This window comes from Taurulus bubalis (assembly GCF_910589615.1).
Source record: "Taurulus bubalis genome assembly, chromosome: 19".
NCBI classification, from domain to species: domain Eukaryota; kingdom Metazoa; phylum Chordata; class Actinopteri; order Perciformes; family Cottidae; genus Taurulus; species Taurulus bubalis.
In genome coordinates, this window is record NC_136607.1 from 6,129,048 (window position 1) to 6,201,136 (window position 72,089).

Sequence of the window (72,089 nt, forward strand, 5' to 3'; positions counted from 1 at the left end):
AATCCACACATTGTGATGCAAGCTCACCGAAAGAGGGGGACAGAAGGAGAGAGGCATTAAATTATCCACATACAAGTGTAGGCGGGCTTTGTGTCGCTAAGCTAAACATCTGCCACGTGGCAGTCTCGACCTCCTGGTTGGCTCCTTGGCCATCTGTGAATACAACTCAAGGTATTTAATTAGCCCGTAGTGATTATGAATGGGTTATTAGAATGCATATGAAGGAAGCCCAGCATGGCCTATATACCAGTATGTGAATAACACTTAAAATGATGTAGGCGTCACTAGTGGTAATTAGGGTAAGTTTGTGTGACATGACTTCTGAAAGATGTTAAATGTGAGCACACTAAATATGTGCTGGATGCCATAGCCTGCATATGTATACCATGCATGTTATACAATAATAGTATACCAAATAAAACATGTACAACATTTATAAATGACTGCATATTTATGACTGCTATTAATAGTGCATGGAAACACATAAGAAGTACCGACATTGACCCACTGCAGGCACAGTCTTGTGGCAGCAATAACATTTTATTATTTTGATGCGGAAAGATGGTTTTTCTTTTTTTTATAACCCCATGACAATAACTATACGAAGAGTATCAACAGTAAGTCCATTACAATCATAGTGAGAGACAGGTCCACACAAGTCTTCTCTAGTGTGCTATTTATTCTCAAATATGTTTGGCTATTGCATTCATCAAAGAAAACAATTGACTGTGAATGCTTCAATTTTTCTACCATCTGCCCGAACAGATTTGTGTAAGAGATTATTGGTGCAGTCGCATGCTTGAAAAGGACATGAATAGAATTGGGAAGGCTTAACATGTTTTCCAGTACTGATCTTAGTTTACGCGTCTAAAAATATAACTGGAAATGAAACTCAATGGTTTAGTCCAAATCAGGGACACCAAATAAAAAGTAAAAATCATTGCGGATCACGTCAGAGGAGAACTGGCAGCTGGCCCGGAGAGCATGCCCAAGATGGCTTAAGCCACATATAAGTAAGACCTCAGACTGGCTGCTGCTCCATCTCCTCAGGGCCCAGGTCCGTCATGCACTCGACCCGCTGTAGTTTGATCCCAAGAGAAGGAGTGTGTGAAAATGCTATCAGGTGTCTGCTACACAGGGCTTACTCTCATCTGAACAAGGTGAGCAGTGATGTGTGGTTCATGTTTTTTTTCTTCGTTTTTTTTCAGTTCCTTCAACGCTGTGCAAGGGTGTTCTCTTCTATGCTGTAAGGCAGCCATAAGAAGAAGAAGGGTGCTACTTTATGTGGCTGAAGAGGCTGTGAGGAGAGATGGCTCTGTGGTCACAGAGAGAGTTGGACCCTTGATAAACTGTCCTCCATTTTAGACAATGCCCGGCCCCCATTGCACAACACTTTCACCAGAGCCGTGTGTTCAGTGGCAGACAGACAGACTGCACAATGTCTCCCCCACCCAACCACATGGCTATTCAACTCCTCCCAGTAATGGTGTGGTGGAACTTATTCATTGAATGCTTACCTGCATACTGTCATCAGGCTGCTGGACTGTCACTTACTGTGAGTTACTGTCTCTCTCTCTCTCTATATATATATTAGTGCTGGGCAAAGTTGAAAAAATGTAATCAATTAATCGCATGATCTTTCTGTGATTAACAGTGTTTAATCGAATTATGCGCAAAATTCAATAATGAATGAAAAACTAGTGTATTGCAAGCTTTTATTTTAAAGTAATGTTATCAGAACAATATAACACTCTCGGAGCAACAGCAAGTTAACATACAGTATATAAATATTTCTGAACTGGTCCTAGAGAAACATTTTTCTTTTTTATCAGTGAACAACATAAGCAGTCTGTTCAGTAGTAAGGGTCCCTGTTAGAGTGAGGTAAAGTGGTTTAACATAAAAAAAAGTACACAGCTGGAATTTACTGTGCAGGGGACTTTTTAGTCAGATGTTTTAGTCTGTAAAGCCTACTCTTTTTTGTCAATGTTCAATTTGTTGCAGTTCTAATTCAGCAGCACTTGCTGGACTGTGTTTGAAGGCCCACAACTGTTCTGCATTTGGCCAGGACATTGTTAACGCACTGTTCTGCACAGATACTGTGACAGAGCGCGACGAGGGGATGCGTTTCAACGGCAGATGTCTCGCAGCAGCATCATATTTCATGCTGTACTAAGTGTGCTGACTTTATTGGAAACATTCCACTGCTGTAAAATGTTCCGCGCACGTCTTCTGTTTTCATGACAGTCGCATGTGATATATATATATATATATATATATATATATATATATATATATATATATATATATATATATATATATATATATATATATATATTGTTTGTTTTTTGTTTTACAGTATTCACTATTCTTCCACTGTTTTTACTTTTTAATCACTTTTTGTTGGGTTGGAAGTGACTAGCTTTGTTATAGCCTTATGCACAATCTGCACATTTGTTTATATATTTAGTTTGTATTGTATACTAGTGTATTACACTGTAATTATTAGGCTTGCACAGTTTTTCCTTTTTAATTAAATTTGCAATACCTGCACTGTTAATGACCGTACATGTCCATTACCACCATCTATCTATCTATCTATCTATCTATCTATCTATCTATCTATCTATCTATCTATCGCCTCTCACAAAAATACTGTACATAATGAAACAGTTGCACAGTTGTTATCGCACTTACGCTAATGCTTGCTCATACAGTAGTTGTATATAATAAAACTATACAAACAAACATTGCCTGTCCTGGGAGTTTGGAAGAATCATATGAAACAAAACTAAAACAATTAAGCAATCACAATATGGTCAGCAGTAATGAAGAGTACATGATTGTTACTGAACTGTTAAAACATGCAAAATAATAAGAATCCTCATAACAATAAACTAAGTTCATTTTTATAACACCTTTATACAATTGATGCAGTAAAAAGTGATTTACAATAAAGGAAAATAGACATAGAATGAACATAAAACAGCGATAGATAATATGGCCGTTACTGCACTACTGATTAGACAGCCTGACTATTACTATTTATTTGACCCTCAATGCTCCTCGTGCAGTAATGTTGGGTTGAACGGTTTCAGTTCGATCCATTCACCATCCGCACATTCGACCAACGTAAAACCACTTCAGTGGCGAAATTACGACTGGTAAAAAAATTGATTTTAATTTTAAATAAAAGCTACGCTCCAAAATAATGTACATGTATTTTTAAATATAATTATTTCTCATCGGGGATTATTTTAACAACGCAGACAAATTGTCGTAAGTGCGGACTGGGTACGCAAGTGCATTTACTTCCTTTCCAACATGGCGACAGACGGCACGTAGAATTTAGTTTTGGGGTACAACATCACGGATTATCGTACCATTTGGACCACATGCAAGCTATTTGGTTATCAGAAATCCGTCACTATACTGTTATAACTATCTTATTTCGCTAATCGTCTCGTTTTCACGAGCAATTGGGAGATGTATCGTCGCGGAGCGGCAAAGAAAGACCTCAACAACAAACCGGTGAAGAAGGATGTGAGTGACAGTGATAAATACGCCGACCTCTTGGTGTTTGGATATGCCTGCAAACTGTTTCCAGACGACGAAAGGGCCCTTTACCATGAACATGGAAAACATCTCATCCCATGGATGGGGGACAAGAGCATCATGATTGATAGGTCGGTTGAACAAACTTAGACCGAACCATTATGCTAACCATCTATCCTTACAGTTGGCCTCAGACTTCAAGGGACCACTTGGAGTTTGTCTGGCAGAAGCTTGGGAATACCTGCAGCTGGCGACGATGTTTTCTTTCTTTGTCTGTTAACTTGTTTTTTGGATGTCTTGAAACTGACAACAAATAGTATCTAATGTTTCTAAAATAACGTGTGAAGATGCAAACTCCTGATAGTCTTTGCTAACAGTAGCCATGATGCTGAACTATCTATAAGTTGCCAAAGTATCAGTCACACCAGCTAACACTGCTGCAGTCCAATACAACATTGATGCACATGACGTGTACAATGTTTAATTGACTGTTAAAACAGAAATGACATTGTAACCTTCATCAACTCTATTTATTGTTTTATCTTGCTGCAGTAGTTTGGGCTGTGTACCTCATACACTGGGAATGGCGTCTATTTTAGAGACAAAAGTGAATATATATAAATTCCATAGCCTACGTAAGACTACAAATGATGGCTTACGGTGGGCTTTGCATCTTGGCATGTTGGGGAGAATTTCCTCTGGGAACGCTACTTAATAGTGTAATAAAATAGCAGTCACAATGGAGTACAACACAGAAGATATTTCCTTCTCTCTGTCCTTTTAAAATTCAGTTTTGCAGACAGACCTTTGTGTCTTAGTGTGCACAAAGTGAAGGACGTGGGTTTGTACTATGCAGTGCCACAGTCCACAAGGCCAGAGCAAATTCTAACCAAGACTAAAGTTACAGCAGTTAAGGTGATTCAAAATATGCCATGCCAATAGACTGATTAAAAAACAGTTTATAGGTGCTTTTAACATTGCTACAAAACTGTGGCTGCATGCGATGCAGGAATGTTTTATTGCCACCTCCATGCAGAGCACGTAATGACCTTTTAAAATAGTGCATTTCCTTTTTTGAATCACCTTGATTTGCGGTGGCCCAACTTGTGTTTCATTTGTACAGCCTTTGTATGTGTGTCTTTATCACATAACCCAGTTCTCCCCCAGCAAGGTAGGCTAAGGGGTCCTGCCAAACCCCGAATGCCAACCACAGCACCCCATTTCTTTGTCTTCGTGAAGAAACTGCAACTGAGAAGAGGGACGAACCCTGGAAAATGTCGTCCATTTGGGTTCTTGCGGATAGGTATTTATGTGCTCGGGTTTGTGTGAATGTAACTCTCTTTGCAGATGTAGACGTAGTGATGAGTGTTACAGGGGGGATTTGAACCCTGTAAGGTAAGAGGCGAGTTGCTTTGTTTGTTTCTTTTTTGTTTGCTTTTCTTTTGATGTAGGGTTGTTGGTTTGTAAGACTTGTCCAAGAAGGAAATAGCAGCAGAGAGCTTGCTAGGTATCTTAAGAGCACTATCGACAATTAAGCCCAAGGACTTAATTAGTGCATTATTATATTGTCTGTATTTTGATACATTTTCACTTTAAGTATTTTACAAGTATACTCCTTCAAGACAGACTTACAGAGGTAGAGCATTGTTAATGTAAATTTGTTTTTGTTTTTTTTCCCCCTCCTTCGGTAAGTAGGTCCATATTGTGAATAACACTCTTTGTCAACTTCCTTCTCTCTAATCCTTGTTATCATCCGACAGATACGATGGGCGTGGTCACGTACATGACCTTTCAGAGTATGACAGCGGGTCATGGAATACATCCTACCAGCTGTCGGAGGAGGAGGCCAGGATCGAGGCGCTGTGCGATGAGGAGAGGTACCTGGCTCTGCACACCGACCTGCTGGAAGAGGAGGCCAGACAAGGTGAGCGGGGTGCTAGTTCTGACACGTACACTTATGGCACACATCAACGTGAATCTGCTCTTAATGGGTCCTGCTGGATGATATGGACGTGTATATATCTGCCTTTTATTTCTTGAATTAGTCATCGTTGTTTTATGAAGGCAGCTAATTAGATGATGATGAAGTAATCCTGTTAGAATTTGTGTGGGCCCATCAATCATCCGTCGTTATGATCATTCACCCCATCATCTGATGACGTGACGGGCTAATGAGCCACAGCAAACTCCTGACCAATCATAATTGCACGTATTTTAAACACGATGTGAGATAACTTCATTACCCACATACATGCTATATCTATAAGTTGCAGTATTAAAATGAGAAATTCAAAGGGCGGTAATTGTGACAGAAATGAAGTAGGTCATGTCTTCTTAAAATTAACCATTGATGTTTTCTATGTACAATATATTCCGTGTACATGTACTGGTATGAACATGTATTAATATACCATTAAACAGAATGTTGTGGTATATGATTGTAAACATTGGCAAGTGTTGCCATTTTTTTCTTGCATAATGTTACGATTCTTACAAATTGTCTCGATGCTTGCCGATATTAATTCCCATTGGCAGTTAAAATGTTCACTCTGGTCTCAGGCAGTCAGTTAGTGTTTGAATTAATTAATGTAATCTTTAATCTCAGTGTCCTCTATTAACACTTTAAAATAGATTAACACCAATTTGACAAGCCTGTCTGTACAGACAGAATCGTGGCAACTCTTACCATTTGGTATACGCTTCAATCTAGGCTTCCAAAAACCATAATTTCTAAGGCACTTCCAGCTTTTCATCTCCCTAAAAAAGGAGGCTTTGACGCTGAGTGCAACAGCTGCCATTTCTATGGAAATCAACCCTCAGATACTTGCATCTCGGTCGTTTTACATTATAATGAAACGGGCTGTTTTGATGACAAAGCACCCTTCTGAAATGCAGACTTAATGACTGTAATTGAATTGATAAGCCACAGTTTCATGTGAAATATGGTGTCTCATGCCCAAACTGACAGGACAGAATGAGTCGACTAATGATTTGTGTCACGTGCGCACACACACACACACACACACACACACACACACACACACACACACACACACACACACACACACACACACACACCGCAGAAGGTTCATCCCCCAGGCTAGTTTGCCCTTGAATTTGCCTGACCCCCATTCACTTTGGCTATTACCCATCTGTCCACTGAAAAGACAGCAGGAGGAAAGCATTAGAAATATTGATATTTTTAGTGGCAATTTTGCCCTTGCTTCTTTGATAAGATATAGTTCTCCATGAATTTCAATAGATAAGGGTTAGTGTCTAGGGCCAATCAACCATGTATGTTTGTCTAGTGAAATCAACAGCTGTTAGCAGCTGGCCAGAATAAACCGTGGTCAGAGTTGGACTAGCAACACAGTAGGTTGCCTTGTTAATATTTGGGCAGATGCAACATTCTTCAGGACCTTCTTTGGCTTTTAGCAATTGTTTTCTTCTTCTGAATGAAAAGAAACCAAACAAAGGGGAGTGTTTAACAACTCATCCACGGATTCAGGCAAAAACAAACTGTAGGTTTGAGAATGCCATTAGATTGTCATCAAGCATTTGGTACCAACCTAATAAGTATTATACATAATAACACAACACAGATTATAATACAGTATTCCTAATAGTTGGATATTATGGAGTGCATGTTTTTGAGTTATCCAGTGCTACATTAAAATAGAGAAACATTGTCAGTTTCTGCTATCTGTTTAAAAAAATGATCATCAACCTTGTTGTAAATGTTTCTTCGTTGTGTGTTTTCTTGTTTTCCTCAGAGGAGGAGTACAAACGCCTGAGTGAGGCTCTGGCTGATGAAGGAACCTACAATGCAGTGGCCTTCAAATACAGTGCTGACTATTATGATCCCTCTCAGCCCACCGTGGAGGAGGATGCCAACAGGGAATGTGGTGAGAACACATCACTCACAAACGAGTCAGATAGTTCAGTCGATCAGAAGTGTATGGAGTTGGTCGGTCAGTTGTACATACTCGCACACGCATACACACTTTGTGTAGGAACCATGCGACAAAACCAGAAAAGCAAAACACAGCTTTTAACTGGAACACTAACTCACCGAATAGTGCTTTGTAAACAAAAAAAAGTTATTGGCTGTTTAATGAAATCACATGATTATTCTATGAAACTGTACTGCTTGAAAACCTGGGATCTTTGGAAAAAAAGAACCCTGTGGTGGGATCTGTGCTAAAGTTTTTAGCCGCTTGACTTTTGATTTTTTGTTTTCTGCTGTGAAGAACACAGCAGGTCTGTCTCATCCATTTCTTATCCATGCGGCCCTCTGCAAGTATGCGACCTCGAGGGTGCTGCTGAAGTAAATATTTTGCCTGCAGCGGACACAGTGAAGGTGTCAAACATATTTATATTTAGTTCAATATTACAGAATGATACAGTAAAAACTAACTATAACTCTTTGTAACAACCCTCTATTGAGGCCCTGCAGTTGTTGCATGAAAATTGTTTTAAAATGTTTCACCATGAGTGGTAGGAGGGTTGACATTTAGACAGCTAATCACCTGTGAACTCCAGCTCTGGTTGTCATCCATTCATATCTTACACAGACACACACACACACAAACACACACACAAACACACACTTGCAACTCTTAATATTTGATGTAGCGATAGCTAGAAGCACTTTGTCTCCGCCAGTGGCCTGACAGTTTTGCAGACTAAATGCCTCTCTCTGGGGAGATTGTAGAGCCATTCCAGAGTATGACTACATCTGCAAAAACTCCCGATGCGAGCAGAATTTGTCCTTTGGGAATAAGTCAATAAGGGTCATGTCACACTGGCCATTAATGTTTTGAGCTGGTTTCAGTTGAATCCCCGCTACAGTTTGTTGTCACGTTTCTCTTTCCTTCTTTATAGTCCTCGACGTTGTCACAAATACAAAATCATGAAAATGTCCCCCACCACATTGCTAATTTGTAGCCTCAAAGGGAGTTTGATTTTGATGGGATAGTTACAATGTGTGATAACCACTGAAGTTTACATAATATGCGAGAATTATCAGCCAAATACAAGCTTGTCAACCGTAGTGGTGTAACGGACCACTGCCGAGCCGTGATTCGTCCGGCACGCATGGGAACTGAAGATCGCTATCCACCAATAATTCAGTAAAATATCTGTAATCTTGTAAAATGCAGTGTTGGTGAGAATCTTGAAGATGATGCTTTCACAACAACATGAATAGATATCAGAGCTGAAATATGACCTTACTAACACTAGCTCTAGGCAGCGTATAATACATAATTTAAACGAATAATAACTAGATTTGTTTTAATCAATACAAATAAATTATCATTTGAATTGTGTGTTTTTACGAAGAAAAAAATGTATCTCCGGCATGGATTATCAACGATCTGCAATTAGTACGGGCAGCAAACAAATATGATCAGGGATCTCTAAAAGTTATATTTGCTCTCTTTTTTTCTTTTGTGCTGCTCTGATCTCTAGAATCAGCTTTATTGGCTGTGTGCTTACACATACATGGAATTTGACTTTCACTTAGCGCTTCGTAGTTATGCACAATAAACAAGATACATATAGAAAAGACATTAAAGACAAACAGTAGTCAAGTGCAAATAGTGTGATCCGATCCTTGACTCTGATCCAAATCATGAGTTTTATGATCCGTTGCACCGCTAGTCCATGATAATATTAATCTCACATAACTAAAGTGGTGATTAAGAGCATGTCTTTTTTCCAAACACTGTGGGACACTGTTTGAAGGGCCAATATATTATCACTACATTTGAGGTGAGACGTGAAATAAGACGGTGTGATCGCCTGGAAACTGATTGTGTTTCAGGCCCTCCCATGGGTACAGTTTCCAAACTGTGTACCCATGTCACACCTCACACGACAAGCCAAGGGAAATCTGTAAGAATGATGGGATGGCTGGATTATTTTTCCCATAAATGCTATGTTTTGAATTGAGGAGCTCGTCTCCTTTTATTGCTGTGCAAACACCCTACAGTGCAACATTATAATATTAATCTAGTTTCCACCGAACCTGTATATTTGTATGGAGGGCAGGTGAAGGTTAAGAATAGTGGATGAAGAGTGTCACACATTCCTGTGATATATTTGAATAATGGATACAATGTGGGGGCGGCATGTGGTTCGCCCACTTTTAAAACGTTTTAGACATTCAAAATTAATCTCAACTTAATGCTCAACTGGATAGATATCTAGCAGGGTCTATTTACTTGTCATTACGAATGACTCACACAAGTTCATCTCATTCTTTGTGCCCTACTATCTCTTCACATGCATAGAAGAGGCAGAGCCTGAGGAGAGCGAGGAGCCGTTTGTCGCTCCCCCGGGACTCGCTATCCCTCCTGATGTGGAACTGGTGAGTGTTAAATATCCGTACTGATGTTATTGCCCTGTTGTGCGCTTGCACACAGTTTATTCATACACAACATATACACATGCATATGTACAGTGGGTATCCACTTGGGGTACGAGCTTAAAAAAATTGGTCTGTTAATTCTTGTGCGAGTAGGGATCAGGATGTCTCCAAAGGATGTATATATTTCTGTGATTCTCTCTGAATCTGTGTGGTTGACTGTACAGGGTTTACACCATGAATAGTTTGAGGTAGAGAGCCGCCCAGATCCTGACACATCTCATCACTAGATTACAGTTCAATCAATAGCCATTCAAGCATTTGCTATGTGAAATAACACCTCCTTTCTCCTTCCCCATCAAATGAGAGGTTTGTGTCATAATCATTCTTTTATGATGTTACCACATATTTGCTATACAACAGTACATATTTGCCATATGAAGATATATGTATATATATATATATATATGTATATGTATATATATGTATATGTGTGTGTATATATATATATATATATATATATATATATATATATATATATGTATATGTATATGTATGCGTCATATTGAAATAAGATCCAGTGATAACAACAGGCAAAAACAGACAGAAGATATATATATATATGTATGTATGTATGTATGTATGTATGTATATATATATATATATATATATATATATATATATGCGTCATATTGAAATAAGATCCAGTGATAACAACAGGCAAAAACAGACACATTTAAAATGCATTGCTGCTGTTTTGTTCTATGTGGTGTTTTAGTGTCAGGCAATGTTCCCTCTGGACGAAGCCAACCAGCCACCATAACCCTCAATGACTCTTCAGCTGCTTTCTTATGCATGAGAAGAAAAACAAGCTTTAATGGTTGCACGGTCTGTGTGCATATTCAGTATATAGCGTGCTGGGTATGAAACAGTCAAAACACCCGTGTGCATTCAGAGCACAACATAGCTGCTGTAATATATAATATAATATAAGTGTCTACTCCCTAGAGTGAGGGAATGTCGTTCTCTCATTTCACTGCATTGTGTCTGTCATAATTCTTTTAAGACTATGTGTGTTTGATTTTTTTTAATGTGATAGTTATAGCAGAGAAAGCAAGGGACTGACTGTCAAAGCTCTTTGGCCAGAATCTAACCACGTTTCACATTTCAGAACACTAACTAACAAGTATGCAGAAACCGTTGATTGTCGATACGATCTTCTCCTAAAATAAGATTATTGTAAAGGAAATTATCTTTACTAAAAAGCCAACAGTGGTCACAATAGGTATTAAAATATGCGACATGAGGGGGATGAAATGCAACAAATGCACCTGATCAGATTGGAGCGAGGCAGCGAAAGATTTCCATGTGAATATCACGTCAACATAAAACCAGTATTACGCACGTCCCTTGTTACCAAATGGCTACGTCCGTAAATGGCAGTGTGAAAGGCCCTTGTACTGTATGTCAGGAAGGCCGTGGCAGCTCAGGACACGGTTATGGTCTGTTAGTGTTGGACACTGCCATCGTTTTGGCCGGTGTCCTGAAAGGTAGTATTTTTTAAGACTTTCATCGATATGTTGGTTCTTTTGGATATTTCTGCACTCACTAGGTAATGCCTGTTTAATCATTAAAAGCACACAAGGGAGACAAAATTGAATAATGGATAACTTTTTTGTTTCACTGATTTTGCCCCTCATGTGTGCTTTAAGAATTAATGTAATTGAAATGAACACAGGAAGGCCTCGCATGGAAATGCCTCCAGGCCAAAATGGCTCATGTTCTTTGTATTAAGAAGCCATTCACAAAGTGTGCATTACATTCTAATGTTATGTGCAGCCGTTGGGTTCACTCCCTTTACTCAAAGGGTTGGTAAACTGAGAGGTCAACTGATTTTTACGTGCAAATAATAATGAAGAAAGCTGATTCCCCCCACTTTAATTACCATAGAGAAGTCATACCCTTTGATTGTGAACTTGTTTGAAGGGGCGGGGGCATACACATACAAAATAAACTAAAAACAATACTAAGTTTTATGTTTTGGTTAAAAGTATACCCATTTAATTAAATTGTAAACCTGCACTACATTCAGCAGCACACTCTACGTGCCATTAAATAGGAATTGCAGGTACAGCACTCACTATTGCTCACCCTGTTTGCGCTAAAGGGCTAAAGGACGTGAATTCATGCCAGTTACGATTACATTACTGGGGTGAATATGTGTTTTATATATATTTCTTTTTAATATTCAATTTAACTAGCAGATAGTACCCTCAGGCAAAGTAAACTCTTCACCCATTCTTTAATGAAAAACATTTCTGGTATAAATTAGTTTTCACTTTAAACCCTAAAGTTCCACACAGCCCATATTGTTTGCCCACATTTTCAAAGTACCTTTCCTTTTTTTAATTATTATAATTATTTAATGCCCTAGCTAGCTAACTCACCACATGGCAAATGTCACACTCTATGTATTTGACAAATTGATTGATTTATTTGGCAAATTAAAGGATTTTGTCTACTTTTGATTTGGCAAAAGGTATGTTTCTATCTGCATATGACATGTTAAATACAGCCTAGGCAAATTACCACTATAATTACATTTTATTCCCAGTATTTTACATTAATTTCCATGGAAAGTTTCCACCTTGAATACTCCATGAATGTTGCAACCCCATGTGTGGTACAGTTTGAGTTTTAAGAGTGCTAGTTGCACATGTTCAGTTTAAAACATATATACTAATTGTTTTTTACTTTCTTTGTAGCCGGCAACGATCAAGACCAACAACATCATCGAGAGGACAGCCAACTTTGTTTCCCAGCAAGGGGCTCAGTTTGAAATAGTCCTGAAAGCTAAGCAGTCCGGAAACTCCCAGTTTGACTTTCTTCGATTTGACCATTACCTGAACCCTTACTACAGACACATCCTGCGGGCCATGAAGGAAGGGCGATACAAGTTCGTCACCGCCAAGAAGCCAGAGCAGTCGCAGGGTGAGTCTGTCAAGAATCATCAAGTCCTGTAGTGCATTCAGGAATATCACATCTGTTGTACATGAGCAATCGAACAGAACACGATAATGCAGTGAGACGCTCAGCATTAATTATGATGTAACACATTTTTTCATACATGGATTTATTTGTTTTTTTGCTGTAGAATCCCAGTCTGATGATTCAGATGATGATGGAGATGGCAATTACCTCCATCCCAGCCTGTTTGCCCCTAAAAGGTGCTCACGCCTGGAGGAGCTGGTGAAGGTAATGCAACTAGAGTGTCTGTCCCCCAGTGGGGAGCTTCACCTGTTGGACAGTGTCTACTTCATATTGTCCTGTTAAAACCAGGCATCTCCAAAATATAGGAATAAGTCAAGTAAAACTGCCTGTCAGAGTTTTGTGATTGAGATATAAGGGTGTGGGGAAAAATGTATTCTTAGATTCATCGCTATTTTCTCCTGAACGATTATGATTCGATAAGCGTAAATGTTAAACTCAATTCATCTCAGTGTTTTTACGGCACAGCGATACTTTACAACCAAACCACAGCTAGAGTCACTGAGGAAAGCAGGTAGTAACGCAGCATAAGTGCACATCTGTTGCCACAGAATATAGTGTGATTGTAACCGTGCACTTTATCGCTGTGTGTATAGCTTTACCATTAAAAAGTGTTATTTTTATACGAGGGGATTTGTTTGAAGAGAAGTTTATATATAATTTATTTGTGAATAACAGCAGCTTTTTATGTAAAATGACTCATGCTGAATGTGGTGTTTTTACTATGAGGACCAATTTGATTTATTTCCCTGTTGGTTCCCTTTGCAATGCAGGGAAATGTAACCCTCCAGATCACACGTCTCTTCTATTTGTTACTAATATTGCATTAATAAAAGATTATGGAAGTAAATACAGCTGTTTTTTAGATGCGCTAAGATGAATCAATTATAGTTTTATAATCGCACCTCGGAATCGGATCGAGAGATCCCCCCTAGATATGTAGCTTGAGAAGGAGGTTGAAGAAGTGGTTTTCATTGGACGGTGTTCTTTTAGCTGCTCATCTCAAGGAGAAATCGTTTTTAATGTTGCAAAAGCATGCTGCGATTCTAACTGGTAGGCGACCGCTGCCTGCCATGAGAAACACATGTACATGCTGTTGGTACAGCCCATGTCTGCTCCTGCGTTCTCTTAATAACTATTTTCTGTCTTCATGTTGTTAGTTCTCTTGTCAGTGCTTTCATGTACATTGTCAGGACAGTCATTAGTCTTTGACGGAGCAGGAAGAAGCATGTTATGTTTTTAAAAACATAATGAGCTCCTTTTAACAGGAAGCTGTCTGACAGTTGCTTCCCATCAATAGGGCTTTCCACTTCTCTTCAGCCACTCCAATGTTCTACGAAGGCTTCATGTTGTATGGGGTGAACTATTACATTCTGTATCTAATGATGAAATATTACTCTGCATTTCATGGTTTCTGGCTTCACAGCTTTGAATATGTGGTGATGTATTATGATATCACTCTAAAAGGGTTCCGTCTCTCCTATTATACGCACATGGTGTGATCTCAATGGCTTTAGTTTTCATTTCCAGAAAAAAACAACTTAGTTGTGTGATACTGTTCTATACCAAACCAGCTTTCTTCTTCTGCAGCCTCTCAAAGTGATGGACCCAGACCATCCTCTGGCAGCACTCGTACGAAAAGCCCGACAGGAAAGGAACGGCACAGCAGCAGTGGAAACCAAAGCAGAAGAGGTGACGGACCCGGCTGTACCCAGCACACCAGCGCAGTACACTGCTGACCGTGAGTATGGACCAGAATTGCATCGCTAGGCAACAGCTTTGGTCGAAGTTAACTTCTTGCCGGCAACAAGGAATATAATACAAAAGGGGAGAGATTACGTCACATTTATTTTTAAAATGTATTTTTAAATGGGGGAAAAAAAGCGTGTGCATACCAGTACCTAAAAGATCGGCAGTGTCCAGTCTCAGTGACTTCTGCCCTCTGGCGGTATTTTGAGAAACGCGTCAAAAACAACATCCCAGCCCGCCCTCAGCAGTTTACAACAGATCCACTGAGGATGCGTTTCCACGGTCCTCCACTCAGCCTTCACACATCTTGAAAGCGTTCGGCCGCTGCTGGTTGTTCAATAAAGCTCCCCACTAATTAATGTGGACCATAGTCAGCTATTGATACGGAGGCATTCTAAGCACCTTTCAGCAGAGTATTGAGCTGACAGGTGAAAGCCAGAGGACCCGACCCGAAACATCTCTCAGGCTCACCCTTTCTAATCCACCTGGGCTCTGGGTCAGATCAGACCTGAATTGATGCATGCTCTTTGTGTGCACAACATTTCGATTACACTATTAGCCAGTGTCTAATCAGCTTTGTTCACATGAGAACACATACAGAATCCCCACCAAAACACAACAAATTACTAATTTTAGCTAATCCTCTTTGTGGTAGAAATTGTGTATCAAAGGTACAGTCAAGTCTTTCAAAAAAAGTAAGCATCGTCCTACACACTTTGACAAACGCCTAAGATGCTTTGTAAGTTAAATGGATAGACAGGAATATGAAGATAAGTCAAAACCCATTCACCTCAGAACTACAATAAGTGCGTCCAACAAAAAAAGTTAGACCTTTAACCTCTTCTACTACTTGTAAAGGTAACATAATTCAACAGTGCTCCCTTCAGCTCTCACCTCAAGATATCTGAATGAAAATGGGTTCCATGGGGACCTACCAGTCTCCTCTACAGACATGCCCACTTTATGACAACTGCATGCAAAAACCATGCTGTTGTTTTGCTAAATTTGTTATTTTGCCGATTTTGAAAAAAAGTTTTCAGTATAGGAAATACATAAATTGAGTATGGATGGAAATCTGCGACTTGTGGATTCAATGAGCCCAGTTGTATTCGTGCGTGATGATGTTAGTCCACATAGTAGGGACTAGCTGGGTACTTACTTTTTTAAACTTCTAGTTTAGGAGTCACTTCTTGCTCATACAAGTACTCACTAAATACAGGAATTGGGTTTTAAATCTATTCAAAATCACATAGCAGGTCAGCTTTTCCCTCCATGTTCAATTGGCCTTATTTAACATGTTCCTGTACGTAACGGTGTAAGTTAACGAGCTCTAGAACCACATCTACTTGTGCATTGCAACAGTGAACCGCTATGACACAGAACTTGATGAATTGTATAATTTTGAGCTACTGTAGAAAATAGCACTTTCATTAAATTCACAAGAATTTAAATTCTCAGGGACTTGCTGTATTCAAGGTTATACGCGTATCCGTCCATGATGAGTCACATCCTCCCCTCCACTTCGCATTATTCATCCCACTCATGCTTAAGTACATATTTCATTTATGTTTCCATCCTCCCCTGAAATGGTTGTTTAAAGGTACCTCTGGTCTTTGGCCCCTGCTGACCCGTGAGTGTTAACTTGTCCATTACTGCAATTTATTCATCCCGAGACAGTTGTGGAGGATGTCCTTTAACCTGAGCTTTGCTGCAGTTAAAGGGCTGTTAATATTAGTAAATTGGCTGTGGATGACCTCGCTGCTTAAGGCTATTGATATGCATTGTTGCTCAAAATGGGTTCAGCTAATTTGCCCATCCACATAGCTAACTAGCTATGCTTGCTCCAATCAGATGCTTTCTCTTGTCCTTTTGAGCATTTTTGTCTTGCCACTTATGAATGTTAATACAGGGTGTGGTTAATGAGTTGCTCCATTATCTCTTTTGTACTGGATTGTCTCTCTTAATTTACTGTATTTAATCACTCCCTCTGACCCTCATAAGAGCAGCTCCAAAGACACTAACTAACTTCAGCGTTAAAGTAAATCTATGAAATAAATCTAGCGATCTGATCATCCATCTATCTATCTGACAAACCGTTCTAACTAAATTTCCTTTTTGACCTTCCACTTCTACAACTTAAGTCTTTATCTCAACTGTCAAGTTTGTAAATGAAAGCTGCTGCTGTGGTTTTCCATTTTCCTTACTGGAGGAAATTGGATGTGCCATTAAAGTCAACTACCACAGTGACTAATGTGTTAATATCACACGGTCTCCATTTTGACACCGACCATTTTTTGTGTAGTCCTTGTCCCTGTATTTCACCCCTCTTCTTCCCCATTCGCTTTTCAATAAATAAACTTTGTAATACAAACCCACTGATAAGCGAGATGACTCTTTCACACTTGGTCACTTCTTGATTCATAGTCCCACCGCTGATATCAATTAATTACTGCGACAGACGTATTAAACGCAACACAACAACAAACACATAGCTCGACAGTCAACAGGACACGACACAGGCAGCATCAGAAAGCCCATCACAGCTGCATAATGAACACTTCTACTCCACTTAACTCTTGAGGTTGGACCACAACAAGCACACAGATGTGCCGCAGTCCTGTAACCAATTTGAAGCTGCTTACATTTTGCCTCCACTCTTAGAAATATGCAATCTTAAAGCAAGCTCCTGCAGCGGCACTTGCAGTAATTGGCTCAGTTTGATTCATTTCTGTCACTTAGTTTCATGCTAAATTTGCAGGTTGTGTGCCAGTGTACACAAAACACCCACAAATGGCTCCCTTTTATATTTACAGTAAAGCGAGACAAACCATGGGTGTGAAGTTAACGTAGTACCTCAAAAGGGAAACATTGCTGCTTCATGAAAGGGAAAATCATGATCTAAATCATTATCTTTGCCATGGAATATACGTCATTTTAACAAAATGGCAATTTTCATATTTCTACGCTCACTAAACGGTTTTGAAAGTTTCTATTTCCGGTGGCAGATAACTTTTCCCTGACCTGTTGATCTTCCTCACCAAGGTTGAAATGGACACAAATAAATAAAAAGATTGCCATGACCATACTCCGGAATGACTTAGTAAATCATCCCGTAACTGTTGTGAAAGCAGCATCATTTCACATCAAAAAATTGTTTCTCTGTAATGGACGCAATAATAATACCCTTCACTATAAAGTATTACAGCACCGTACAAACTACAGCCTTTAAAGGGATGGTTCAATTTCTTTCTTTTTTTAGTAAGAGGTACTCATCCATAGTTGGTGTATAACCTACAGATAGTGGTTGGCATGCACTCAGTCTGGAGGAACAGACTACATGGTTCTCACGGTCATGGAAAACCTGGAAAAGTCATGGAATTCTAAAATGGTTATTCCCATGACTGGGAAAGTCCTTGAAAAAAATTAAATCCCAAAAGTTTTGGAAAAGTCATGGACATGTGTTATATTCTCATGTTCATGACGGTTATTTGAGTTTGAAATAATTAATATGCTTTTAAAAGAAAGACGTTCAAAATATAAGCAGGCATACATACAGGCATCTATATAAATGTTTTTTCTTTTCATCAAACTATTGTCTCTTGACTACATTTTCTCACTTTTTTTATGTATACACTGAGATTTCACAAAATGTTTGGTCATGGAAATTTGGTTTAAAGTCATGGAAATGTATTGGTCAAAATGTGTATGAACCCTGAGACTAGCAAGCCTGTGTTCTGTGAGGTAACATGACAGTGTCTTGTCTTGTGGCTTTAAAAAAAGCATAAATGGCCCCTCATACAACCTCGCACACGCAGTCCCTTTCATGCTTTGTGCATCAGGCACAATTAAAGCATTTCTGGAAGGAAATCCCTGTAATACTGTCCCCCTCATGTCTTTACAGCAAATGCAGCAGCTATTTACTACGGCTACTACATGCTTCCTGATGGATCGTTCTGCTTGGCTCCGCCTCCCCCAGGGATCGACACCAGCTCCTACTATAACAGCATGCCCGCAGCTGTCATGGCTCCTCCTACATCTTCTGAGGCTTTGCCTAATCTGGCAACTACACCCGCCCCATCTGAACCTGTTGCCATGGCACCGCCAGCGCCAGCCCCGTCTCAGGTCGCCGGCTCTGCTGCTCCCGCTGTTGTACCAGAAACCAGGTGGGAACGAATTTAACTTTTTGTGTCATTTAATTTGTAGGGTTCTTGGTATTTTTGCTTGGTCAAAAAAATCAAGTACCATGCACCTTTTTTGTGTATTAAAACAGTTTTATTCAAGCGAGAATCTAGTTTCCAATGAGCTTAGTCAATATTTTTCTACCAAAAAGCCTAATTTGCATTATTTTCTCTAAACATCGGGTCTGACATATCACTTAATTGAAACGCTGTAATTTGAGAGAGCAATTAGACGGGTAAATACAGATTACATCTGTTTTAATAGCTGAAACGTCTCCCTCATCTTAACACCTTTTTAATTCCCCCCCCCCAAAACAGCTCGAAACCCGAAGCTCAAGTTTCCGCCCCGGCGTCAGCAGCCATCATCCCCCCACCACCGGACACCCAGCCAGTCATAGACAAGCTGGCCGAGTACGTTGCTAGGAACGGCGTTAAGTTTGAGGCCGGTGTCCGTGCCAAGAATGATCCGCGGTGAGTGTCCGTACCAGAAATAAATCTGTTGCTCCGGTCACATCTTGTTTTTTTTAGGAACTCTTATCAGTAACTTTCCTTTCAGATATTGCAGAGCCTCTTCATCATCCTCTGGCTTATCTTTTATGAATGCTCACCTCTCAGCTCATACAGTATGTGTTCTTCCCCTCTGTCTACTGCAGGTTTGACTTTCTGCAGTCTTGGAATCAGTACAACAGCTATTATGAGTTTAAGAAGAATTACTTCATGCAGAAGGAAGGAAGATGCTTTTCAGAGGTATTACAAGCTTTATATATATACACACACACACACACACACACACACACACACACACACACACACACACACACACACACACACACGTGTTTCTGTGCATAGGAATCAGATAGATCCCTTCCATGTGAACCACTTAACATCCTGTCCTCGTCTTGACAACTTTGAACACAACTTGTATTTTTGACACTTGAATGTGTTCGATACAGTTGACCACTTCTCCATTAACTTGTATGAGGGCTCACAGTTAATTCATTCTAATGGTCCTTGTCTTCTTTCCATCACCATTTCATCACAGCTGCTTCAGAATCATAAATGATAAAAACCCTAAATAGGTTAATTGAGATTGGACAGATGATTGTAATCAGTCTTCTATCAATCAAGCGAGTAAAAAAACAAGATGTAGAGATCTGTAGAGATGATGAAATTAAATGATATCTTTGTTGTGCAATCAGATGGCAAAATTGTTGGCGGACCAACAAGCATGTGTTAAATCTGTAGGGTTTCGTGGCTTTAGTGAAGGGTGGGGTAAAACATAAAATAAAGAATGTAACCCTAATAGTTTATGCAATATTTAGGATACCCTCATTTTGAGAGAGATACATTCATATCTTTATTCCTGACCGACATAACTTTACGTCATTGTTATCTTCTCTTAGTTTTTCATAGTTTTTTCTCTTAGTGATATTTTCCACTCATTGTTTCTTCATTAAGTTTTCTTTATTCTGTTGCTCAGTCGATGCTCGGTCTGAGCCGATACAAATCCAAGGATGACCTTCACACCAAGGAGACACACTGTTCTCCCATTTGTCTCCTGTCATCGACCTCCACACACCTGTATGTAATTATGTTTAACAGCATTTGCAGCCAGCGTTTAGACGTGAGAAAAGGTTGTCTAAGCATTCACCGCACTTACAGTCAACCTTGAAATTAGCAGTTTTATTTGCTCCTGATAAGCGAGGACCTGCCATGCTGGAGTTAGAGGTATTCTGATCTGAAATATTGGAGTGGAGGGTGAGAACGACAACGAGAACAAGGAAGAGATTAATTGGCTGAGGATTGTCAATCTGCTGGCCGGCCAAGCTCCCCAGTGGCATACGCCTTATATGCAATATAACCAGTAACTCTTTCCAACAAATCCAGAGGTCAGGCCAGAGATGAGTGGTGCATTCCCTTTGGCTTTAAGGTGTTGCAGAATGCTGTTCATTATTCTGGCAAGAGCTAAAATGTGATTCATGCAGAGTACGTTGTAGTTTTTTCTCTCCCCTTCCGGTTGAGTTCAACACCTGTTTTTTTGTGATTTATTTAAAATATATAGCCTTTAATTTATATTCTTGTAATTTCTCTAATAGAGCCCCACAGGATATTGCACATGCCTGCCAGCTTCTTGAACTATAGATCCCTTATAGTGTCCATATAGCATTTTTTTTTTCTGGCAGAAAAGCACTGACCTTTTCAACTTGAAACACTCTGGACGCTCTGAACTCAGGTTGCAATGTAAAGTCTCATCCTTGGGAACATTTGAAAAAAGCTATATAGATACCCAGCCTTCATTCTCTTAGTTGTAGAGATTTCCCTCTTTATGTTTTTTAACGGTCCGTGGTAGAAGAAGAGTAACACAAAGAGGGCTTTTTATACTAAAACAGACAGTAACTCTGGAAGATGCCCAACTGATTTGACTAACTCGGACGGCTTACGCATAATATTCCTTCAATTCACAAAAAAAGGGCCTGACTTGGTTGCTTTAAAATTAACTCTACCAAAGATGCCACTAATTTAACTTATGAATAGACAAACGCAAGGACAAGTGATGCATCATATATGTTCTCTATATTGATGATAACTGACGATAACTCCTTCACAAAATGAAAGCAAATATGATCTCAACTCCTCCGGCAGGCAGTTTTTCTGTCAAGGTCCCTTTTAGAATGTGATCTCATGACACCATTAAAGATGAATGGACCACAGGTAGTGTCGCCCATTCACCAGGTATCAGAGCTGTTTCAAGGCTTTCCACACTCACTTTGTTTTACAGTTTATTTATTATTCATAAATAAAGTGGTTCATAGTTGGGTTTTACAACTATTGATGTTGCATATGATTTGAGAAAACTTCTCCTGAATAGCCAGCTGGCAGTTCAGCCCTCATCTTCTCCGCTTGCTGTCAGGAGTAAATGCACGATTTTTATTAATTTGGAGTTCACTTTCTGAGGGCAAACCTTTTTCTAACAAGAATGCGTCTCAGTTCTCGCAGTGAGCTTTGGTGCTCGGTCGTCTGTATTCAGTCGGTGTTCACAAGTTTACAGGAGCCACATCAAGTCATCACCCCTCTTCGACAAGGGAATTATAAATGATTGTAGCGTATACTATATATATATATATATATATATATAACTAGGTGGGGAGATAGATGAATAGATTGTTCCTGCATAGCTACATATATCCCATGTATACTCTCATATATTCAATGTGCGTCTTTGTGAGCGAGAGAGAGAGAGAGAGAGAGCGTTTTGTAAGGAGTAATTTCTCTTCTGATGAATCAAATCCATTAGCTTTTCAGAGTGCAGAGGAGTGTGGCCCATTATGACAGAGCTCAGGCTGCTCCAACCAGCAGCTGCTCAGCTTTTCTATCGAGAAACCCGCCCTGTGTTTGTGATTTTTTTCCCCGTGGGTAATGGGAGGCAGATATCGCTGCTCTCAGTCAGCGCTATTATTTATATTGTCATAGTTAATGAAAAAGTGAAGAAGAGCTAAAGTCAGTCGAAGCAAAAAGCAGAGGCAGCAGCAGCAGCAGGAGGAGGAGGTCAATATAATCTTCACAATCTTCAGAACGGGGCACTTTTGAAATGGATAAATAGAAAACTTTTATCTAAAAAGAAGCATTTTGTAAATCGTTCAAATCATCAGATGTGTTTGCTTCCCGTTTGCAGAGATGTGCTCAGAAGTTTGTGTAGAAAGTATTTGCTGCTCTAATAGAAGTCCCGCTCCACTTCGGGGAGCCACTCGTCCTTTTGTTTGGGGAGCATTCAGCAGACCCTTCAAAATAAGATTTGTATGTCAGACAATTTTAAAGATGAATAATTAATTTGATGTGAACTCACATTTATGAGAATATCGCAACAGGGAGACGAGTTTCTAGAGGCATTTAAATGAAGTCTCAACAGGGCAATTGAATTCGGCCACAGCAGAGCCGTTTTCATCCCATCATGTCCGATTATCCCCGACTGAGTCAATTTAACACACAATGTTCTACTTTTGCTTTTTACCATAATGTGAAAGCTTTCCTCTTGCAATGAATTTACTTATTTTGTATAAACAAAATATAACCATGACAAATGATTATTATTTCATTCATTTTTTAATTAAGCTGCCAATTAATCATTTTGGATATAAGGTAGTTTTTGAACAACTCTGCACAAGAAAACAAGCAGAAATTCAGTTGGCGACGTAAAAGGAGGAGTGTGTGTGTGTGTGTGTGTGTGTGTGTGAGTGTGAGAGTGAGTGAGAATCAATTCAAAGACTCTAGAGACGAAGCTAACGGTGTGTATGTGAGCACAAGAACCTTCTGCACTCCAGCTGGTGAGGTTTTTCTAGAACGGTTTAGAGTGACTTTCTTCCTGCTTCTTCTCCTGTGAGCTTTGATTTCGCATTTAGATGTGAGTTTTTTTTTTTAGAACTTATATTCTCTGGGGCCTTGGTGAAGTGCTTTGACTTTTGAAAGCACTGTTAAATAACAGCTGCGCATAGGAAGCTGCCTTTGAAGCATCCTTCAAACATGGCAAGACATACCTCATGAGGCACTGGCTTCATCACCACTTTAACCTTTCACTCCATCAGCAGTTTATGTTCGGGATTACGGCGAAGGGCACTTGGTCCACAGGTGTCACGACGGAGGGTTTGTGGTTCTATGGCCTGTACACACAATGTGGCTCTGGGAAAATGTTTTGATAGACCGTCCGTACGGTGGAATTTTAGAGTCAATTTGAGGTGTTTGAAGCTATGTGAGCAACAAGTTGTGTTACAGAAAAAAGTGAGGAGTTATGAACTAAAAACAAACAAATAACACTGAAATAAACTGATCCTTATTGCCATGCTTACTCTCTAAAACCTCTGTACATTAACAGCTGTTACAAATAAGTGATGGAGATGATGCTTATATTTGAGCGTCTTTCAGAAGCAGGCTGGTTTAAATAGCACAGATTTGTATAACCCAATCAGAATCAGCTTTAATGGTCATGTAAGTTTGCACAGACACGGAATTTGACTTTGGTTTCACTTTGCTCTTTGTACTTATACACACACACACAATATACAATAAACAGGATAAATATAAAAAAGATAAAAAAAAGACATTAAAGACAGTCGTCAAAAAGTGCAGGTAGTGCAGATGGAAGAATTCTTTCCAATGACAGTCCAGGTAGTGGTGTGTCTTCCATGCTGACGTGTGAGTGAAGGAGAGATCTGCAGTCATGCAGTCACAGCCAACCTGAAATGCACATGAGGCAAAATGTGGACTTGCTTTAGAGACTCTGGCTGTACACAAGTTAATCAATTTCAGTGTGTGCTTCTTTTCTTACTTCCCATTACTGTGCACTGACGGTATGAAATCAAATGTCTCATCTTAGAAGATTGGCTCGGCTCTAAAGAGTAATTTGCGAGTGTTAATGGTGTTCTGACCTTTTCTCGTCCACTCAGTTCCTCTACTTGCTTCCACTCTAGCGATGTGCTTAAAGATATCCATTAGGCCTCACAAGGAGGTTTTTGTTCTCAGCAGTTGTTGTTGGCTCCTTCTCCACGGCAGCATTTTCTGTCGCACAGCAGGGAGCCAACTTCAGGGTTGCAAACCTTAATGGTGGATAGAACTTGGCAGAGGAGTGATTACATTATTGAGATGCAACAGTTTTAGTTTAATTGGAAATGTATGCAGAGGAGTGACTCATCCTAACATTTCAGATCCAGCCACCGGTGAAGTTGTACAACAAACAAGCATTCGCACCAAAATGTATTTTTGGGAAAAACAACATAACGAGGATGTTTCTTTTGAAAACGTCCCAAACACCAACTTGCACATATTACTGCGGCACTTCCAACCCACCATGGAAGTGCATCATATTAACATGAAGAACAGCAGGTTTCTATGGAGTCTCAATCTCATCTTCTCCTCCTATTGGTGAACACATAACGCGTAGAAATATACGGTATACGTGTTCTCACCGTTGCTGGTTCACAGTGTATAGAACTAGGAAGCTGATACATATACGTTGACAGTAATTACTTATTCTCTTTCTCTACTTTCCTTTTGTTCATCCAGAATGAGGCGGTAGACGATGGGGTCGATGATGCGCTTCAATCGGACACGTCGGTCCAGGATTCCATGCTGACAAAAGGTAGGAAAAATGCTCAGAACATTGCACTACTTTCACTTCCTCTTTAGTTCATTTGTTCTGTAAATAAGTTGCAAATCCTTTGAGTAAATATGTGTTTATGTGAGTACACATTTTTATTCTAGTTTGTGTGTGTATCTTTCATATGTTGTTGTTTACGCACAGCTGCCTGGGAGTCTGTTGGTATTTATGCGAGCAATTTTATTTGATATCAGGCTGGAAATGTCTATGCAAAGATGAAAGAGTCTGCTTGGCACAGCGCTGGCGGGATCAGAAACATGCACGTATATGCAAATGAAGGGCTGCGTTCTGGGCTACTGGGGGGCGACAGGTCACGGAGCAGGCCGAAGAAAACTAATAACTGCACAGAGTCGTACACAAGTAAACTACCCAGCCTTCTACAATACGGATCAAAGTCCTATATGAAGGTTATCTCTCCCGGGGATGAGGCACACTGTGTACTCTGTACTGTCTACATTTGATTACAAAATAGAAACCAATGTGACTCACCATCCCAGCGTCAACTCTCACTGTCTTTCTGTGTGTGTGTGTCCGTCTGTTTGTCTTTCGTCATTGTATTATGCCTCTTGTCCCATTTGTTTTGCTCTCTCTGTGTATATCTGTTTTGTATCTCTCTCTCTCTCCCAACATATTCTTCGGCTCGCTTTTTCTGCTTCATCTCCTTTCTATTTTTCCATCTTTTTGTTGTCTCTGCCCTTCCTTTCATTAATCCTTTCTCCAGCCTCTCCTTTCATCCTTTTTCTTGTGAATGTTTTATGCATTTCTCATTCACAAAAAAGCAGCCTAATTGCTTTATTATTATTATTATTTAATTTTGCTCTGAAACTGTCACGCAAAAGATGTCCAGGATGTACTTGTCTACCCGTTATAAACTTCTGAATATGCTTTTGTCCTCTCTAAATCGCAGCCCTCCTGTCTCTTTGTGCCAATACAGGCTCTTTTGCCCCCATCTGTTTTGCCATCAAAGCGAAGGAGAATGATATGCTGCCGCTGGAGAAGAACAGATTCCGATTGGACGACGACTCTGACGAGGACAAGGTCTCGTTCAGCTCGCTCTGTACAATGCACGTAGATCAAGGGTTGCTTTGGTGTGGATAGAAAACTGGCATTAACGATAAGTTGCCATCCATTTGTGCCTGAAGTTGCTGGAGGAGCAGGGGCTGCAGGCTCTGATGGGCGGAGCTGAGGTGGTTGATAAGGATTCTGCTCCCGGCAGCGCCCCAGAAGAGAAGAGACCCTCCCTCAGCTTGGAGGAGCAGGAGGCAAAACAAGGTATCAATATTAAAAGATTGTTTGGAAATTGAGACGCATTATTGGAAAAACCATATTGATCCTTCACTGTAGCCACTGTACCTCTTTAAACACTAATACAGTGAACAAATATCATTTAATTTCAAGGAAGAACAGACACAAATATATCTATCTATAACTAGGTTTAGGTCGCTACAAATGTAATTTTAAGTGTGATATTCACTTCCTTCCGTTGAACATGTTACACATTTAATCCGACTAGATTTTTTACTGTTACTTCCCTTGCTTCTCTCTGTCAGTTTGTGCATTCAGATAACCGTCGGCCTCATTCTTCCTGCGGTTTCCCCTCAACTGCGTGGCTATTAAACGTGGGTGTGCTAGAATTAAAATTCTCTGTGTCAGCATAGAGTAAGTGCAGGTGCTTACAAGACATCTCTGTCACATCCACTGGCATGCTGTTACTTTCCACGAGCGTTGGAATTTGAGTAAAAAACAAAAGGAAGAGTGGAGATGAATAAATCCGTTGAGTCTGAATTATATATTCTCTCAACAGGGTGTACCCTGCAGTAAGACATGAGCAGTGTGGCACAGCAAACAACAGCATATATCTCTCCAAAGGCCTAATGGAGATGTATTCTCTCTATTTCTGTCTCTCCTTTGTTCACTCGTGGCTGTACAGTATTGCACACTCGCTCTCCTCAGTCTTTCCTTAACTAAAGGAATGCATCAGTGACTTTGCACTCAGAAACACTTGACATTCGTCTACGTCAGAATGCACACACTCACAAAAAGCATTCTTTGTCCTGTAAGAGGTTTACACTCGCTCTGATCAGGATTTTTATAGGACCTATGGCATCCAGCTCCGCTTATCTATAAAGATCACGCTTGGTTGGTGATCGTGCCGAGAGCTCCTGCATAACGGACTGAGGAAAACATTAAAAGAATTGTCTCATGCATGTTGCCAATTTCATTTTCAAGGTTATAGTCACATTTCTAAAATATTCATGTATTGTAATGTATCACCGGCTATTAATTTAAAAACTAATAGGCTTTTCTACTACTGCTTTTTCTACTCGCACTTGAAGTTGATTCAATTGTTTTCCCGAGAGTGGATATCTGTTGCCAGACATTTCTATGGATCTCTTATTACAAAATGTAGGTTGCACTGTACATCACAAATATTCTTTGTGAATGTAGTAGTGGACACTCTGTGTCGTAAACATACTAATGCTTTATTATGAAACATATTTAAGTAATTTAAGCAACTTAAAGGGTCTGAAAAATGTCCATAGGTGTCGTCTTCTTATGCTATAAGTGATGGGGTCCTACACAAGTAAGCCATTTTCTGTTGGAAATCTTTGGGTTATTTCACATTATTTCACATTTCTGTACTTATGTTTTTTCTGCTTGAGGTAACGCTATTTCTTTCAATACTTATTTGCTGCTTTAATACCGACATACTCTTTTTCTGCTGCGATATGTTATGAGGCTGCCATGCAGAGACACATGGTTGAGGCGGTGGTCGTCCTCTAAAGTTGTTGTCATAACGCCCTTAAGGGTCTTTAGGAATGGAAATTTCAGCGTTGCACAGGATCACGAAGGATGGAGACCAGAATAACATCTTATTTTTTACTTGGTATTTCCAGTCGCTGTAACAGAATGCGGTTGCCTGTTTTCGTGTCCTCGCCGCTGTGCCGTGTGTTCCGTTACTCCCGAAGCAGTGCGGACGGCTCCCTTTGGGTTCAGTGGAACAATCTCAAAGAGTAATGTTCTCCCTCTGAGCTGACAGACAGCCAGAGAAAGAGGCTGGCAAAGCCTAATAAATCGCTGACTGAATTGGCTCTGCTGTGTGGCAAAGTGGCTGTCACTCAGCGGGCCTAACTTGATCAGATAGCAGGAGAACCCGTGGCAGACAGCAGAACGCTAATCTGTAGCGATGGTCTGGAAAGCAGCCACACTATAAATGCAGTTTCCAGTGATAAGTACATGAATCGTTCAAGTTGCTGCACACATGTCCCAGTATATATTTCATAGTGGTGAAAATACCAGTATATCAGTGTGAGAATATGTTCAGGGATGTTGTGTGATATGCTGTAATTATAGATACTTTCAGTAGTGATGATAGTCTCTGTGATCATTGAGGGGATCACAGAGACTATCATTGTATACCACGTGAAGCATTTAGGAGCTCGGGAGCCAGATATGTACCTACTAATAGAGCTAAAAGGAGAATGACTGACACGTGAACAACTTCTTTTTGCTTGCCGTTTTGACTAATAATGTTTTATTATCATTGTATCAATTACTTTTTTGACCCATTGCTTATTCGTACATTTTTTTGGTCATTAATATACAATAATGCAAAAATCTGCAAAATACACCAAATGAGAAGCTGGAACCTGAGAATGTTTGGCATCTTAAATGATCAATCAGGTATCAAAATTGTTGTGAATTAATTCATTTCTCTGCTGATCAGTTAATCACTAAATATTTTCAGCACTGTAGTGGACAAAACATTTTCCCTCCACACTAAATTGAGTCAGATTGTTCTATAAATACAGCTGTCAGACTCAGCCTGGCCAGCACGGTATGCTGTGTCACCGTCTGGGCTCCACTTGGCTGTTGTTTACACTTTACTCAAATATGATTGGCCTCGGCAGCTTCTCTGTTTAACCCTGAAGAGATAGCAGTTGCCCCGGCAATTGCATAACTTCAACAACTTGTTTTCTGCCAGGATTTGCTTCATACTTCACCATCTTGTCTTGTTTTCCCTGTCTCACTCATCCGTTTTCTCACTGTGACTCATCTCATTCTTGCGCTCTCTTTACTTATCTTTCCCCACCCGTCTCTGTCACTTCATCTCCTTTCCTCATCTCTCAAAACCGTGCATATTTTCCACCCTCAATTTCACTCAGATGTCTGTCTCCTCTTCCCCACCCACATCTTCCTGCATACTTTGCCTTTTCTGGATAATCCTTGTACTGCACGAAAATACCCACCACATAGTGAGGCCTTATAATTTAAAGCAGGAACTCTTGCATTGTTCTCTTCAGGAAGTTTTCATCTGCTGTGGATTGACACAGACATAATCTTAGTGGGATTACTTTTAACATTCTTTATTGTTTTTCACATTTCGTCTGTCTCTATATTCTCTTGTTTCTTACACTAGTTCCATGCATGTGTTACTCCAGTGATTTTCAACCAGTGTGCCGTGGGAAAATCTCCAAATTCACTTAATCGGTCCAAAAAAAATATGATTTAGTTGCCACAAATAATTTTCCATTGTTGAGCGTCTGAGCCTGCAATATAGTGGCTGACCAAGTAATGAAATACTCTTCCATGCCAGTAGGTAGGACAATAATTACCAACCCTATATGCTGTATTATGCTTCAATGGGACATTTTTTAACTTTTTTGGTTGGTGTGCTGCGGGATTTTTTTATTGTAGAAAATGCGGCGTGGCTCAAAAAAGGTTGAAAAACACTGTGTGTTTCTCTCTCTCTCTCTCTCTCTCTCTCTCTCTCTCTCTCTCTCTCTCTCTCTCTCTCTCATAATCTCTCAGCATAATTACTCTTCACCTCCTCCTCTCTGTCTTTTCAATAATGTTCTCCTCCCTCATAGAACTATAGTAGTATCTGGCTGTGGCTAAAAACAGACGAGGACCATCTCTCACCTGTTTTTACCCTCTCATAGCCAAGCAGAAACTGGAGGACCGTCTGGCCGCTGCAGCCCGGGAGAAGCTGGCCCAGGCGTCTAAGGAGTCCAAGGAGAAACAGCTCCAGGCGGAGAGGAAGAGGAAGGCAGCGCTCTTCCTCCAGACCCTCCGCGGCCCCTTCACCGGGGAACCTGAGGCCAAGAGAGCCGGGCTGGACTTGGCTGCACAGCTTGAGGTGGGTGAATGGTTTATAGACTTTGGTCAGTGTTTTGCCATGTGTCTACGCGCCAATCATTGTGAAACTAGAAGCTTAATCATCTCATTTTCGCTCAAATCATGACAAGATGCCAAGTGGTTGGGACCACATGTTCAGTGTATCATATTGCATAACCTTCAGAGCTACAACAGTATAAACAAAGTAGTGCTGTGGAGAATGTAGGTCCTTAGTAATCTCTCAGACTGAATGCCTGCAATAATTTCAAATTCAGCTATCTGTTAGCGAGATGCAATATTCAGGCGTTGATAACGTGGATGACTCAAGTTAAACTGATGGATCACGGCCAGAAGGGTGTGACTTCACACTGTACAAACGTCTTGGCCCCTGATGCAACGAGTGACATGCGTATAAGTGTTGTAACATCCATCAAGTTCGATTGCAGTTTGGGACATCATGTCAGGGTTAACCCATTTTGGGCCTCTAAAATCCCAAAGGTCATGCAAAGGGAGACACATTTCTGCCAGGTGTCATGCTTGTCCATCTGAATTTGTCACTTGAGTGGGTTAACTGCAACAAGTTGCCGTCAGAATTCAAATAGAAGTCGTCTATGATGTCAGGGGGAGAATACCGTGCCCATTAGTTGCATGTTTGCATTCATATTCAAACTGCCGCTTCAGCCAGCATTGATGATTCAGTTTTATTTTTCAAGGTTGGCAGGCCCACTTGTTACCTCAATATGCAGAAGCATGAGCGTTTTATTAGCACAGAGCATACCAGTCGAAAAACAAACATTTTGAACTGACATGCATACAAACTTCGCAGACCTTGACATAACCTCCCTGCACAACTTAACCTGTACAATACCTGCCACTCTGAGCTGTTTATTTCCATACAAAGTCTGAGATTTTTTTCATCTACATGTTCTAAAATCCTTGCTTATGAACAACACAGCTGTTTTTTTCGCGAAGATTAGGCTTTTTTTTGGTAATATATGATAATTACAAATAACTCAAAGTACAAACATGAAACCCACTAATGGCCCAGTGGCAGTGGATGAATAAGCACAAATGTGTGAGCACAATGGAGCCTACCTCATCAAATTGTTAATGTCCGCCCTGACTAGACGTATCCACCCTGAGGTCAGCGGCACCTTTTAGCTGGCTCTGCTTTTTCTTTGGTCATAGAAGAGGTTCAGTAAACACAACATAACATTTAGCTGGCTTCATAATCCATACTAAAAGAGCCTCAATCTGTATGCCTGTTGATACCAGATGGCATATTGTGTTTTTCTTTTCTATGATGGTTCATTATTGATGATGTGCAAATGAAGTTGCAGGCACCTACAGCTGTTAGGAGCTGTGTGTGGCTGTATTGATGGCCGTTTTCAGTTCATGTAACAATGCAATAATTGATTATGAGATGAATGTGTGTCTGGTTGTTGAGGGACTATCTTAATGTACATCAGTCACATATATTGTTAAACGGCATTCATTCAAAGGTCACAGTATCAGGAGATGGAGTACATGACGTATTGTTATTGAGCTGATCTGTGCTAAGGCTCGGCTTAGACTGCTTCCAACGAATGAGCAGCTTTAAGCCTGGACGGTGACAGCAATTACAATCAATCAAAACGGTGGGATTTGTATGCTGAATAAGTTAATCACTGCGCAGCTGTTGGCACTCCAAAAGAAGCCTAGTTTATTTTCCTCCTCGGCTCATAATGTCCTGTTTTAAATAAAAGACCGACTCAGAGGAGGGTTGAATCTTTCCCAAGATCAAGTGAGCTGGTTTTGTCATCTTTATTGGAGCTGTGAGTTCATTTTTTCTTATGATTTCATCCCATAGGAATCACTGTGTTTGTGTAAGTTTTCTTAATGCCTTACTGGTGTATGGTATGGTATTTATATACACAACACACTTGTGGAGTGGGCACTTGGGTGAGCTGTTAAACTAACATGCATCAATACAGAAGGTAGAGGAATTTACATTTAGATTTGGCACTGACTAGTGAGGTGACAATTGAAGTGATTTAACTAGGGATCAACCCAAATTATTTTTGGCATTACAATATATTTTCATATTATCAGTTTGTAAAAGCCCCTTATATTCATAAGGGTCATATTAAACACAGCCAAAGAAAGGCAAGACTACTTTAGTGCTAATAAGACTCATGGAGGTTACTTGATGTGTAGATTGCCTGTCCGTTTGATGGATGCTCTATTTCAGCTCCTCGTGTGATTCCCACTGCAGCGTGGTGAACTGGGCTATGGCCGGTGGGGCAGGTGGCAGGTGGCAGGTGGCAGGTGGCAGGTGGCGGACTCCTGTCAATGTCACTCGTTTCCAGATGTTCTGTGACTGCTGCAGTGTCCATCAGTGTGTGCCCGGAAGGAACTTCCAACATCCAGGACTTTGGCCTACTAATGAATACGTGGATGTTAATATAGATGGATGGGCAGCTGGAGGTTGTGAGCTTGTGTTGGTTGGTGGTCAGTCTACAAAGTGCTGTATGTCTTAAAGGTCTTCACAGGTTGTTGTATGTGAGGTGGGGGGTTCTACCTAATCAACATTGGTTATTGGTAAGCATTGGACATGTTAAAAAGAGACTTTCCATCAGAAGCGATTGGAGTGCATTCTGGGCTGGGACGGTAAAATGGAAAGTAACACGGGCGATGACATTACAAGGTTGAAGCAATTACTTTGAGTACAGTGGGTTTTATTTTCTGTTTTTACGGCTTGATTCTGTCGGCTGGCACAAGGGTGCAAGGATGTGTAATGATGTGATAATCTGAAAAAGCACTTTGAAGATCTAATGTTAATGGAGATCACAGTGGCTTTAAGGATAGACATCACTTCTAGTTGTGGTGAATATTCTGGCAGCAGCATTTTTGTAAGTTGATGCTGTATTTTGGAAAGCCAGAAAACCGGCTGGTGTAATACAGTGCAGTATGTTGGGGCTGTTTTTTTTTTTTTGGTGAACATAGCATTGAATTTAATTAAGAAAAGTTTCAAAAATGTGTGTGCATGCATCACATTTGTGTTTGTTATAGAAGGAAAGAAAATGCAAAATTGGAATCGGGAGGTCAGACTTTAAAATCATCTGAAATCGGACATCTTTGAAATGCTGCCATTGGTAATATGCGTATAGCTTGTGTTTCAGTGCTTTTGCGAATAGAATAATCCAGTTTTGGCAAGGAAGGGTAATGCTTGGACAAAAAAAAAAAGACAATACCTCCAGTTCTGCTGCATCAATTTCAATATTTGTTCTTTGAGATGTCCGTCATAACTCCACGAAGCGCTCTTTAGCCGAGGACATTGCTGGCTTCATCACACTAGATAGATAAGTGTTTATTTATTTCGTCAGTCGGGCAAAGATGACATCATAAATGTTCCTCTTGTGTTCATTCAGACACGACAGTACAGTTCTGGAAAAAGCCCCGGTGCCCAGTAGGGGAGCAGTGGCACCGCGTAGAACGCCGATGAATTGTAGAATAATGATGAAGGAATACGAGCGTTCTCAGCTGCCATCAGTGATGGATTTGAAAACGTATTTTGCAGTCAAAGCCTTTGATTAATGACCATTTTGAACACGAGGGAGGTTAGACTGCTCCTCGCACTGAACTTCCTCAAACATTTTCCCATCAATTTCCTTATTAATTAGATGGAGACTTTCTCCGCCGAGCCTATTCTCTATGTCATCATGTCAGACAATACGCATAGAATAAAAAAAAAGTAAGAATAAAAGAGTAAGAATAAGTTGTTTCTTCGTATTTGATTATGTGCCGTTCATAAAATGAAAATACAGAGCGGCAGTCTTGTCTGATAATTATTGGGACTACAAGCTGTTTTTGTGTGCTGAGACTAATTTAACATGAGAAGATTCTCCTTAACAATGCAACATAGGGAATCTTTCACAGTGTTGCACACTTAATTAAATGGATTTTATTTTCTTTGAGCCTGGGAGATAATAATTAAGTGATGTATTTATTATTGGGCTTTTAATCAAGCCAAAAGATGTATGCATGTTAAATTCTCTCGGGGAATAGTTTTAGCTTGTGCTGCTGTAGTTTCTTTGTTCGTCTTATGGCATTTAATTCAGACCTGTGCTGTGATGAACGTTATACGTATCGTAGCCGAGTCCGACCTCGTAACATTGCCAACCTGACTTTAACATAAAAATGACTCGGGTATTAAATTGTAGCTTGAGTTATTTCTTTATTATATAGTATTAATTTATATATTATTGTATCAAGTGTAATTATTATTATTATTATTATTATTATTATATATTGATAGAAAGCCCTTCCTGTGTTCCTCCTCTCGTCTCCTTTCCTCAGCTTCCCACCTCATCTCCTCTCCTCTCCATGGACTGCAACTTTCTGTCGTTACTCCCTTCACTGTCCGAACTTTCGTATCTTGCCAGAGCAGGCGTGAGAGGGCAGACATTTTCTCATTCTGGTGTTGGGATAAGCTTCCCAATACGTCGGTCCTAATTTTAAACCAAACCTGGCTTCCTATCATTTCATTATCTCTCCCTTAGCCCAGACACCAGATAGTGTGCAAATAGAAAGGTGTAATAAATATTCTTCCTCTTCCCGGCCTGTTTATAGATACGTATTGATTGTCTTTTGTTGTGAATACTCTCTTTCCTGCCTGTGCTTCTTCACCACATTTACTTCCTACTTTCATCTTCTTTCATCATCATGATTTCCCTCTCTACTTCCTTCTGTCCCTCCCTGCCTCTCTTGTTATGCTCCACCTATTTCTTCCCCATTTTAGCAGATGGGTAAGAGGTGGAGTGATTGAATTGGAGAGATTGAAGTCACGGCCCAGATTAATTTCCTTGCTGTCTTCCATATTCATCACTCCAGTCACTCCGTTTATGTGAATGGCAACATATACAATATGCCATTTTTTTCTTGATCTAATTGCCCCTTTGTTATCATGAAATCATACATATGTAACATGGGTAACCCCAGGAGCAACCTAAGACCCGACCCGGGAAGATAAAATCTGACCTTGAAGGGTTTAGTGTCATGTTTAATCCACTGATGGCCTGAAGCCGTCTTTTCAGTGGGAATCCAGCAGCAGGTCAATCTTATACGAGCAGACAGACCCACATTGGAGTAATTAGAGGCACTTTGCAGCTGACGGTTGTAACTCAGCGTGGAGCCAGAAGGCTGCACTGGGTTGTGTAACTCACACATTTTAATCAGCTGAGTAAGGATTTTTTTATGTAAGAATATAAGCAATCATTTCTCAACAGAGTAAGGAACTATGACTTTGCCTGAGCCAGCTGCTTACGATCCCATTCATGCCCCTTATAGTGCATGTATGTTCCTCTTATTACATTGTAACAGCACCTTCTTTTGTTGTAGCTACATCAATACTCCGCAATAGAGCGAGATTAAGCATTTGGGAATTCATACAATTTCCCTCATGATAAAGAGGGAGCCTGACTGTTGTTTAATAGAATCAATACATTGCCAATTAAAAAGAAAAGGTCCTATTGTGTCGGTTGCAACTATGCCTTCACTGACGTCTTTGCTCTCTCTCCTATTCTTTCTACCTTTTTTGTTTCTAGTTGCATGAAGCCCTCGCTGTCCTGTCTGACCCCCCTCAAGTGTCTGAGGATCAAAGGCCGGTCGCGGGGAACAAAGGAGCGCATCGCAGCAGGGAGCCTCCTTCCTCCTCCTCCTCCTCCTCCCACACTACCTCCAGAGGAGCAGCGCGGGACCGAGACCGAGACCGGGACAGGGACCGAGACAAGGACCGAGACAGAGATCGAGACAGAGAGAGGGAGAGGGAGAGAGAGAGAGACAGAGAGCGGGAGAGGGAGCGGGAGAGAGAGCGAGATCGAGAGAGAGAAAGAGAGCGGGAGAGAGAGAGGGACAGAGAAAGAGAGCGGGAGAAAGAGAAAGAGAAAGAAAGAGACCGAGATAGGGATAGAGACAGAGACCGGCACAAAGGGAGGGACAAAGACAAAAAGAAGAAAAAACACAAGAGGAGATCGAAGTCGAGGTCAAAGTCAAAGACGAAGAGCAAACACGCCCTTCCCAGTGCCTACAGGAGATCCCGCAGGTCCCGGTAAGACCCTGCGGCCGGGCTGGGGATCTTTCAGTATCAAACCATTACATTTGATCTATATTCAAAGTGCTGTGCTTGGTCTACACATCCATATTCTTTCACTGTATGACTGTCACCTTTTCCGATTTAGCAAGATAAATGAGTCTTTTAGGAGAAAAGACTGTGTGCTCAGTGTAGCAGTCCAACTCTTTATTTCCCTCTGCTGCTGGTCGGTACAGTCACAGCCCCTCGGTGGGAGCACTTTTATTGGTTTATTGGTTTATTTTATGCTGCTTTGCTGCAGAAAGAATTTACATTTGTTGTACAGTAAAGATTTGGACCTCTCAGGTTTATGCAAATTACAGGGATGAGTCCAGAAACATTGAGTTATCGTTGGATATAAACGTACCTAGTTGGAGAAGCAGGTCTGCGATTGGTGCAACTGCTGTATAAGACATTTAATGTGACAGACTCAGAACTAAGTGATTGAACACCCTGTTTTATATTTCACTTAACTGAACCTTCAGTGCATAGCAAACTGCACCCATATGAACACAAACATTAACAGAAAATAATGCATTTTTCTGTCTGTTTCTTGTTAACTTTTTGTTTCTCGTTTCTGAGATTGAAATGTGGAATGTATTTATGAAACAAATTCAGGGGTAAAAGAGGCATAATGAAGAAAAGGGAAGGATTAACAGAATGCATGAGAAAGAACGTGAATTAAGAATGAACTAAAGGTTGATGTCAAGTGATCAGAGGTAGAGATTGGGCTTTCTTTGTTTGTGCCATTTATCTGTCAAATTGGCCAATATTGACCAGCCGGCTTTGTTTCTCCACCCAGCACAAGCGGACATTAACCCTGCTGTTCTTTCCTTTTTGGCTTTGTTTTTAAAAGAGGTATAATTTCCTCCTCTGTCGCGTCTCTACATATTAGCCAGTGGAGAAAGTGAATCTATTGCAAAGAAATCTGAGAAGTGAATGAATCTCATATAGTCCATAAATATTTAATACTGTTTTCTTTTTAGACTAGTTTAGAAAAACTGTATTTACATATTTGAAGTCCATGCTGTGTATTAAAGTAAAATACATAATTATGTGTTTTTTTTGTGCCCAGTTGCACTGCGTTGAGACTGTATTGCCTTCAAGTGAATTATGCCACATCCACCTCGGCCAGCAGTCTAATGGAATCACTGCAAACCATCCTCTGGCTGTTCCTGGTTTCAAGTTCCTTGAAAAAAAATATATATCCGGATAGCTCGCATTATTTCTTCCTCTTGCATATTACCTCTGTCATTGTCTTATCGCCTTCTTTTCCCCCTCTTCTATTTGTGTTCTTCATTTCAAATGCATGAGCCCACCTGCTAAAGGCTCCGTCTTGTGCAAGCGAATGGCTCGCCCTCCTCTCACACTTCCTTTGTCCTCCTGTCTGGCCAGATCCCGCTCGCACTCCCCGGGGAGAAGGGACAGGAGGGGCGCCTCAACCGAGAGGAGACGTGACGAGCGAGAGCGGGAGCGCCATCATCCCAGCAGCAGCGCCAGCCTGCCCAGGGGGCATTCGAAATCCAGGTAAACCTAACGGCAGATGTCATGAGGCTGCATCGAGAGAGGCAATCATGGGTCTCTGACGTAGAGCTGTGTTGACTTTATCACTGAAAGCATTGATGATCACACCCGCCAAGGCAGAGAGATGCTATGAGATTCCCACAACACAGTGTTGATAATATGTGTGTGTGTGTGTCTGCTATACATTGAGTAATGTTTTAAATTGTCTCTGTATAAGAGTATATTTAGCCAACATACCTACAAGGCAGATACTTAATCCCCAAATGACCACTGATGGGAACTGCGATGGACAGCTTGTCCTTGCATGAATTTAAAGCAGGGCTTTCCAGACAGTATCCCACGCCCTTGATAGATTGTGTACTGGATGATGTCACTGCTTGAATCTGCAATGTTTCAGTTCCTTCTCACGTTTGTCTTCAAGGTCCCCTCCTGAAAAAAGACGGGCCTTCTTGTCATCTTCAGGACAGATGCAAATTGTGGGTTCCTCTATCTCCCCATATTCCTCACCCGGCAGAGTTTTGTCCCCATCAGCTAGCCCCGCCTCCAGCTTGACCCACTCCAGGTACCCTCTACACGCCTGTCAATCAACTGCTTTCCCAGATATAACTGAATGTCTTTTCACTTAAGAAACAAAAGCTTGTTGGGAGGACTTACAGTCAAGGAGATTGATATAATTTGTATTAGTTTTGCTTTTAAATGCGTCTTATTTAGATGAGTAGATCAAGTCTTTGGATCTTCCGTCTCTCATGAAACAAGCAGAACAGCAGTTGTCGTTATAGTTATATTGATGCATCCTGTCAAAGACCAAACTGAGAATGATGACAAACGCTAACTCTATCCTAAATGAACAATTATGAACACATTTTTTTTTCTCCACATGTTGAAGTGGTGTCCTTGGGGCTAGAGTAAGAGTGATGCAAGACTTTGCAGGGTGGTGTATTTTCATTTAGCCTTTAAAAAACAACAAAACAGCAAAAGTGTAAGTAATGGATTAAACGGTGTTTATTTCATCTAATGTAAACTACAAGCAACCATGCAGAGAACTACCTGGAGTAGTAAACTTACTTCCAAGGACAATTTTGTTGGCTCGCAAAGAGAAAAAGAGATTGGGGATTTTTACGCTCGAGCAACTGCTGCTAAACTTGTTAGCCAACGTAGCATTATGTTCATCAAACACATTCGTCCTCATCTTAAAACCATTCAAGTGAAACATAATGTTTGAAAATATGAACAATAAAGCCTAAATGTAACCTCTGTCTTGCTTGTCCTAGTATAAACTAAACAGCCAAACGGTTATGTTATATTCATCCTCAGCCTTTAAGCATGACATTAAGGACGGAGCCATTATAGTTACGGCCATTTTAAAATATTCTTGTTTTAAAACAAGTGACCTGTAAAAAATGAGTCAGTCAGAGCGGCAGGAGCTTTACAACATTAGATTGATTAGTGGCAGCAAAAAAGTGGTTTGAGCGGTAAATCTGCCTCCAAATATGTAATTTTCATCTATATTTACGGGGCATCATTAAACAGCAGTATTATCCCAAAAGATGTGATTAATACAACTGTAATACATCAGACTAACATAATTATATGGGTACTACCTTTTTGGGGGATAGAAAACTCAGGATATTTTTAGTTATAAAAAGTCAGTTATAAATTCACATCAGTCTGTTTAAAGTAGAACTTTGGAGACGCGTTTCATTTTCCTCTAAACAGAGTTGCCGTCTACGAAGGACGTGGGATGGTTCCCCCTTTTTTTTTAAATGGCGTGGTGATCAGAGCCCACGTCTGAAATATACTAGCTTTGAGAATATGAAAATGAAAAGTATAGACCCAAGCATTAAATCTTAACGAGCCGGTGAGACGATGGCTGAGAGCCAAACATCTTTCAGCTTCAAGGTCATAAAACACGAAGGTATTCACGGCAGCGGACGCAATCCCCTCTGAGGTCTTGGGGTTATTGGTTTGCTAGTACTAATATTTCTGACAGAGACAATTAAAGCTGCATACATTAACTTATGGACATTAGAGGGAAATACGTCAGGCTATATGGGCTGCAAAATGAACATGAGGCTAAATCACTCCCCACCTCCCTCTTTGTTCCAAACAAAGCTTATGGCCGCTGTACTGCAGGAGCGGAAGCAAGGCAAGCGACGCGTTGCTTTTGTACACCAACAAATACGGCCGTCACCGTGAAACAGCAACAAGTTTACTGAATATTAGATGCAATTCTTTCTTTTTGATTCAAATAATAAAATAGTTTTTTGTACAGTGCTGAATGGTCGGCGAACAGAGGTGATGATCAGTGGGATGAAGTAGTGTTCGACATCAATCTTGTTAGCGGACACAGTGATGCTGCCCTTCACGTCGCATTGGGTCATATCACTGCAAATGTTAAATCATGCAGTTATTAGCGTCTCCAAAGCGTCAGTGTCAGATGTCACATTGGAAATGCAAATCATTGAAATCAAATATGCCATCTATTAGGTGGTGGAGTCTCAGACCATCCATAGAAACGAGATCATTTCCTCGTTTTAATCCGTGTGGTTCAATCACTTTCTCTGCATAACTGTTTATTTTTTCGGTGTCCCCTCCTGTTGGGGTTAAGGAAATATTTTCACTGCCGCAGAATGTTAAGTTGGATCCGTGGTTTTGAGTTCACTTTGTGGCTTCGCATGCTCAAGATTCTTAGCGGGATTAGCAGTCTTATGTTGGTTTGGCCGACATACAACCAGCCTGCGTGGACATTTGAGTGTATAGATAACGTCGAGTGCTGCTGCAGCTTATAAACGACTGGACTTTGAGTTTCTTCCCCGTGCGTGAGTACATAAGCCCCTTTTGCATCAGTGGAGTTGGAGCAGTGAGCAGACCTGTAGAAGCTGGCAGGGGCAAATGATATCCTAGTGGACAAGGAAGGTTGAAAAGAGGCTTTGGATTTTATTTTTTTAAGTAATATGCTCATCTGAATAAAGTCAGTAGAGATTTGGAAAATATATCCCTCATAGATGGATAGCTCTGTTCGGAAGTACCAATGTTTAAGTATTGTTTGTTTTATCTGCACAGATGCTGGATTGTAAATAGTGAATGTCTATCTGTGCTCATTGCTCTCTGATAAGATGGCTCTGTGTACTGTAATTGGGCAGGGGGATCACTAATAGGCGGTCCGGATCTGGACCCAGACGCCGTTGTATCCGGACCTGGTCCTAAAACAATTGATCATTGAGAATTATTACATTTTGACGCTTTTATTTTAACCGGCGCAGCTTTTCCAAGAAAGAAAACTCCAAGAAACACACCGATCAATGACATCACGTGATGCCACTCGGCCAATCACATGTGTGTATTACGATTAACTTCCCGACTCTAGTGAGATTTAAGGTACATCCCAAGTCTCTTAATTGCATCCCTGTTTCCCCTTACTTGTGTCTTTTCCTTGCGTCTTAGTCCCTCCCACCAGGGATGCATGTTGAGACGCAAGGAAACCATGCGAGGAGAGAGGAAATGAGGAAACGTGTTTAATTAGACATGAGACGTCCTTTTCCTCTGAAGTGTTACATCTGTTTCTGGTGACAGCAGCCGCTGATCACAGCTGGATCTGCTGTCAGTCGGCTTTAACAGCTGGAGGGACTATTGACGGAGTTTGTGTCTGAACACATGATCAGTGTACTTATACTAATAAAGACAGTTATCATCAGTGTACTTATACTAATAAAGACAGTTATCATCAGTGTACTTATACTAATAAAGACAGTTATCATCAGTGTACTTATACTAATAAAGACCGTTATCATCAGTGTACTTATACTAATAAAGACAGTTATCATCAGTGTACTTATACTAATAAAGACTGTTATCATCAGTGCACTTATACTAATAAAGACCGTTATCATCAGTGTACTTATACTAATAAAGACAGTTATCATCAGTGCACTTATACTAATAAAGACTGTTATCATCAGTGCACTTATACTAATAAAGACCGTTATCATCAGTGTACTTATACTAATAAAGACAGTTATCATCAGTGTACTTATACTAATAAAGACTGTTATCATCAGTGCACTTATACTAATAAAGACAGTTATCATCAGTGTACTTATACTAACAAAGACAGTTATCATCAGTGCACTTATACTAATAAAGACCGTTATCATCTCTTTACTTATACTAACAAAGACAGTTATCATCAGTGTACTTATACTAATAAAGACAGTTATCATCAGTGTACTTATGCTAATAAAGACAGTTATCATCAGTGTACTTATACTAATAAAGACTGTTATCATCAGTGCACTTATACTAATAAAGACCGTTATCATCAGTGTACTTATACTAACAAAGACAGTTATCATCAGTGCACTTATACTAATAAAGACCGTTATCATCTCTTTACTTATACTAACAAAGACAGTTATCATCAGTGCACTTATACTAATAAAGACAGTTATCATCAGTGTACTTATACTAACAAAGACAGTTATCATCAGTGCACTTATACTAATAAAGACAGTTATCATCAGTGTACTTATACTAATAAAGACCGTTACCATCAGTGTACTTATACTAACAAAGACTGTTCCCATCAGTGTACTTATACTAACAAAGACAGTTATCATCAGTGTACTTATACTAATAAAGACAGTTATCATCAGTGTACTTATACTAATAAAGACAGTTATCATCAGTGTACTTATACTAATAAAGACAGTTATCATCAGTGTACTTATACTAATAAAGACAGTTATCATCAGTGCACTTATACTAACAAAGACTGTTCCCATCAGTGTACTTATACTAACAAAGACAGTTATCATCAGTGTACTTATACTAATAAAGACAGTTATCATCAGTGTACTTATACTAATAAAGACAGTTACCATCAGTGTACTTATACTAACAAAGACAGTTATCATCTCTGTCACATTAGAGATGATTTATCTCTGTAGCCTGTTTCCTGTTAAACAAACTGCATTGTGTATTATTTATACACAGTGTGTGGTATTTATACTGTGTTCTGTTTCCTGCCGAGAAGCAGAATACATTTGTCTTGTTTATTAATTCAATTCTGATTGTGACATCATTCCTAAATAACCCAGAATATGAATATGAGGTTTCTCTTGAACACTGGACTAACTGTATTAGGCTCAATGCTTCGGAGGAAATTGAAATGACATAACTCAGCATGAAAGATCCGCCTTACATGACTGAATGGAAATGACGATAAAGTGTTTCATCTCTCCGACTTTAATCCTCGCTCCTCGGTGCAGAAATAAGATCTTTGGGACGGCCGTCAATATGGTGGCGCAGAACAACTTCCGGTTCAAGCGAGGAAATGACAATTAAGATTGGGATGTATCCAGAGAGGACGGGCCACAGAATAATACGTGAGTTAGAAGTTATTTAATGGCGTCCTCCAAAAAGAGAAATGTGGACAGCGAGAGCAGAGCTTTTAACTAAGAATGGACAGACTCTGAAATGTTAATTCTTCCCACGGGCAGTTCAAAACCAGTATGTTTCATATGTGCAGCGACCGTGATGGTTATTACGCGCGACAACGTGAAGCTCCACTGCGAGACGAAGCACAACTCTTTTGAGCAAACGTACCCTCTCGCATCCCAAGTGAAAGCACGAAATATAAACGATCTAAGAGCCCAATATGATCAGAATCCTGACGCATTAGTTCACTGCCCAACAATGCTGTAAACAGAGAGGGGAATAATGCTGAGTGGTTTAATAACCACAGATGAAGTCCTAGCACACAAATATATCTTATTAGAAGACGAGATGAATATAATATCGTGGCTTTTTTTGGGTGGCATCACTTAACACCTAAATTAACTGAATTTAAAGCTGCAGGGCAAAGAAAATTCAGTTAAATTCATTAAAATAAATACAATTAAGTACTTTTTTTTTAAGATTTCTATTTCAGCTTTCTGAAAATGCAGCCCTTATTTTTACTTGAACCGAGAGAAGAACATGTATTTATTATTAGATTGTATATTATTTATAATTCATCCAGTTCAATTTGAAAACTGACAATAATTATTGAATATTATTATTATTCAATTTAACTTTATTTGTTGGAAGACGTTAATACAACTGCTCGGCTACTTCACTACAGATGGGACTCAATCATAGCACAAGTTAGACTTTATTGTGATGTTCCACATTTTCTCTAGCTGGACCTCATTGAATATTAATTGAACGCCCCTGTCATAGCGTTTCCCCTCGATGCCTTCCCTTGGTGCATCATCAGCCTCACTACAGTTGAGCCGGAGAAATTGTACTATCAGAATATTTAGAATAAGGTTTCTTGAGAGATTTCTGTCCACCGCTTGTGCTGCTTGGTGTTTCAAAAGATGGTGGTTTAAAGTCTCATTATTATAAATGTAAAGTTTAAAAAGTGAATACCTTCTATGCTGTAATCCACAGTGAAGCGCAAATAAGCAGTTGTGGCATTCAAGTATTATAGAAAAAAGACAATTATGCAACTCTTAAGTGCTGCCTCTCCAGTTTATCAGAAAATCATGAATATGTCTCTTGAACTCATTTTAGAGAAGAATGTATTTGCAGGGTTCAAAAGGATGTTTTCTTTCCATAAACCCGTTACAAAGCGAGACATATTTGCTTGAATATTTAGAAGAAGTTCATGGACATAATCTCAGTCACGGTCAGCGTGAAATCCTTTGGAATAATAATGAGTCAAGTGTTTGTAAAGATAAGGTGAAAGGTGTTGTCGGGGATACGAGTGAACAAACTGAAAGAGAAGGGAAAGCTCATTGTATTTGGCATTTTTCTAAATATCTGTTCTGTCACACTGAAAAAAACATGAGAACATATTTTCCGAGGTTCCAATACGAGCCACTATTGGGGATATGTATTTTAGACCAGCCATAAAAGGCTGAACAGATTGGATCTTTTATGCAAAGGAACGGCCTATTTTGAAAGCGCTGTAAAATAAAATAGTTGACCTCTTTATTGAGGTCATCTGTCGGGTCCTTATGAAGTCAATCTTTCTAAATCCAAATCTTTATCACCGTATTAAAAGCTCTTGCTATAGCCGCCTCATCTTTCCAGATCACGCATTAGCTTTTGTAAATCACTTCCACACACTGAGTGACCACAAAAACAGAAACGCTTGGAGGCCAAATCCAAAGCAATGTAGTAGTCCTGGAATATCCAAGGTTAACTCTTGTTAACACATTTCTCTGTAAGAGAGAAATGTGTATGTTAAAGAAGCTGCAGTGACAGTTTTGGGATGGTATGAAAGATGAATATTACAGATGAATATTCACCATTCTTCCCCAAAAGTTTCCAAATACAAGCTGTTTGATTTGGAGGTTATGTTTAGCGACTACTGAACAGATGTTGTGTTTGCACATATCTGATTTCTGGAACCCATACTTTTAAATAACTGTGATGTTTCCCCAAAAAGCATTCATGAATGATGACACTCCATGGACATATGTTTTGCTTTTACAAAACATAAAGGTTCGTTTTTGTTTGCTTACATCTACGGTATTTCATAAACCTTCATTTCATGCTTTTAAAGTTGTTTTTGACCAACAACATGATGCACTTTGTTCAGGCCAGAATGACTTTGGAAAAAAATAATGTTCTTCTTTTGAATTTTGGAGATATTTTCTGTCTTTTCTGAGAGCACAATTATTAGAGTGGCTCCAGAAAGTGATGGGCTTGTTGTTGTTGTTTTTAGCAGTGCACCATACAGATCCCACTTTATGTATTTAAAGGGGTGTAATGCCCAAGAATGACTGACACACACAGATAAACACGTTCTGAATTGTCCCGCTCTTCTCGTGGACTAACTCTGGACGAGTCCGTTCCACAAGCAGCAGCGTCTTCTGCCGTTTCTTGTCACCCGTTGTGTTTTATCAACTTGATGCACGTGGCTTCTCCTATTTTGATCATCTCGTAAATGAACTGTGAAAATACACACATCTTTATCTTCCACTCGCATGGATATTCGTCTTTGGCATCACAGATATACACTTCAAAACTTTCTCCTGCCATGTGTTGGAATACACGAGATAAGAAGCAATACATCATTTATACGTGTGCCAAAAGGTTGGGATTAAAGTAGTAAAATATGAACAATTATTTACTTATCTTAAATAGTCGTGATGAAAGAAAAAACAGCAGCAGTCCCGGTAAGGTCATCTATTTGGTGAGATGACAGATGATGGATTAGAAGAGGTTAATCGTTGCCGTGGGTATCGTCATCCTATAGAGATTTACAAATGAATTAAGCGAAGGACGTGAAGGGTCCTCCGTGCTGGACGGTCTCTGGGGGTTCTGTGTATTATTGCTGGCAGTGTGAACCATTCTTGTGAAATTATAATGTTTTTTGCTCCCTAATTTTACGTACGAGGAATTTATACTTTCCACGAGAGCACATCAAAGCTATTTGCTATCCCGAAAAGAAACAATCTGCTTTGCCTTTATAAAGAGGCACTCTTGAGTGTTCATAAAAATGTAATGGTGTCTGAAATAATTCCTAAATATGTAAAACTACCGATCCTCTCCGCAGCTTGGCCCTCAGTTGTAATTGATCCGGTTCATATAGGATATCTCTCTCTCGCATTACCCTGAAATATTAAACACAGCCTTGCCGTGTCACCGCTAGAGACTGAAGTCGCTGTTTTAGATCTGCATCTCATACATAGACAACGTGTAGCAGATGAAAACACAACTTGAGGCACCGCAGTATTCCAAAAGTGATTTCACCAGAGACTCACAGAGACTCTTTGGGGCCAGTCAGATAAAGACAGATTAAAAGCTTTGTCTGCGTGGTTATAAACTTATCTGCGTTTGACATTGTTGATGTGGTAGTTTTGGGCTCTGGGTGGCTATTTAAAGTTATTTTTACAGATCACATGTCACTCCTCTTTTTCCCTCTCCTCTCCCTTCTGCAGCTCTTGATGTCTGTCCAACTTTGAACATTTCAGAAGATATTATATGATCAGAATCCTGACGCATTAGTTCACTGCCCAACAATGCTGTAAACAGAGAGGGGAATAATGCTGAGTGGTTTAATAACCACAGATGAAGTCCTAGCACACAAATATATCTTATTAGAAGACGAGATGAATATAATATCGTGGCTTTTTTTGGGTGGCATCACTTAACACCTAAATTAACTGAATTTAAAGCTGCAGGGCAAAGAAAATTCAGTTAAATTCATTCAAATAAATACAATTAAATACTCTTTTTTTTTAAGATTTCTATTTCAGCTTTCTGAAAATGCAGACTTCAGTTTCAGAAGATATTCTGAATTTTGTATTGCCTCTCCTGTTAACATGATGTCTCTCTCTCTCTCTCTCTCTCTCTCTAGGGGTGGTTCTCTGGAGAAAGACAAGGCAGTGGCTTCATCCATTGTATCCGCCGTTCAGTCCAAAATAACTCAGGTATTGTTCTTTGTTTTCAACCCAAAAGTGTCCTCCACTGAACTTTACAGCCGACCAAATACAAGTATAGAGCTTTTATGTCTTTCCATCGTGCAAAGAGGAAAAGTATAAAGTGCTGCCTTGTTTTTGTCTCAGACCTTCTTGAAGGGAAATGTTACTTGAATTAATGTTTTATACCATCTACATATTCTGCTTTATCTCCTGTTATACAACACATCCATGTATTGTGTTTTTTTTAAGCTTAATTTGTTGGAACCTGGAAAAAACTATCTGTTTAATCTTTTGATTTTGGAATTGGTCTAGCGGTACAAATGTTCTCACCTGCATCTTGTAGATTATTTGATCTGCTACCTGAAGTCATTTTCTACCACACAGGAGGTGTGTAGAAAATAATTACTTAACACACACACACACACACTGGTTTAAAATGACACTGAAGTGTGTGTGTAAGTTATATCCTGTAATCAATATGAAAATGAGGAGGGCTAAGACATTACACCTGCATCCTTTGAGCTTTGAGTTTGAGTCAATCGTTGATTTTCGACACAGTAGCTGTTCCGGCTTCCCCTGGAGCTGAGGTCCGCACCACACGGTCCTCATCAGCAGACTGACACCCGCAGGTGCTCAAACTTTAACCTTGACTTTGAGTTGTGTCAAGCCTCTGTGAAGCTTACTGTCCAATCAGCTGGAGTCTTCTCAAGCAGTCGTTTCCAGGGTTGAAGGGTGTTTCGGGTATTTTGTCTACCTTTAACATTGGTATCATCGCCCATACGCTACCATTTCAACATTCTGACAAACGTTTGCACGCTACAACTGTAGCAATTCGTCCCGTCTGGGATTGCACTCCCACCCCCTGCACTCGAACTGGGAGCCGAGCCAAGAGTCTAGGAAGAGTGGATGCCGGTTGAATGTGAATACAGAGACCTCGGCGAACTTGCTCCCGACAAAAAAAACAGTCTCTTTGGAAGTGGGATCTCACCTCTCTGTGGAGGAAGGAGGCAGAACCAATGTTCCGTATTCCAGCGCTTGTAAATTCAGACAAAAAAAAAAGAGCGGGTTACCACTTCTGCTGAGGTACTGGAGCTGAAGTTCAATGCAGTGTTCCTCCTAAAATCTATGAATTTGACGTCAAACCTCCTTTGATTGTTGTGAGCAAAATGTTTCTTTGTCTCCTTGGCTGTAGACTGCACAGTTTTTGTTTAGTTTTCCCCCAATTTGACCGTCAAGCGGCTATAATCTATATTTTTAGATAATAAATGATATTAAATGACAACGTGGAAAGGGTCGCTCGCACTTGTGCTCCTACAGAGAATTCTGAGTTTAATCTGCAGCTTTTAAAGTGAGTTTCAGCACTCCACTTTACTGTTTGGGTTGATGTTTTCCTGCTCAGCACCAAAGTGCAGACGGACACAGTTAGCGAGTAGCTGGTGAGCTCGGCGGCGCGTGTAGCAGCCGCACAGCCAGATGTGCTGCTCAGATTGGAAGGCCCCAAAAACGGAGCGAAAAGACCGTGAATATTGGACTTGTCATTCATCAGGTGTCCAGAAACACAACTCCACATGGATGCTCGTGTTTCTTTGGAACTGCTGGATGTGTGAATAAGCAACTTATAACTTCAAAGGTAACAATGTCATTGTTGTGTTATTGCAGGTTTAGGAATATTACATTACATTTCATTTAGCTGACGCTTTTATCCAACGCGACTTACAATAAGTGAAATTCGACAAAGAGTACAAACTCAGAACAACAAGAATCAAGAAAGTACAATTTCTTCAATGAAGTTAAACTACAAAGTGCTATCAGTAATTGCCATCTAAGTGCTACTAAAATATAAAGCTGGTGATGTCATGGTTCCCATGGGTCCTTGAAATCCTAGGAAGAGTGTGCATTTTAGGGGGTTAAAAGTTAAGGCTTGAACGTTTTGGAAAATAGACATTGTGACTTTTTTTTACTTAATGTTAGCAAGTAAAAAAGTGAATTAAAGTAAATCTGCTGTCTGCATGCGTGTCCCACAGCTGCAACATTGTTCCCCATGACACCGGCTTGAGTGCATGAACAAGCACCAAAGCTAACGCTGAGCCTTCAGTAAATTGAGGGACTCGAGGCTCTTTGAAGACATTCACAAAGACTGACCACATGCAGAGTTAAAGTTCACACCATTGGGCGTCAACCGTAACTAACCAGATTGGGTCCTTGAATTAGAGAGAATTGTGCCGGCATCATTGGAACGTCCTTGAATTTGAGAAAGTGCGGGGACCCTGTGATATGGTATTGACGCTCGTCGATGGCCACGACCTCCCGTTGAGAGTTAAAGACAACGCGGGCCCTTCATCCATAAAATTACAGCAATCTCTCTCCGGGCTCTGCAGGCAGCCAGTTTCTCACAGTTTGTGCTCCTCATTGGGGGGTTAAGAGCACACGATACAAGGAACAGCGGTACAGAAATATTACTCAAAATGTAACCTCACACTCCTCGGTGGTTATATTCCCCCTTTGCCACCTTGTTTAAAACCAGTTCCACCCTAGGGTCTAGATTGATTCATTAGACTCCCACAGGCCCGTACGGGTACAGGGATGTGTCTTTGACCGCCGTTGTAAGGGTTACTTTGGAGGTTATAGGAAAACGTTATAATCGCTTAGTCGTGTTAAGGAGCTTACGGAATTATTCAAACGCAAAGATCTTTTTTTACGCCTCTTCTCACAAGGGTTGTGGTACTTTATCAATTAAAATGAATCAAATCGACCCTGTGGATGAGGAGATAGCATAGTTTTAGTTTTGAAAAAAACACAATTCTCATTTTCAGGAGAAACAAAAAAAGGGGCGTCGTGCTTATAAGGTTAAAATAATAATGTCCAATGTGTATGACTGTTTGTCGTGCGGCTTCAAATGTACACTCTCCAGTTCTAGAGGAGAAAAAGAGTCATGAAGCTGTTTTAATAGATGACGGGATGGAAAGGAGAGCGTACACATCACAAGATGAATCTAATCAAATGCGTATTTGAGTTATTTTTCTTTCCTCGTCGGACGTTTTTGTGTCACTGTTCTTTGTTAAATGACTCCAAAGTGTTGTCAAGGCAATTTTGACTTCAATCAGTTCTCATTAAGATAAATAGTCACGACTGTTCTCTCTTCAATTTAAGTTATTTTTTTCTCTTCTATTTTTGCCTCGCCTGCCTCTCTCCACCAGCACTTAAGTGCAATACTGTGACACACTGTTCACTTGCTTAATTTGGACTGCAGTTGAAAGACGGAGACACATTCCTCCAGACACGTTTCAGAACGCTTCACCTTGATTTGTCAAAAGCCTGAAATCAATTCCAAGATGAAAGACGTGTCGGCAACCGTCACACGACCTAAACTCTATCCGATCTAATGATACACATCTTAGGTTACATCGCCATCTTTTGATCAATACTCCTGAAATGTCAGTCATTTAGTTCCTACTTGCATGTGACGCAATATTTTGATGTTTTCTGACCCTCACGCAACCTGTGTGCAACTACATGCATTAAAGGATGGAGTGTGGGCAGTAAAAGTGGTAATATTTATAACGTGGGAGTATGAAACCTGTGGCGTAGGAACAGTTAAACCTGCCAGAAAGCCGGCGCTGCACTGAATGTAGAGAGGTTGCAGTCGAGGCCAGAATCTAAGGAGCATTGGGACTGAAGTTAATGGAGGTCAATAGAGTGTGAATGGAGAGGCAACACGGCTATTCTGTGAACACTGGTACGACTTACACGACATTTTGAACATTTTCTCTCCCCTGGCCGTGGGCCACTTTGTGTGTCTGTCTGTGTGTCTGTCTGTGTGTGTCTCAGAGCGACTGTCCGGTGTTTACGCCACAGATGCGCCACGGATACAAAACCGCACATAATTCACAAGTCTGGATGCATAAAACGACACATTGAATTTCCTTCCCTCACGTAATCAAACACGACTTCGTCTCCTTCCTTCTTCTCAACGATCCCGACAGAAGCGAGCTCATGAAAACACGCTGCTCGCCGCTGTTGCAACATGCTCAGATTCACAACCACTAACTACTTATACCCCATCTGTGATGTTTTACAAACACATGTTGAATAATTCAGCGCATCCTCATCTGCCTAATGGTCTCCTCTTCCCCGAGGGCGCCTGGTTGCTATTCGCCTCAACCAGTCTCTGCTTCTCCTGTTTGGCTTTCCTCCTCCGTCTTCTTTTACATTTGTTTTTAGTTTACTCTGATAGATGCTTTGTTTGAGACAAACTTTTTAACTGAAGTTTAACTGTAGTATTTTGCTCGTGGAATTCATTTGGGATCTGTAATATTGTGTGTGTGTGGGAATTTTTATTTATTTTTATTTTTGAAAACTTGAGATGGCCAGGTCTCATCGAGGTTGTCTTGGAGCATGACGAAGGATGAAAAAGGGAAAGTGGTGGAGAATTTATCCCAGGCAGGTGTGTGTGTGAGTGTGTGAATGTGTGAGAGATGAAGAGAGAACGCAAGATGCTGCATAGCGCCCTCAAGATATTCAGTTACAGTTATAGTTTGGACTTGCAGTTTTATTTTTGCAATTATAAGCACATCTGTGATTGTCTTCTTCTGCGCGAGATGTATTTGTATTTATGTTTCATGAACTGTTAAATGATATAAGGAATATTTAGGTCAACATCCTATGCATTTTTTATAGGAATTCTTCTGTGGAAGTGGGCTTGATCTTTATTCAGTGTAATCCAACCAGAGTCAGCAATCCCCTTGTGATAATCTATTAATGTAAAACAATCCTGCTGCACTTTCTTTGGAGAGACGAGAATCAAACGTAGAGCAACTTCCCGCTTGGCCGTCAATAATTTGGAGGGTTCATTTGTTGGTCACATTGCGCGTGTGTTGGGATACATTGTGGTTTCGAGAGAAGGAGCCCTTGAGTGATCTGATATGACAGCTCATTCCCTCTGTGATTACAGCTGTTAATTTGTCTCGTCTGTCAGCAGAGCTCAAGGGTGGATGTTTGTCCATGCGTGTGTGAATCACTCCCGGGATGCAGACTAACACGTCCTACTCGGATACGGGAGCGTTTGCTCCCGGTCGCCCGCTAAACACTTCCACCTGAAAAGGGAAGGAATGGAATTTGGCATTGTGGCAGTTTCTTACTCGCCACAATCTACGGGTGTCAACATTGGAATATTCTGATCCATGAAGTTGAGATTCATTTATTTATTTATTTATTATATAGCATAATGTTTTTTTTTCTGGGGACAAACTTTCCATTTCTATCTTGAATAGGTGAACCAGCCCGTTTGAGGAGATATACAATTGATAAATCACAACTTTGTATTTAAGTATTTAACACCAGGCCGTGTGTTACCAGGCTCCTCTTATGCTCTACATTCCCTTTCATCAATTTAACAAAATAATTGAGGTCTTTTTTTTCCGCAAGCTTTTTATATTAGATTCAATGTTGTCAGTTGGCTACAATTATCACAACAATACGAACATTCAGGTTTTCTCACGCGGCTCAAAGGTGCATTGAACCTATTTGGCGAACCTTAATAAAATCTCCCAGTGTTTGGGGATGCCCGATGCAGATCGATACGATACTCCAAAACTCCAAAAAAGTTTGCAGCTGGCTGGAGGGCAATTGTTTTCTGCTTTCTGACTTGTGTATATTGTATTTGCAACATCATTTTCAGTGGATATCACAATATAAAAACAATGTTTTCTGTTTAGAAGTACAAACATCAGATGACAGACAGTTCTTCTCCCCCAAGTGGTTCCTCATCCAGTTGGATCTGAAGCACACAGCTGATGGTTATGTGTTTTATTTGTTCCCACAAGCCGTAACATAAAGCCTGCTGCCGTTCAGCTTGACCTAAAAGGAACATTTAATTTCTAATTGAAGGAGACGTTGTTTGATTCCCGTCATGCGGTGCAGGCCGCTGCGCTAGTGCTGCTTTTCTTCCCCACACAATGGAATTACAATTTTCATTTCAGAAAATCTTCTTCTTTTTTTTTAAGTTCTACTGAGTAGGTCAGCTATTGAAATAGAGGATTAGCTGACTGTAGATACAAGGATTTGGGGAGGAGAGGAAGCATCTAATACTCAGTGCTTACAGGGTATTATTCGGTACTTAAAATATGTTTTAAGCTGTATTCAGGAATTCCTGATGACTCGAGGGAGGGAAGCACACTCTCAAACGACTTTTATTTCAGCACTGCATATTAACCTTCAACTTGAGTGGGTGGCTCATGGTGGTCAAACACAACAATGAGCTAAAAGTATCTGAACGCTTGCAGGGTGCGGAGTTGATTCAGTGGCGGCAGCATTAGCAGCTCTTACAGGGAGCAATTCAAACGAATAGTAACACTGACATGGATGTTTCTGTCAATAATTCAGAGATAAGATCCAGTTTCTCGGTGTAGAGCAGCTGGATATTTTCTTAGCGGTCTTTTATTGGAGTTCAAAGGATCAATATTTGGGTGACACTCTCAGTTATCCGGTGTGTGGAGGTGTACATTAAACGCATCCCTCTTTTTCTCTTCTTCTCTCTTTTCAGGATCTGATGGCCAAAGTGCGAGCCATGCTCGCCACCTCCAAGACCTTCCAGCCTCCCAATTCCTAAAGAGGGGCACGGCTCTCCGCTTGGCCGCGACAACATCGGCCAATCAGTGAGCGGCATTCTCCGATTGCCTGGAGATTCGTTTGGCCTGAATCTGTTTCACCTCCCTGTGTTCATCCTCGATTTATACATTGATCCTGATTTAAAGGCGTTGGTGGATTCAGTTTGATTATGTGACGTCTTCTGCAGTATTGAGAGAGTGATTAAAGGGCTGAGAAAAGAGCAGCTCATCACCTCAGAGATCATGTCAGCAGTAGGCTGGTTAGTTACAGTGCAAATGTGGAAATAATCCATTTTTTTATTTTGCATCCTGTTTTAAAACTCGACTTTTCCGACAGTTATTCTTTGCAGCGTTGTGTAAAGCTGCCGGAGGTCTGTATTCTCTCCTTCTATGAAGGGCTGTGTTGCTCTGATGAGCTCAATTCTCTCCTCCCTCATCCTCTGCTCTCTGCCGTTGTTTTCCCTTTTTATTTCCGCCCCCAGATGTCTCTGCTCTCCAGCACCTCACACGTCTGCTTGAGAAGCTTTTTTAATTTCCTCCTCTGTCCCTCAGCTCTAGTGGTGTGGCCTTTTACTTCAGTTCCTGGTTTGTACTGTAATGGAATTTAATGCAGAACAACTTTGTAATCCAAACTGTTAATAAACTTTCAATTATGATTTACTTGTGGGCATTCCTCTTTTTTTATTTTTTTACTTTGGGATTTCTTCGCAAAAACAAGTTTTTAAACAATCCAAAACTATTTAAAGCAAAAGCATCGGTGTCCTTCAGTCCTCTTCACCGTCCTTCATTTGAGATACACTGATTAGATTGAAGAGATGATGTGTACTGCCCCCAAACCTTCACCTGCATCGACTGTACTGACTCTAGTGTCGCAGCAGCGCTGCTGATAAACCAGACAAACATAACTGTTGACCGCTGATATCCTTTAGCTGGAGCTGACTGCTGTACTTGGCCAGTTAAAACAGGGTCAGGAATAGTTTGCAGAATGAACTGACGTGACCTTAGTCGTCACCGGTATTCTCATCATGGCATCTGGACCACAACCTTTTCCTAAGTGTCGATAAAACTAAGCGGTCTTCTCATTCACAACCAGTCTTCACTTTGGTGAAAGTACACAGAGGCCTGGAGTTGCCCGAGGTATACCGACTCTGTAAATAGCAAAGAAGGCGCACCGACTACTCTTCCTAAGGAAAGTCAATATGCTTGTGCCCTCATCACCTTCAGGAGCATTAAGACCTGCACTAACAAAGCAAAAAGGCTGCTTCCACCTCAGGCTGTGAGAATGTGGACTGTTCTCTCCCTCCTGACAGATCTAAACGTCTGACACAAACGCAGTTGTGTTTCTGTTTTATCGTTTCCCGACACGATATTGACTTGTCAGTAACCTACTGGCGCTAGTGGTTAGCTCCCATTATAGCACCCAGGTGGCCGAGTGTTCGACTTCCTGTGGAAGTCTTCTGCTGGCACTGTCCCGGTCCATGATTCAGCTAATACAGCCACTAACAAGAGCCCTAAATGTGCTCCCTTTTACAGTGATTTGTCTCAAAATTATTCCCCTCACAGCACTGAGACTTGAACACGGATTCTGGCAAAAGTTTTTTCTATTTAATCTGATTTGAGTGCGGTGTTGTCCAAAGAATTTCTAGCAGAGTGGAAAATTGGATTGGATAGGTTTCTGTTTTATTCTCCTAAATTGGACGGCTTTGTCTCCGCTTGCAAGTACAGAGGTTGAACACAACTGCATGAACACCAGAGAAGTAATTAACTTTTGTTTTTGTTCGAGAATATGTATCAAAGAGGTTTCAGTAGTGGATGGATTTGTTTATTAGATGGATTTGTTTATTAGATGCATCATACTCTGGCAGGTGGACAAAATAACAAGCGGGTCAATGAAGCATTTTCAGTTTTTTAATCATCTACCACAATTCCTGCTGATACTACTTCACTTTGGAATCAACATATTTGGTTTAGCCTGCCAATGCAATTATGCAATATGTCCAAATAGTAGTTAATAAATAAAGTCTGCATTAACCTTTTTACCAAGCAATAAAAAAAGAAAGTCGATCATTTGGGGAAATGTGTTGTAGAGATATCTTTTAAAAGCTTGTTATTTTTCTGTGAATGGGAGTTAAAAAGGGCAAATGATCAGTCAATAATCAGCTCAATGTAATTAAAGAGCTAAAATTGGCCACAAACACGAACAGCTAAAACATTCATGGAGAAAAATAGATTCGAAGGAAATTAGCACTCACCCAATACCATTTATCCAATTATGTGATTCATTTATTTCATCACCACTGTGATCCCAATACACCTGTTGTTTAAGACCAAAACACTCACTTACATCCAGCAACTCCATCAGACCGACAGAGTGACACCCGAGGTGTAAACGGCAAAGCTGGCCACTTTAGAGCTGCAAAGTTCTGCTGGTACACTCCATGCCTGAGACTTTACTTTTTCTCCCCGTGTCTCCACACTTTGAAGGGATAGAGATGAGCATCTTACAGAAAAGGTCAAAAAGAGTTACAGCGATAACTGTTGGAAGCCAGCAACAGTCTCACATTTGCCAGCACTTTTTCTTCGTACAACATTTCTTCAAGGCAAGCTGAAAGGTTATTTATTGATTTCACACTGGGGTGTTGGGTAACTGCACAGCTTTACTTTAGAGGAGGTCCAAGTGAAGTCATAAGTCATTTGAAACGGGTCCAAGTCGTCGATGTAAGTATGTCAGCGAAGGATGAGGTCAGGTTACAGGCCCTTGAGGGCAAGTCACATCTAAGGCCCTTCATGCAGACATGAAGGTCCTAGAATGAAGAAAAAAAAACATGTACGAGGTACTGTACTATGCAACCTGCTCTTCACGGCAATAATGACGTCAATCAAAATGACGAAATGCAACAATTGCATCATACAAAAACTACAAAATGTATGTACAAATTGCCGAATGCAGGCATGGCCGCTAATGTCCCGATGTTGCACAATCATTGTGCGGCTCCACGGGTCCCTGACCCCTTCAGGGTCTTTCCTCACCTGTCCGCCGCACTCCTTCAGACGTTATTCCGGATCCTGCCACTCCCATCGACCCTGCGATCACCTCGTTCCCCTCACCCGCACCTCATTTCCTCATCCGCCCTGCAGCACATATACCTTTTGCTCCTTTCCCCCAATTAGTTGTCATCCATCAGTTGCCATGTTTCTGCTTCTGTGTCGCGTACACATGCGCCTGCCTGCTTGTCAACCTATCTGAGTCTGCTTGTAAGCCTATTTGGATCTTCCACTTGTCATTAAATCATTGAACTGTCCCTATCTGCCTCTGCTATCTGCATTTTGGTTGTTCCCTCGCTGCCTCACACTCACCTGCCTGTCAGATAAAATAAGCCTGTGAGCTTATCCGGCATCAGTAAAGCAAAGATAGCGGCATAATTGCTAAAACATGCTGACTATAAAGCACGAAAGGAAACTATTAAGAAACTTGTTTTATTTAGTTAATTGATTTTCCTAATACGGCCTCGCTCATGGGTAGCAGACATGATAAACTAGCAGGTTGTGCTACAGTGGCGTTCACATCCTTAAAACAGTGTTCTCTCATAGTGATGCCAAAACAGGAGATTGTTTTAAAGTTTCTGCCACCAACATTTGGTCCGCCCATAGCTTTTTATTTCAAAGACGCTTTGTGCCAAGTTCTTAAAAGAATTTCCTTTGCAGGTGTTTTCCGCCAGCTGTCATAAACAAAACATCTGCTTCCACGTCGCTGATTGCTGTGCCGCTGACGGTGTTCGCAACATCCTTGAAAGTTTCATCAGAGAATGTGCAGCACAGCGTCCTGCTGTGCGTGGCCTAATGTGGCTCGTCTCATACTCTTTATCGTACTAATGAAGTGTTCTCTGAAGATGATGAGAGGTTCAAATATTCATTGTATTTTATTTATTTATTTATTTAAGGGGACCCCATGGCATCACTTTTAGTTAAGTTGGTTCTTTATTTCTAAGATTGTGCTTGCATTATCACAGATTGATCATTTTAGCACATTTGGGCAAAGACCATGAATAATATAAAGTTTCTTATCGTTTCTGGTGCAATATACAGATAAAAAAAGCAATCAGTTGTAATCTCCAATATTTTACAGTGAGTAAATGAGTAACAGCTCTATGAATACCAACAAGAGGGAAGTAGCACATACATAAAGAATCTGTGAGATATTATTGCTTTCATTTATATGGCTCCTTTTTCAAATGTTGTCAATAACAGCTTTTTTTTATGTTGTCATAAATGGCTGTAATGAGTTATCAGCTGTTATCACCGCCATATAATACTTCAGACCTGGTCGAATGGGCTCTGACCCACACGTTGTGAAATGATCAGAGCTTTAAATACATACAGCTTTAAATACATGCTTAACATTGTGAATGGAAATATAAGTAGCTGGCTACGAATGAAGCCTCAAACTCGTTAGTAAAGCCCTGATGGTAAACATGACTGACTGAAAAACTCCCTATGTTTGAAGTGCCATTAAGTCATATTTTCTTGATTATTCATATTAATTTAGTCAGTGGTTTTAAGAGGATAAAGAGAGGTGTTGCCTTTAACGAGGATCGGTAACTTTCTCAAAGGTAGATGGAATGAATGATTCATAATTAATGTGTTAATCGATAGCCTAATCTTAATACAAGTAATATTCATACCTGATTAAATAAACTATTTCATAGACAGTAGAAGAGTTTCCATCTTTGCTGAGCGAGGGCTTTGTACGAAGGGATTTTAAGGTCTGTCCCATATAGTCGCATCTCCAAAAATATTTGCCCGTTGAGTTTAGTGATTGAAGCAAATAAAAGCCTCGGCTATGTCGCTCTTCATACCTTTTCATCCCTCCTTTGCTCTCGTTAAAAATACTTCGGCCATTAGACGTCGCTGCCGAACTGTTCTGAACCTCCCTTTGGTGATTACGTTTATCAATAGAGAATAAGGCCTACTGAGCCAATTAAGAGGTTGAGTACCTTAAGTCTATGCTCCCGATGGCAACTGATAACAGACATCTAATCACCTGATAGCTTGCTGAGGTCTCAACTGTACAGCTTTGGGAAGTAAACAGACACATGGACAGAATGCATTGTGTTCTTGCTCGCAAGATTTAATAGAATTGCAACAATACCTGCTGTATGACATCATATTGTCAAATTGCCTGGGATTCACTGCAATCAGTGGAAATAACGCCCCTTGGAAGCACATTGGATTTAGATTTAAATTTGATGTTGTACCACATTGATTTCTTCCACATTATTAAACATTTGTAATGGAGACCCAAATCTGCTTTTAATAGAATCAATCCAAATGTTGCTGTATGACTGCACAAATCTGTTAGACCCTCCATGATTAAATAAAACACACTTTCGGCATTCCTTATTCCTATCAGCACGTGTCTTGCCTTGATACTGTGGAAGGCACGGGTCAAAAATTCAGCAAGTAGTTTATTTGGCTAATCGTGCATGTGTGGAAAGACACTTATTTTATTATTCTCTCCCTTTATCTGTACAGCTGCAGAGGCTTTGATAAGGCGGGCGAGTGATGCCTTATGTGGCATTTTTCAACGAGTAATTGTGCGCTACCACAGAGAATACATAGTGAGTCAGACTGAGTCTAGTGAGAAAAGTTTATGCGGGATGAGACACATCCTAACATTACTAACGCATGTGGTCCTTCTAAGCACGTATGACGTCTGTGTAACATTCAGCTGCTTTGGTCCGTATATTAAAAAGGCAAAAGGAGACGAGGGAAAGGTCGTCAATACAGTAGATCAACATGTTTGCCTCAGCAAATCTTGCACTCATTCATTTGTTTAGCATCATACTTGGCAAGTGGTTGCCAATTATTGTGCTGTAACTGCCACAATAAATCAGGGGTAATGGCCGACAAGGTTAAGGCATTCTTGTGGGGTTAATTGTCAGATACTGGCAAAAGGCAGTTAAAACCGAGGGTAGTATATCTTAGCAATGGGTAAACAAGGTTATCCTGACCTCTATTCTTCTCTTTGGGAACTTTCGTGTCATGTTTGCCCCTCTGATTAGTGTGCAGAGAGGATAAGAAGAAACAGGGGAAATAAGAAGTGTCAATGGTCAAGAGTACGCCTTGGCTGGGTCTACTTCCTGCTTAAGCTTTATATGGATCATTTCAGGTGGTAGGTGTCCTTAAAAAGCCTAGGAATCAAACACCGTGATGCTCAAGTCAACAGTTCACCTGCAGGTATCCATCACAACACCTCGGCCTATTTGCTACAGCAAGCTGTTTGCTAGCAGTTAAGCTAATGCTAACTGGAGGAAAGGCTAAAGTGGATTCTTCAGCATTCTTCATTCTAAAGACCTCTCAGGAAGACACAGTAATCAACTAGCTGGTGAACCCATTTAGCTGCTAAACAGACAGTGTTCATGTTGGTGGAACACAACACAGGTGGCCGTAAACACAACTTCAGATGAATGCTAATGTTGCCTGCTGGGTGTGAAGATAAGCAAGTCAGTATTGTTTTTGCTGCTTGTTGTGCCGCCCACATATAGGCCAAAAAGAAACATTATTTCAGTTTTTTTTTTATTGATGATGTTTAATAATGACAGATTATTTTTTCCCCTGAGGTAGATGGCCATGGTGTAATACACCGTAGCGTGTTCAACCTTAGACCCGCCTTCTTGTCCACCATCAGAATACCTAATCTGGTATTATCACTTCCTTAATACTGAGGAACTACATCAAAAAGAAGCAAACTGATTACTGCAATCCAGTTGATCCTGAAGCATCGAGTCCACTTGTAGCCTTTTGGGAGATGTACACAACACAAAGACAATCCTAAAACAATTGTTGTTTCAACATGAAGAACTAAACAGAAATCATACAAATTGTTCTCAGATCTTTAGAAGACCAACTGCTGTCACATAGCGAGACCTATTGCTGTGTCTGCGCTAAAGAAAGGCATATGGCTCCACAGATTACCATGATGTATTAAGGGAGAAAAGAAAAGTCTGACTTGTTTGTATCTCTATAAATAAATCACATTAGTCGCTTCGCCCAGGATGCAGCAGCAGTGCCCTTGCACTATCCAAAGTCTGCAACTAACGGCTAACAGACTTCCAAAAACATTTAGACTCACAACACTGTAAATACTATATTCTTATGACCAGAAACATTAGTGCATAATAGTCCATCAAAAGAGCGAGACGAATAAGTCATGTGAATAGCCACTTCTGTCTTGTCTGTTCATGCCCCTGTCTATTGTGACTATAATAACCACAATGCCCCGACCCAACATTAAATCACAATTTTATGTGTAATCAAATCAAGCTCAGCACATCTGCACTGATTGATTCTAGACGAATTGCTGCCTGGCATTTGCAATTTCATTAACTCACACAGGCAGAGATAGATTGCGTGTGCCTGCGTGCATGTGTGTGTGTGTGTGTGTCTGTGTGTGTCTGTGTGTGTGTGTGTGTGTGTGAGTCAGACATTGAAACAGGAGAGTGACTCAGGCAAGTAGTTAGAGAGAACCATGAGGGCATGCAGAGTGATTTGTTTGTTTTACGGGACCTGAAAGCGTCGTAATTCAGTGAGACATCTGAGGAGATGGTGAGGGGAATAAACACAGTTTGTGTGGAAGAGGAAGGGTTCCATTCCCAAATGCAATTGATGTTTATTAAAAATAATAATAGTGCATATTTATGATTTCATAGCCAAACATTAAGATGATTAAATCCTCAGTGGGTAAGTATTGAGCTTATACTGCAGAGTCGACTGATTCAACTCAAGTGGCTGAACTGTGATAGGATGGCGTTGATCTACCTTGTGACTTCCAGTATGTGGCTTTAGAAATATTGCTGTATGGCGTGAGCATGGTAAAGGAATCTGTTGTGGATTTGACAGATGCGGTCTGACCACCAACTAGACTGAGGACCGCACACAGGCTGAGGGCACCTTGGCCACGGACCCGGACAGAGACACATTGGTCTAATTAAGACGTCGTCAGAAGGAAGATAGCGGACTGGCAGAGGTCCCGCTGGCAAACAGAGTCGAGGATGTAAAGATTCCCCGGGTTCCTGTCTGTCTTTCCATTCTATTTGGTAAACTCTGAATGCTCGTCTGAGACTTCTTTCACATTCATCTCTGCCTTGTGGCTACTGGTCCTAATTAGACCACTATGTCTTTGTTTGGGACAAATGCGCCCCCCAGTCCTCACTTAATGCAGTCTCAACATCCGTCCCACTCACACTGAACCGAGGAGGCAATCTGCTTCGTTAGACCAAGGTAATGTGTTTACGGTCCTTAATGCTCTTCGTGCATTCAGCCCTGGTGCCTTGCACATTCCTCCATGATAGGTGGAGCTCAAAGGGGCATTTCATTTAATATGGGTTTACCTGCTGCAGGGTGCCAATGTTCCGTCATCATAAAGGTTTATAAAAACTCTGCCTAACCATTGACTCAGCTTTTTGCCAACTCTTTTTGGCTCAACTTTAAACGTGTAGTCCACAGTGCTCCCTGAACTCCACAAAGCCTGCTGTTGTAAATGGATGAAGTGAGTTGATGTCATTTTGGCATAAATCTTCTCCAGATATGTGTTCAGAAGTTGCTCCGATCATCAAATCGTATGCTTGCAGGGAGCACCTTCCTTTCATCTCGGCACCCATGCCACCAATAAGATTGGACATGGACTGCTTGACTTTTGGTTCAATTCTCTGCATGACACTTTCAGCTTATCGCAGCTTTTGTTTGTTTACTCACCAAACTCTCTCGTGTTCTCTCTGTTTCTTTCTTTGTCGCCTTCTCAGCAGTTCTTAGAGGGAGGGAAACCGACAGAAAGATCACACCTGAACCAAAACACGGGGGACATTTTGAACAAGCATGCACACCTGCAGACAAACTGCACACGCTTGTAGTGTTCATCAGTGTGCGTACGGTTCTAAGCGTCAAGGTGTAAGTTGCTCTTGACATCGTGATTTGAACCATGGTTTTGGATGAAGTACTTTACAATATATATCTATTTTCCTAAAGCAGTCACCTGTGCCTGCTCAGTCCTCCCTTGTTCCCTCCCAGTGTAAGTGGAGGGATGAGTGTGTCCGTGTTGTCTTGTGTCTCAGCATTTTAGCCGTTCCTGTCCACCCTCTCCTCCGCCTGCTGCAGGGTCAGCGCAGCACTTTCTCCAAGAGATTCCTCACGCTCCGCTGCAACAAGGACCGCTACAGGAAAACATTCCTGCCTACGGCATTATGACTTTATAATAAGTCACCGCTTGCCAGATCCTCTGACTGACTAGTCACTGTACATGTTTATCTACACTTCACATATTACATACATAATTTGCATTTTACATCCTATTGTTTGTTATTGTTTGTTTATTTACACCTCACACACTTAATATATGTACATATGTAATGTATATATCTTTCATCCCTGCTGTTTTTATATCTTATTTTTTTGTCTGTAAATTGCTGCTACTCGACACCAAATTTCCCCTTTGGGATTAATAGAGTATATATTCATTCATTCATACCTGTTGCCGGTAGAAATATATATTTTTTCTCCTACATTAAAATTAAATGTAGTACACCAACTTGAGAGTGAGATAAAGCTCCTCAATAACTCTTACTCAATAAAACACCTGTTGAGATGAACAAGAAAAAAAGCTTACGCCATCAGAATCATTTGGAAAATTGTACAATCACATAAAAAAATACTGCACTGTTGTATTAATATTTGCCGTGTCTTGTTCGGGTGGTTTGTACTTTGAGGTACATCACATTTGCCTCGTGTTTCTTTACTCTGGGACCAAAAAGCAAAAGGCCCATTATCCACAAATCTGTGGTATTGCAGAGTATTCCTGTTTCCGTGAGGTTTATAGTAAAAACAATAATAATGTTTTCTTTCCTTGATAAGGAATTCCAGCAGAGCGTTTGACACATAAGCCTCAAATTTGCAGGATTTGAGAGTGCAATCACTTTGTGCTGTATTTGTCAGAAAGGTAATAACATTTGGTAGAAATCATTCACTCAATCATGTGCAGAGACGCAGTTTGTCTAAATGATGTACTTCAATACCAGCAGTGTGGCAAACAGTACAACACTCACAAACACACTTGTCGTCACTTCATTTATATTTAGTCACATCACATCCCTGCCTCGCTGCATCAACAGCAGGGTAATAGCCCCTGGGATCTGAGAGTCAACAGATCTTCTTTTTCAGATGAAAGAATCAGAAAATAGACACAATGCGGGGAAAAAAGGAGCGAGTGCCAAGAATCTCAGTCGGAACCTATTCTTATCTTTGAATAGGGAATTTGGAGGACTGTCATCACTGATGTACTTGATTGCGCTCTGTAATTACTAAAACCTGAATTGCTCTCTGTGAATCCAGTGATCTAATCTGGGCTCCAGTGGTCCTGTACAGTTAGCAGCTGTTGTCCGCGGGGACAACTGCTTTCATCACAGGTCTCTTGTCTGTCCTCACAGCGGGCCGAGTGCAACCTGAAGCTGTTCCCGACCGCGAGTCATCATCCAGGTCCTCAGATGATGATGTACTGGCGGGGAATGACGTACTACGTCAAAATGGGGTTGTTGTGCTTTCTGTAAAGGTATGATTAAAAAGGTATTATGTATTATATGTATTGCAATAATGCACAACTCCTGATGAAAATCTCTTTGAGTGTCCTTGTACTTGGTGTCTGATGGTCAATCGTGGCGTCTTTTGAGAATAATTTATATAGGATATTATATTGACCGTAATTATAAATGAGGTGCCGTTTTCTGTCCCTGCACTTCATGTTGCTTCCGCCCCCAACAACCTGAAACCAAGGGCAAAAAACACAAAGTCCATAATGCTTCACCTGTTTGTAATCGATAGCTCTACGATCAGTAATTGAACACATCCTTTCCGGTCATGCAGTACACTTTGCTCATATTGGAAAAGCTTTTTTTTTCATTGTTTCTCTGCATAAGCGTTTGGGAACCTGATCCACTCAGAGTCGTCCTTGGAGCAATACCTTCCTAATCTCCTGCCAGTATGTATGAAAAAAGGGTCTGGAATGGTGATTGCAAAAAAGAACAATTTGCCAGTGAGCAAAATGGACTCCACGTAATATTAGTGGTTGAGATGAATGACCCACACATCTGCAGAGACTGAGATTGTATAAGGAAGGTAGTGCAGGTGTGTTCGGTGATTTTCAGGACTGAGAAAGTGTTTTGTCCCATAGAAAGCATCTTGCTGTGTATATTTCTTTGTTTTTACCATGTACGGTAGATTTTATAAATTAAAGAAACACTGCCTCATATTAAATTTGATTATGACAGTCATAATCAAATGTAATGATTGCCTTGTTATTACACCAAATGTTTTTCTTTTTTTTTTCTTTCATGTTTTGTATTCTAGCTATGCTCTCAAACAATAACAAACATATTAAAAAAGTCCATACAGCACCTCTTGCTGCTCATTAAGCTTGTTGCTGTGAGCACACAATAATAATTAAACATGGACTTATTTCTTTAAAATATTATAATATCTTATATATATATATATATATATATATATATATATCACTGAGAAGCTGCAGAACAGCTATGAAATAGATTGTTTCTGTCATCTATCTTCTATGAGTGTTGTTAGTATTCCAACGATAGAGATTTATTGTAAACATGTAATAGTCTTGTCATTATAATAGAAACATGTGTTGTCTGTTTCTTATACTCAAGCTGAGCCGCATCAAATCTTTGTAAAAGTCTGAGTCCGTGTTACGGAGACAGTTAAACTCTGGGTCACAGTGTCTGAAAGAAAAAAGAGAGTAATGAAAAATCTGACTTTTAGTGAACCGCATTTTGTAAAGCGCCAAGTCGGTCAGCAGCTTTTTGTTTTCTGGGCCAAATTTACATTTCAATGGGGTTGGCAGAGGTCCAGCTTTCTGAGAGGTGATCCGGTGTTCAGAGTCAATGAGCAGGACGAACACTGGAGATTCGTTTCTTCTTGTCTTTGCCCACATTTTATTGACAACAGCGAGCAAGAAACCAAGCGCAGGATTAATTTTGTTCAGCCGGTGTGTGACCTTTTGTGGTTTAATTGAACTACGTCTGTGAATAAGTATCCTATTCAGACACCGCACAGGCTGTCCTTATGTGAGGCAATTTAAAGATACACAGAGCTGCTGACCAACACTTAATCTCCATCTGTCGCACAAAACAAAGGAACTAGATATTGACTTTAAGTATACCGTTCGCTGCTGAAAGACTCTGACACAAAAGTCAGAAAGAATACGAGTGTTTACCATGAAGGCTATCGGGTGTTGGTCATGATGCTAGTAGTGAAAAGATGAAGGGGAGTCTTCTCTCCACTGCAGAGAGTTGCTGTTATTCAAAGATGTCAATGAATCTATAGTGACCTGCTATTTGGGAGCTCAGGATAGCTCAATAAGTATGAGGTTTGTTCAGTTTCTTGCTGAATGGAATTACGGTATGGATTTTTTTATAAGGTACCCATCATCTTTTTGGCAGTGCTATCTTTGAAGTCTGCTCTGTAATCGGCAATACTATTACCATCCAATGAACCCCTGTTCCTCAATTCCTTTTTTGAACTGTGCCAGAATTTGGGGCCGTGTCCACACAATAACGTGCATAGAGTTCAAAACACAAGCAATTTCAAGTGACAGCATTTTTACGGTTCTTTTTTCTTATTGTGTTCCATATCTAAAATCTGTCAGAATACTGCTGTAGAAAGTGCTGTGATATGAACAAATCATCCCACAGTATGCTTGTATTATATTAGATGCCTACAAGCTGTTTGCTGTGTGTAAGGCACAACAGCGGATGAAGTATTTAGGCAATTTATTTTGGTAAATAATAATACAGTAGTGTAGAAATACTCAATACTCGACTGCTGATACGGATCCAGTGTTTTTACTGTTGTAGCTGGTCGGGTGGAGATAGTTTCAACGCCTTCAGTTTCACTAGGTTAGTCAAGTGGTTCCCAACCTAAGGGTCAGGGGACCTCAAATGGTACCGAGATAAATCTGAGGGTTCGTCAGACGATTAATGGGAGAGTTACAACAACAAAAAGCAACATTTTCTCTAATCTACAGAGGGGAAATCACTTTGGGTGGAACTAATAACTCCTAATAGACAACATGACAAGGACACTGAATAAAAGGTGGGGAAGAACTGGTCTTATCTTTAACAATGCATTTTATTTTGAAAGGGTATTTTAATGGTTTTTATTTTGATTCTTAGTCCAAAAAGTACAGTAGGCATAATAACTAAACAACAGCTGTCAGATAAAGAGTAAAACGTGCAATATCTTCCTCTGAATTGTATCGAAGTAAACGTATCAATCATGTGGGGTGGAATATATATGTGCTGTATGTTTACATCAATGTGTACAGCATCGATCATTTTTTGCAATTTTGCCAAATGCATGAACTGATAATGTCACTCTTCCAACAGACAGACAATGTGGACTCGTCAGCAGTCAGCCTCCAGTTTCTCCAAACAGACACAGCTCCTTGCTGCAGGCTTGTGTTTCCACAAAGCGCCTCAGTCTCCACAGAAAACACATTTCCCACAGTAGGAATATGTGATACAAAAAAGCCGTCCTACTTCATCAAACCCCAACCCGATCTGTGATCCAGACCACACAATAGTGCATGCAGACAACAATCATTCACAACAGAATTAGACAGAAGAGCAAGCTGCATTCCTGCACCAATTTTCTCACTGATTTCAGAATTTCACCTGAAAAGTCACGGCGGTGTGTTTTGGCATTGAGTTCCCTTTCTTTTGTCACAAATAATGGCAGGAAGGAAACAACGAAAGAGGGAAAGTCAGGATAAAGGGAGAGTGGGGATGGGGAACGAGACACTAAAGACAAGCTGAGAGGTTATTCAGATATGGAGAAAGATAGACATAAAGAAGATATACCCCTCATTAGTGTTGCATTAGGCCTGTTCTGTATCTCATTAGTCATAATCAGCTTCATGTCCAGAACATTTTCAAGAATTTGTCCAGATGTCACTGCAGCGGTATATATATATATATATATATATATATATATATATATATATATATATATATACATACTATTAATAATAATAAGAACACTCTGTCCTCCACCACAATATAATACAACTTAGTATAATAACAGAACAAATAAAGTCCTGAAAAATACCAGAAACCCCTCTCTTCAGTTGAGTATTCATTGTATTGCTATGTAGAAAGATAGCTTAAATATTAAAATATTTTCTTTTTTGTAATTGATCGCATTATAATGTAAAAGATACACTGCACCAGAACTATGACGTTTGGATGTAAGTCCCAAAGGAGCAGTGGACGTTTTTAGGACAATTCTTTGACTTCCTGGAATCGTGGGATCATCGTCAACAAGCGAGAACCAGCAACAGGAAATTGCCCTGTCTATCAAATACGTGGTATATTTTAACCCTGGAGTGATCTATCTCCATCCTTACTAAAGATGTTTTAGTTGACTATTATACCAATGCTCCAATGAGTCATTTAGGATAGGAGCATTGTTCGTGTGTGTGTGAGGACTTGTTTTATATATCCAGGTTTTCTGTCTCCCAGCATATATAAAGTAAAGGGATTTGAAAAGCGGCCAGGACATCTGCCTCACCCTCATTACACCCTCGCCGTGGCTTGGCATCTTTACCTGCCCTCTTTCTGAAACACCTCGGCTCTATTCCCACTCCTCCACACTTTGCCAAATTACCACAAAGAAACACTAGCGAACAAATCCGTCGTTGAAAAGGTGTTGACACAGCTGCCTGCAGAAATATCAGAGTTCTGTGTAAATACACTTCAGTGTAAAATCAATGTTATGTCAGTTTGAAAGAATGCAGCCATTGTCTTTCCCATTTATCTGGGACCGGGCAGCAGGGGCAGCAGGCTAAGCAGACGTCGCTCTCCCCTGAATGTTTCCAGCTCTTCTTGGGGAACCCTGAGGCGTTCACAGGCCAGATGAGAGATAATCCCTCCAGCGTGTTCTGGGTCTACCCCGGGGGTTCTCAGTTGGACGTGCCCATCCTAAACAGATGCCCGGACTTCCTCAGTTGAACCCTTTGGATGCAAAGAAGCAGCTGAGCACCTCACCCTCTCACCCTTCATCTCCAAGGCCGACGGGAGCTGATTTCGGCCGCTTCTATCATTCTTTCGTTCACTACCAAAAGCTCGTGACCAGAGGTGAGGGTCTGAAAGTTGATGGATTGCTCAATTGAGAGCTTTTGCTGTCAGCTCCCTCTTCACCACAATGGTCCGGTACAACGCTCGCATCACTGCTGATGCCGCACCGCACCGCTCCATTTTATCCTCACTATTGAACGAGACCCCGAGATACTTGAACTCCCAGTGACTCACACGGAGGCACAATCCACCGTTTTATAACAGAGAACCATGTTGTTTGTTTGCGTGTTTTATTCAGTCAATCATTAGAATAAAATAAGTAAAGCCACAATGTAATATACAAAACAGAAAGACTGAAAAGGTATAGGTAGAAGCATAGTGCTTATATATTCATATCCTAAATTGTTATCAATTAAATCAGATAATTAATTTGATATAAAGAAAAAGAAAAAAAAATATACATATATTTCATTCACACTTGTAACCCTTAAATTGTTTTATAAACAATCCTTTTGAAAACCAAAAATGAGTTGACCTTCCTTACATTCATGTTGGCGTTGTTCCATAATTGAACTCCTACAATAGAAATAGATCTTCTTTTAATCCTTTTTTTTGCTTTATATATATTTTTACTATAAAATGTTGAGCATAAACCAAACACGATTGGCTTTTGGCCGCCATGGACCGAGTTGAGCTCTATCTTGTTTTTTTTTCTCCTTTATCTTCTTTCTATTTTTCAGCCAACTGAGTGCCTTCAAGTGCATGCTTCAATTGTTCCACTCCTTTTAGTGGAGCTACTCAGCTGGGAGACGTCTTGTCGTCCCTGGTGGTGTTAAAACCACTTACCAAACTTGTGCTTTCTGTACACACAAGTACAGAGCTCGCATAGCTATTAGTTTTAGTCCTACACATATGTTCTTTTAGCTCTCATTATGAATGAAACATCAAGTTCAGCACCTTTTTCTACCCTTTGCCGTCTTTCCCCTGCTTCCTCCCGTCACTCTCTGTCTCTTTGTGCCTTCACTCCTTTGTATTCTATAGGAAGATGCAGCCCAATCCATCTCAATGTGATCCTGGACAGCTGCAGTGTGTTTTTATTTTAATGGTAGATGTGATAGCTGTGTAGCCTATTTCTTCGAGGGCGTAGTAGGCTTTTTGTTGTCCTTCTCCATCTTTTTTTCCCCTGCCCATGTGAGAAAGACAATCAAACTATGGGAGAACACAGCGGGAGGGAACACTTGGGGTTTTGGTCTCACTGCAAGGACCTCAGCAGCAGCTGCGGCAACGGCAGTGCTCCTGTTTTTAGCCCACTTTTATTCTCTTCTGGTGTGTGTTTTAGCCTCCTGGCCGGTTCTCAAAGACAAACAGCTCTGCGTCTCGGGACCCCACTCGGTGCAGAGTGGCCATTGTTCCCCCTAAAACATGAACTCCTTCACATTCATCCTCTCGGCCTCCAAACTCTGGAACGTGGGCAGAGCCGTCTAAACAATGGGCTCTGAATAACCGTGACGCTGGATGTGCAGCCAGCTTTACTAATTGGAAAAGACCTCTAATGAGTGAGGCTGAATGCCTGACCACGGGCCACCAAGCCTGTAGCCGGAGAGTTGGTATTGTCTCTCTCCTCTCAAGGCTTTGGATGCGACCATTTTGCAATTGTCTGTCCATGTCTGCTCGTGTGTGAGGATTTGCTCTGAGAATATTAATTTGGGAGAGCAGGTCATTCCCGCAGTGCACATACTGTCCTTTTCGTCTTGCCTGATTTGTATTCACTCTAAATGCTGTACTCATGTTCACTGATCTGATCTCTGGTCTCCCTTTGCATCCTAACTACCTGTTTTTTTTTTGGAATACCCATGAACGTTACATTTTCATCAAAGACTTTCTACTGCTTATCTATTTTCTCTCCCCGCCGGCTCCACGAATAGACGTGGTTAAGGACCGCTGGCTGAGGTGATGCAGTTCTTTTGATAATGAGCTTTCAGTCAGTGGAGCAGCCCAGTCACATCTAATATCTCCTAACAAAAGGAGAGGGGTTACGTCCCTCCGCAGGGAGTGCTATTCAACTCAAACTTGTTGGAGTGATGGGTGAGGAATGGCTCTTAATCAGGGGCATTACATCTCTACAGGGAGCCCTGCGGGGCCTACGGGTGCCATGTGCTCATGTCTCCTATTGACCTCTGGCCCTAAATATTGTATCATCACAGACTTTCTCTCGGCTGTCAAATGATTAAAGCGAAACATCAACCCGCTTTCTCTTCCTTCGAGACAGCATTCTCTCTTCCCTACGTCACGGCTTCTTGTCTTCTTTCCCAGCGGAGCAGCGGCGCTCTCCTTGCTCCAGCCACGCCACATTCAACAAAGAGGGAGGTCGCAACCTGTGGGAGCTTTATTTCGACTGGCAGGCATGATGGCTCTGCTGGGTTTCCTCTTAATGGCAGTAACGTTGCATTTAAACTGTCTTTTAGCCAAACCAGCCATGTGTGTGCCTATAACAGCGTAACCCCGACCAACTATACGTAGCAGCAGAGCAATAACAGAGCCGTGACACTTAGCCCCTCTGTGCTTTCTACGGAAATTCTGTTTTTCCTTTCCAATTGGATGACAGCTGTATTGACCATTCCCCCTGCTGCTGCTGCTCCCTTCTTATTGTTATTGTATAAATACGCCCCGTAGCCCACTGTTAAAGTATTACGGTGGTAATAACTTTTCTTGACAAATCCTCCGCACTGCAGTGTCAGTGACGGAGCGAGGTGAGGCTTAAAATCAACGTCCCTCAGCAAGAAAAGGCTTTCTGCAACCAGCTGTGGTCTCTGGCAGGCAGGGCCACTGAGAGTTTAACAGCCGTGTCAGTGCTTAATTAGAGGGCCAGACCAAAGGAAACAGCTCATGTTCCTTGTTAAACACGCTGAAGGCCATCAGCTCACTGTGCAGACTGTCTGGGGGTCGGCGGGTCAGACTGGGTTGATGAAGTTTTCCCGTACGTGCTTCCTGGGTTTGAATGAGGTAAGCGTCTATTCGGAGCATGTGCTATTATTTTTCCGGCTGAGATTATGTCTACATTGAATTGAGTGGGGGATCAATATATTACACGAGACAAATATCATCGTGGCCACTGTTTAATTTAACAACCT

The 72,089-nt window shown here is 40.6% G+C and overlaps 1 protein-coding gene across 4 annotated transcripts; it reads left to right on the top strand.

Annotated features, from left to right (window-relative positions):
* Positions 1-3,378: 3,378 nt before the first annotated feature.
* On the top strand, positions 3,379-54,461 carry sfswap (splicing factor SWAP). 4 transcript variants are annotated; one of them, XM_079235037.1, is made up of 19 exons: positions 3,379-3,684; positions 5,314-5,477; positions 7,327-7,458; positions 9,850-9,926; positions 12,689-12,914; positions 13,078-13,178; positions 14,562-14,712; positions 18,622-18,883; positions 19,217-19,369; positions 19,552-19,645; positions 24,953-25,028; positions 25,981-26,084; positions 26,189-26,318; positions 29,990-30,186; positions 35,750-36,252; positions 37,669-37,800; positions 38,219-38,359; positions 47,150-47,222; positions 53,755-54,461. In XM_079235037.1, the coding sequence occupies exons 1-19, from the start codon at positions 3,485-3,487 to the stop codon at positions 53,818-53,820; spliced, it is 2,982 nt and encodes a 993-aa protein (XP_079091163.1). In that variant the 5' UTR covers positions 3,379-3,484; the 3' UTR covers positions 53,821-54,461. The 4 variants fall into 4 exon arrangements, with proteins under 4 accessions (XP_079091163.1, XP_079091160.1, XP_079091161.1 ...); XM_079235034.1 differs by lacking the exon at positions 3,379-3,684 and adding an exon at positions 4,613-4,856; XM_079235035.1 differs by lacking the exon at positions 3,379-3,684 and adding an exon at positions 4,613-4,856 and having other exon boundaries at positions 18,631-18,883.
* The last annotated feature ends 17,628 nt before the right edge of the window (positions 54,462-72,089 follow it).

What these genes read in the sequence shown, in the direction of transcription:
- sfswap (XM_079235037.1), top strand. Translation starts at nt 3,485, where the DNA reads ATGTATCGTCGCGGAGCGGCAAAGAAAGACCTCAACAACAAACCGGTG. An exon ending in AAGAGCATCATGATTGATAG is followed by an intron (nt 3,685 to 5,313) that starts GTCGGTTGAACA and finishes ATCATCCGACAG; the next exon opens with ATACGATGGGCGTGGTCACG. An exon ending in GCTGTTGTACCAGAAACCAG is followed by an intron (nt 18,884 to 19,216) that starts GTGGGAACGAAT and finishes CCCCCAAAACAG; the next exon opens with CTCGAAACCCGAAGCTCAAG.